This window comes from Lycium ferocissimum, chromosome 10 (assembly GCF_029784015.1).
Source record: "Lycium ferocissimum isolate CSIRO_LF1 chromosome 10, AGI_CSIRO_Lferr_CH_V1, whole genome shotgun sequence".
NCBI classification, from domain to species: domain Eukaryota; kingdom Viridiplantae; phylum Streptophyta; class Magnoliopsida; order Solanales; family Solanaceae; genus Lycium; species Lycium ferocissimum.
In genome coordinates this window covers 32,169,471-32,241,559 of record NC_081351.1, presented here as the reverse complement: position 1 = coordinate 32,241,559, position 72,089 = coordinate 32,169,471, and the positions used below count along the sequence as shown (strand labels likewise).

The 72,089-nt window shown below is 34.7% G+C and overlaps 3 protein-coding genes and 2 pseudogenes across 3 annotated transcripts; all 5 read left to right on the top strand.

Annotated features, from left to right (window-relative positions):
- The first annotated feature begins 167 nt into the window (after nt 1-167).
- Nucleotides 168-3,324, top strand: LOC132033430 (cytochrome P450 81C13-like; annotated as a pseudogene).
- Nucleotides 3,325-15,240: 11,916 nt separating this feature from the next.
- Nucleotides 15,241-18,872, top strand: LOC132033428 (cytochrome P450 81Q32-like). The gene is made up of 3 exons (XM_059423402.1): nt 15,241-15,601; nt 17,498-17,634; nt 18,101-18,872. Exons 2-3 carry the CDS (start codon nt 17,557-17,559, stop codon nt 18,716-18,718), a joined length of 696 nt encoding a protein of 231 aa, XP_059279385.1. The 5' UTR covers nt 15,241-15,601; nt 17,498-17,556; the 3' UTR covers nt 18,719-18,872.
- A 3,895-nt stretch (nt 18,873-22,767) lies between these two features.
- LOC132033427 (MFP1 attachment factor 1-like) lies at nt 22,768-23,466 on the top strand. The gene has a single exon (XM_059423401.1). The coding sequence runs from the start codon at nt 22,846-22,848 to the stop codon at nt 23,257-23,259; it is 414 nt and encodes a 137-aa protein (XP_059279384.1). The 5' UTR covers nt 22,768-22,845; the 3' UTR covers nt 23,260-23,466.
- Nucleotides 23,467-42,861: 19,395 nt separating this feature from the next.
- Nucleotides 42,862-43,779, top strand: LOC132033426 (F-box protein GID2). The gene has a single exon (XM_059423400.1). It carries the CDS (start codon nt 42,940-42,942, stop codon nt 43,558-43,560), a length of 621 nt encoding a protein of 206 aa, XP_059279383.1. The 5' UTR covers nt 42,862-42,939; the 3' UTR covers nt 43,561-43,779.
- Nucleotides 43,780-53,187: 9,408 nt separating this feature from the next.
- On the top strand, nt 53,188-61,022 carry LOC132033425 (protein MRG1-like; annotated as a pseudogene).
- Nucleotides 61,023-72,089: the final 11,067 nt, after the last annotated feature.

Sequence of the window (72,089 nt, the reverse complement as noted above, 5' to 3'; positions counted from 1 at the left end):
ACAAGTTGAAATTCATCTTGTCCATTAGTTGATAGTGTTGTCTGGAATATATATCTAAAGGTAAACCAGCTTGTCATATAATTTTATACTACTCTATATTAGAAGTGCTTTCTATATTAATTAAGTATTATTTCTTGCTAGTCTTCTCCAAGTCTAGTCTTTAACTTATCATAATTAAGATCTAGTACTAAATTATTATTTCAGCACGTTGGATTTCTTTCAAACTAACATAAACAATCAAGAGTGGTTTACATTTCCCTTTCATTAATCAATAGTAGTTTATTAAGTACAAGTACTCTCATTAATTCTCAGCTTCCTCAGCTCTAACCAATCTTAAATTGTTGGTTGAACAATGGAGAACCAATACTATTACTATCTTACAATTTTTCTTGTTCTTTTTTCCCTTTTATACAAATATTTCTTCAATCCCAGAAGAATTAATCTACCACCTAGTCCACTAGCACTTCCAATTATAGGCCATCTTTACCTTCTCAAAAACAAACCCCTTTTGACACTAAATTCATTATCAGCAAAATATGGTCCGGTTTTGTACCTTAGGTACGGCTCTAGACCTGTACTTATTGTCTCATCACCATCCGCAGTGGAAGAATGTTTCACCAAAAATGATATCATTTTTGCAAACCGGCCACGTACCGTGGCAGGTAGGCCAGACATTTTTTACTTATACCATAGAAAGGTATTATAAATATTAAGTTCTGAACTCATATTTATGTTAAGTCTAAATTCTGAATCCGCCTCTGATGGCGGGAGACCAGTTGACATTCAACTATACGGCCTATTTTTGGGCTCCTTATGGCCAATTATGGAGGATTCTTCGAAGGTTCACCGTTGTGGAGCTTTTATCTTCACACAGCCTACAAAAAACGTCCAATGTCCGGGACCAAGAAGTTGTTGTTTTTATGCTGTCGTTATTGAAATTTTGTAATGGTAGCAGCATAAAGGTGGATTTGACAAATTGGCTTTATACTTTTAGTTTCAACCTTATGAACAAAATTGTTGCTGGGAAACATATAGTGAGTGAGGAAGATGCTGGTAGTGAAAAGGGGATACTGATGATTGAAAAACTTAAGGGGATTTTCTTTGTAGATATACCAATCTTGAATATGTGTGATTTCGTTCCACTTTTGAGGTGGATTGGTTATAAGGGGGTGGAGAAGAAGATGAATTTAGTGCACAAACAGAGAAATGAATTCTTGAAAAGTTTGCCGGAGGAATTTAGACAGGAGAAAGTTACTGTTGGAAACAGGAACAAGATGAACACACTGATTGGAACGATGTTGTCCCTCCAAGAATCAGAGCCTGAATTCTACACAGAAGATGTAATCAAAAGTATTATGCTGGTTAGTATCTTGTTATATACTATTTCCTTGTGTTTCCTGAACTTATTTCATCTATTTATGTACATGTTCCTTGCAGTTTTTAAACTTACTGAATCAACTTATAGTTTCTTTATTGTCTTTTCTCCATGCAACATTCCTGCTACATTGCAATACCTTGCTGATGATCCATAGAGAAGCAACTCTGGCTGAATATTTTATGTATTGTGAACGACACACTTTAACCATTTATGAATTATCATGATCCCTCCAAACAAGCGCAAGCTTATGGCCAAATGTCTCTTCTATTATGAAGACCGCCAGTATTGATCCAATTCAAAAATTATGTTTTGCAATTTCATAATCGGATTTTTCAATCTAAGTGACCTTTGGATACAAATCTGTAGACAGGACTATGTATTCAGTTGAATGTGGTCATATTCTTATCCAGTGAGCTCTTTTCCTCCTTTATCATTCTCAAACACACAAGTTTCATGTGTATATTTGATCCGGTTGGCTTTGTACCTCCACAAATTTTTAAATTTTTCACGCTCCTTATAAACAGGTGCTTAATTTCAAGCTAGTCATTTCATGTTTCTTCAAATGGGAGTTTCTATTAACTACGGATGATTCCTCTCTCGAGTTATACCCAGTGGCGGATCCAGTATTTTTAAGTTATGGGTGCTCAGCTATTTCTAATTTGAATTTGTTACTAAAAAAGGGTGCTCAAATTAACATATTTGTACTAATTACCAGGTTTCCTATATAAATATAGTAATAGTGTTGGCTCCAAAAACTAATGGGTGCTCAAGAACTGGATATACCTATAAAACTTGCGTAGGTGAAGATGAAGATCTTTTCAGAGAGTGGAGAAATGAATGGTGCTTATTGCATTTGCTTGTCACTAAGCAACTTATCTACTTGTTAGAACTAGCTAGTTAGAATTTTAGTCTTCTGTAAGATGTTAAAATGTTATATTTGCTTTATATTTCCACCGACAGCCGCTCTTTTTCTTCATTTGAAGCAAAGCTAATAGAGACAATTAAATGAAGATTGTGCGAGTTAAACAATAGTTCCATGTAATATATTTTGTGCTTGTGTTTGTCAAAATAGCTTCATTTAACTCAGTAAGATACCTGCATGGACTATGCTGCAGGTTGTATTCGTTGCTGGAACAGACACAAACTTGTGCATTATTTCAACACAAAAGTTTTTATTCTTTGGTGCTTCAGGTATTGTTTATTGCGGGGACTGAGACTACATCAACATCCATACAATGGGCAATGCGACTTCTTTTAGCTCACCCTGAGGCATTGCAAAAGCTAAAAGCTGAAATTGACACCAAAGTGGGGAACAAGCGCTTGCTAAACGAATTTGATCTCACTAAGCTTCTTTATTTGGAATGTGTTATCAATGAGACACTGAGATTGTACCCTCCAATACCACTTCTTTTGCCTCACCACTCATCAGAAGATTGTACTGTTGGGGGATATGGTGTACCAAAACATACGATCCTAATGGTTAACGCTTGGGCTACACATAGGGATCCCAAGGCATGGGAGGAGCCTAACAAGTTTAAGCCAGAGAGATTTGAGGTTATGGAAGGGGAAAAAGAAGGGTTCAACTATAAATTTGTGCCATTTGGAATGGGGAGAAGATCATGCCCTGGAACTGCTATGGGCATGCGAGCTATTTCATTGGCAATTGGTGCACTTATTCAATGCTTTGATTGGCAAAGTGTGGGAGAGGAAAACTTGGAGGCAAGCTATAATTCTAGAATCACCAATCAGAAAATTAAGCCGTTGGAGGCTGTTTGCACTCCACGATCTAACTTCGCCAGCTTCTTTCTCAGCTTTGAAACAAGATGTATAAAATGAAATGTAATTTTCTTATATACCTTTTATGTGCTTGTATCATATCACCTGCCTATACAAGTGAATTTTCAGTATTCTGTGTAGCTAATGGTTAGATGTGGATAATATCTCTCCCTATACCTGTATAAAATGTTCAGAGAGTAGGCGCAGTATACTAGAAAAAAACTGCTGATGTTGCACAACTGCTATAACTTGATTTCAAAAAGGAGCATATCACAAAAATGATTAAACAGGTAACAGTTTCAAGCAGCATCTTCTTTCATTTTCTTTTTTTGACCTTTAGAACATGAATTTCCTGGTCATAATGAAGGGAGTTCCGATAGCCACTACTAAGTTTGTCATTGTATAGACAATGCAAATTGCAGTAACAGAAACATCCACGCAGATTATAGGATCACCAGCCTGAAAATTTACTATCACGTCCTCATATACAAGTAACAAGATTGATGTTAAATTGTTTACGTTCATCTAAAGCATCAAATATAAATTCTACTAAATTTAAGTGCAACAGTGTCAATCATCCCTCAGATACAAGGTTAATGATAATGATATTCCTAAAGGAACCTTGTTGAATATGGTAAAATACATGGGCTTGCACATTTTGAGAAGTTGCAAATACTAGTCTTTGCAATCGAAGGCATAATAATTCACAATGGGTAAAAATGATTTTCACCCCCAACTTTGCTTTAAAAATCAAACCCCTCTCTCAACTTTGAACAAAAGACATTCTTCCCGCTTTATCCTATGCAATGACTATTTCACCCTTGATTTTTTTAATCCCCCATTTATGTAATACATTTTTATATATAATATATATTTTTTAATCTGTATTTGGCAATTAAAACGACATTTTATTAATTACCAGAGCAACGTTACAAAACCAGGAGCAGCCTAACCAGACTGGCCTCTCCTCATTTCAGATCCTACAGTTCCAGTGCAACACAATAACCTAAGACAAACTCCAAACACCATCAAACTACAACTTACAAATGAACTCAAACAACCTATTGTTATCCCTGACTCGAAACATAAACTAGTTTTTACACTATGTAATAGTTCTTCCATGCTCTGAGCCTTGTTTTGGAACACCCTTGAGTTCCTTTCAATCCACAAAGTATGAATTACAGCAGCTAAACCAGCCTTCAGAATCATTCCTTTAGCTCCTCTGCCTCTCTCTAGTCTGCTGAATAATCCAATTGCACTCTTCCTTCTTGTTGAATAATACTTTTATGAATTTGTAACAAAATCTAATGCTATTTATTAATGATTGTTATTTTAATATTATAAGCAGTAAGTATGTATATATGTATGTACATAGATGTGTAAATATTTAAGTTTCACTTCTCTCTTATTCTCTATTGTTTATATAAAAATAAACTAGTTTTGGTTATCACTAATAGAATATTTCTTAAATTATAATAAAATACATTTACAGTATAAATAAATCATTTTTAAAAATTTGCCTGTATTTTTTAATTGTTTTTGCATTACCTGCATAGAAATATATTTATAAAGTTATTATGACCTGTTATTTTTTACTTGTATAATAAATACTAAAGTTTTGATTATTTTTAATAAGATTAATTTTTTGTTTATTCTACGGAAAAGGGCCAAATATACCCTTGTACTATTGAAAAATGGCTAAATATACCCCTCTTTATACTTTGGGTCCAAATATATCCCTACCGTTATACTTTGGGTTCAAATATACCCCTCCACCATTTAAGTTATCTAAGGTGGACATCAAATCCTATGTGGCATTTATATTTGATGAGGTGGATGCCACATGGCATGCCACCTCAACAACCCTTTACCCATTTTACCCCTCCCATCTATTTATTCTTCTACCACTAAAATTTTCTCTACCACCATTACCGCCAGCAATCAAATGAAAAAAAAAAATCCTCCCAGTTGTATTCCTCCATCCTATGTAACCTTATAGGGAAGAATTAGCTATAGGTGACATTTTAGTTGTAAAATTAGTATAGGTGACTCATGGGGACCACTTGAAAGCAAAACCCAATTAAATTTGTGATTAAGAAAATTGAGGTCCAAAATGTATTTTTTCAAACTTCTTAATCTTTTACAAAATATAAAAAAAACCCCAACTTAATCCAAAAAACACACCAACCCCTTCTCCTCCTCCCACCCTCCCCGCCCCACATCCTTCCCCCCTCCCCCCTCCACCCCTAAATTTTTTATTTTTTTTAAAGTTTTGAATTTTTTATTTGCTTTTTCACGAGCCACTCCACCCATCCTCCTCCTTCCCTCCCCCCCCCCCCCCTCCCCCCCCACAAAAAAAATTGATTTTTTTAAATTTATTTTATTTTCTTTTTCACTCTGAGCCCCCCTTCTCCTCCTCGAACCCCTCCCCCCCCCCCCCCCAAAGTTTTTTTTAAAAAAAACCAGTTTAGATTTTCTTTATTTGTTTTTTCATCTCTAGTCCTCCTCCTCCCAACCCTCCTCCTCCCCCCGCCCAAAAAAAAAATTAATTTTTTTTTTTTAAAAAAAATTTAATTAATGATTTTTTTTAATAAAAAAAAATTGATTTATTTTTAAATATTTAAGTTTCACTCCTCTTACCCCTTGCCCCCTAATTTTTTTTTTAAATTTGATTTTCTTTATTTATTTTTTCACCCCACCTCGTCTCGCTCCCAACCCTCCCCCCGCCTTTTTCCCGAAATTATTTTTTTTATTGTTTTTGCATCCTCCTCTTCCCCCCATATTTTTAAATCGTTACCCACTCCTAAGGGTGGGCGTTCGGTTTTTCAAAATTCGGTTCGATTTTTCGGTTTCGATTTTTTGAAAACACGAACACCGCACCGAATTTTTTTTATTCGGTTCGGTTTACCCTTGTACTATTGAAAAATGGTTCGGTTCGGTTTCGGTTTTTTAATTCGGTTTTTTTTTAGCAATTACACATCTCTCCATTTATTTTCATTTTTCCTTCTTGATTGCTTCGACATTACGGAGGTTTACGCTATTGTTTGAAGGTTTGATGACTTTAGAATCCAACCATAGTGATCATCCACACATACAAGATAATATCTTCTATATACAAAATATAATGTATTATACAACGTATAATAAAATCATACGAGGTTTATAAAATTTTATATAGTGTATAATTAAATTATGTGAGTTATATCTAATTTATTATAATAGGTGAAACAAATTATATGAATATTATTCTATGTATAACATTTTTATTATACTATATATAATAAAAATCAACACTCAAATTATTAGTATACTTGTATTCAATATCCTATAGTGTTAAATGAAAATTAGATTTATTTTTATGGAACAATGAAAGAAGTTGAGAATAAGGAGGAAGTAGAAAAGGTAAGAAAAAAATCCTCCTTGCCCCCCCCCCCCGCCCCCACCTTTTGAACAACAAATAGGTATTGGAGTTATTCACGTACGAAGGGTTTCGTTATATATAGCAATTTGATTTACTATAAAACATTTAACTTGTCATGTAATGTTTAATAACATTTAGTTGCTAAGAGTATGTAAATATTATAATATTATTGTCTACTTATGTTTTTTTCCCAAAAAAAAATTGTATTCATGTAGTAAATTTTCAAAAAAAAAAAATTCGGTTTAACCGAAAAACCGGAACCGAACACCGAAATTGTTATTTAAAAAAACCGAAAACCGAACCGAAAAACCGAAAAACCGAATTTTCGGTTCGGTTTTGATTTTCTTTTTTGGTGTTTATGCCCACCCCTACCCACTCCTCTTCCCCGCCCCCAATTTCGTTTTTTTGAATTTTGATTTTCTTTATTTGTTTTTTCACTTCTTTTGTCTCCCACCCCCCCCCCCCCCCCCAACTTGAAAAGAAGTTTTGAATTTATTTTTTTTTGGCTTACCCCACCCCCCCACTCCAAAAAAAAAATTTTGAACAAACCCCCCCCCCAAAAAAAAAAAAAAAATCTTGAAAGGAAGTTTTTAATTTTTTTTTTTTTTTTTTTGGGTTTAGGAAAAGTTTGGATAAAATTCAGGTTGTTGTTGTTATGTGTTTGTAGTGAGATAGAAGGTTTTTCTATTGTTGTCCTGGTATGGTTCAGGGTTTAGCAAAATATATCCAACAGATAGTTTTTTTGTTTTTATCCTGGTATCTATCTGATTCTATTTGTAGAAGATAACCAACAGATTTGTGGTTGTTGCAACAAATTCTACACTTTTTGCAACGAGTGGACAATCTATTGCAACGACTCCCTAATCTGTTGGACATAGCTTCAGTTATTTGCTTCTGTTAGTAGAAGATATCCAACAGATTTTTAGTTGTTGCAACAAGTTCTACACTTGTTGTAACAAATAGACAATGTTGTTGAACAACTACAAATCTGTTGGACATAACTTCATTATTTGCTTCTGTTTGTAGAAGATATCCAGCAGATTTTTAGTTGTTGTAACAAGTTCTACACTTGTTGTAACAAGTAGACAATCTGTTGCAACAACTACAAATCTGTTGGACATAACTTCAGTTATTTGCTTCTGTTTGTAGAAGATATCCAACGTTTTTTAGTTGTTGCAACAAGTTCTACACTTGTTGTAACAAGTAGACAATCTATTGCAACAACTACAAATCTGTTGGACATAGCTTCATTATTTGGTTACGTTTGTAGAGGATATCCTACAGATTTATAATTGTTGCAACAAGCTCTACACTTGTTGCAACAAGTAGACAATTTATTTATGAATCAGCAAATGTTGAGGAAAGATATAGTCAAATTGGCAGCCAAATTGACAATCAATCCTCAGAAAGAGATGAAAAACAGAGCCAAAAAGAAGTATATACAAATGAAGAAAGTGAAGAAGAACTAGAAGATGAAGAAACTGATGATGGAAATGAAGGAGATGAAGTAGATCAAGGAAATCTGCTACACCCCAGAAGGTAGTTGCTGAACAAATTATTACTTAAGTTGTGGTATTTGGAGACTGTTGAACAATTTCTGTTTTTTTTTCTTTTTTCCTTTATGTTATTTGTGAATGATATTTATGAACTTATTTATTTTGATTAGTTGTGGTATTTGGAGCCAAGGTGGCTGTTGAATAATTTCTATTTATGAACTTATTTATTGTGCTTACTAATTGTTGCAATAGATGCATACAGTAGAATTGCTTAGTTGCTTAGTTGTTGCAACAAATTACTCACCTTGTTGGAAAAAAAATCAAACAATTGCTTAAACTATTGTAAAAACTAAAAAATATGTCGCAACATATGAGTTAATTATTGCAACAGATCATACACTTGTTGAAGAAGTTACAACAAGTTACTAATCTGTTTCAACAGATGGATCAATTTAAACAAGTCACTAATCTGTTTAGACAAGTTGCCTAAATGATTGCAATAGACCATACGATTGTTGAAGAAGTTGCAAAGTTACTTCCAGTCCAACAAGTAACAAGTTTAAACAATCCTAATCCAACAAGTAACTAATCTGTTTAAACAAGTTACTAACCTGTTTAGACAAGTTGCCTAAATGATTGCAACAGATCATACAATTATTGAAGAAGTTGCAACAAATTACTAATCTGTTTCAACAAGTTACTAATCTGTTCCAATAAGTAACTAATCTGTTTAAACTAGTTACTAATCTGTTGCAACAGATAGTACAGTTGTGAAAAAAGTTGCAACAAATTACTAATTTTTTTCAACAAGTTACTAATCTGTTCCAACAAATAACTAATCTGTTTAAACAAGTTACTAATCTGTTGCAACAAATCATACAGTTGTGGAAAAAATTGTAACAAATTACTAATGATTTTAGTAGATATATATATTGATCACTAAATATGGTTGATTTCCACCGTTTATCACTAAATATGGGTGAATCAAGTAGGTCACACCAATTCACTCTAATGACCACTCCATTTAGTGCGTATTGAACTTAGTTGATCATCTATCCTGACCCAAAACACCATTAAATTGCTTAAGTATATATATTGATCACTAAATATGGTTGATTTCCATTGTTTATCACTAAATATGGGTGAATCAAGTAGTTCACATCAATTCACTCCAATGATCACTCCGTTTAGTGCGTATTAGACTTAGTTGATCATCTATCCTGACCCAAAACACCATCAAATTGCTTAAGTATATATATTGATCAATAAATATGGTTGATTTCCATTGTTTATCGCTAAATATGGGTGAATCAAGTCGTTCATATCAATTCACTCCAATGATCACTCCGTTTAGTGCGTATTGGACTTAGTTGATCATTTATCCTGACCCAAAACACCATCAAATTGCTTAAGTATATATATTGATCAATAAATATGGTTGATTTCCATTGTTTATCACTAAAGATGGATGAATCAAGTAGTTCACATCAATTCACTCCAATGATCACTCCGTTTAGTGCGTATTGGACTTAGTTGATCATCTATCCTGACCTAAAACACCATCAAATTGCTTAAGTATATATATTGATCAATAAATATGGTTGATTTCCATTGTTTATCACTAAAGATGGGTGAATCAAGTAGTTCACATCAATTCACTCCAATAATCACTCCGTTTAGTGCGTATTGGACTTAATTGATCATCTATCCTGACTCAAAACACCATCAAATTGCTTAAGTATATATATTGTTCAATAAATATGATTGATTTCCATTGTTTATCACTAAATATGGTTGATTTCCATTGTTTATCACTAAATACGGCTGATTCCCTTTATTGATCACTAAATATGGGTGAACCAAGTAGTATCTGTTGCAGCAAGTGTAGTATCTGTTGCAACAAGTGTAGTATCTGTTGCAGCAAGTGTAGTATCTGTTGGAACAACTGTAGTATCCTTTGTAATAACTATAGTATCCGTTGTAGCAAGTGTAGTACCTGTTGCAACAACTGTAGTATCTGTTGCAGCAACCGTGGTATCTGTTGCAGCAACTGTAGTATTTGTTCTAAGAATACACTTAAAATTGCCCATCTAATCCATGAAATTACTATATATATATATATATATATATATTCATCACTAAATATCGTTGATTTCATTTGTTTAATACTAAATATGGGTGAATCAAGTAATTCACATCAATTCACTCTAATAATCACTCGATTTAGTGCATACTGACTTAGTAGATCATCTTTCCTGACTCAAAATATTATCAAATTGATTAAGTATTATATATTGATCACTAAATATCGTTGATTCATTTGTTTATCACTAAATATGGGTGAATCAAGTAGTTCACATCAATTCACTCTAATGATCACTCGATTTAGCGCATACTGACTTAGTAGATCATCTTTCCTGACTCAAAATACATCAAATTGATTAAGTATTATATATTGATCACTAAATATAGTTGATTTCCTTTGTTTATCACTAAATATGAGTGAATCAAGAAGTTCACATCAATTCACTATAATAATCACTCGATTTAGTGCATAATGACTTAGTAGATCATCTTTCCTGACTCAAAATACTATCAAATTGATTAAGTATTATATATTGATCACTAAATATCGATGATTTCATTTGCTTATCACTAAATATGGGCGAATCAAGTAGTTCACATCAATTCACTCTAATGATCATTGGATTTAGTGCATATTCCTGACTCAAATTACCATCAAATTGATTAAGTATTATATATTGATCACTACTTATTATTGATTTTCTTTGTTTATCACTAAATATCATTGATTCTCTTTGTTGATCACTAAATATGGGTGGATCAAGTAGCATCCGTTGCAACAACTGTAATATCTGTTGCAATAAGTGTAGTATCCATTGCAACAATTGTAGTATCTGCTGCAACAAATGATATAGTTGTTGAACAAGTCCTTACTCTTGTTGGATAAAACACAAGAAGTTACCCACTTTCTGCAACAAGTCACTTCATTTGTTGGAAAAACCCAACATGTAACTTAGTTCTTTAACAAGGCACAATCGATTGTTGCAACAGATTGCTTATTTGCTGGAAATCTTTTAGCGGTTGGATAAAACACAAGTTACTAGTTGTTGCAACAAGTCCTGTTGCTTGTTGGATAAAACCTAACAAGTTACAGAGCTGTTGCTACAGATTCATTACTTGTTAAAAATTGTTCATCAATTTATTAACAACAATACACACATTTGTGATTTGAACACAATTAACATATCATATAAACCAAGTTCACAAGCACCAAGAGCAGAAATTACCATTCTAAAAAAGAATAACATTAAAATGTCATAAAGTTTCAACAAATAACTATTATTACAACACAATGCAATTAACAACTATGGAGCATTTTGGCTTGGACAACAACTACAAATCTGTTGGATATTTTCTACAAACAGAATCAAATAACTGAAGCTATGTCCAACAAATTTATAGTTGTTGGAACAGATTGTCTATTTGTTGCCACAAGTGTAGAACTTATTGCAACAACTATAAATCCGTTAGATATCTTCTATAAACAGAATCAGATAAATAGCAGGACAAGAACAAAAAATAATCTATTGGATATCTTTTCCTAAACCCTGAACCATACCAGGACAACAACAAAAAAATCATATATTTCAGTACAAACACACTATAACAACAACTTGAATTTTATCCAAATTTTTTCTAAACCCCAAAAAAAATCAAAACTTTTTTTCAATATTCCAAAAAAAAAAAAAAAAAAAAAAAAAAAACTTTTTTTTTTTTTTAAAACAAACATTTTTTTGGAAGGGTGGGGGGTGGTGGGTGCAAAAAACAAAAAACAAAAAAAACTTTTCAATTTTTTTTTTAAAAAAAAAAAAAAAAAAATTGGGAGGGGTGGGGTAGTGAGGGGTGGGGTGCTGGTGAAAAAATAAAAAAAAATATCAAAATTTTTTAAATTTTTTTGGGGGGGTCGGGGGGAGGGATGGGAAGAGGAGTGGAGGCCGGTAAGAAAAAATCAAAACTTATTTTAATTTTTTTTTTTTGAGGGGGGGGGGGGTGTTGGTGAAGGGTAGGGGGAGGGTTGCGAGGAGGAGGATGAGGGGTGTGAAAAAATAAAATAAAATAATTATTTTTTTTTCTTTTTGGGGTGGGGGTAGTGAGGGGTGGGAAGAGGAGCGGAAGGCGGTGAAAAAACAAAAAAAAAAATCAGAACTTTTAAAAAAAAAAATTTGGTTGGGGGGGGGGGGGGGGGTGGAGTGGAGGCTGGTAAGAAAAAATCAAAACTTTTTTTTTAAATTTTTTTTTGGGGGGTGGGGGGAGGGTTGTGAGGAGGAGGAGGGGGGAGTGAAAAAATAAATAAAGAAAATCAAAATTTTTAACTTTTTTTTTTGGAAGGTGGGGGTGGGGGAGGGTTGCGAAGAGAAGGAGGAGGGTTGGGGGGAGGGTGAAAAACAAATAAAGAAAATCATTTTTTTTTTGGAGGGGTGGGGGGTTAGGGGGTTGGGAGGAGGAGGGGGTGAAAAAAAAATAAAGAAAATCAAAATAAAAAATTTAGCAGGGGGTAGGGTGGGGTGGGGGGCGGGGGAGGGGCGTGGGGGCATGGGTCAGGGGCCGGGTCTGGGCGCAAGTGGGTCAAAGTGTTAAAAATAAAACTTGAGTGCAAAGTGTTAAAAATAAAATTGAGGGTCAAAATGTCAAAATAAAAACTTTTGAGCAACTTCAAAACCCCCTAATCACTAACCCTCTGTTTGGATGATTGTTTCCCGTGGTTCATTAATGTACAGTATGGTATGGTACAGTATTGTATTGTATTGTACTGCATTAATGAACATAATGTTTGGATAGACTGTATCGTTGTTGTCATTTAATAACATTTGTATTGTTTGGTTTGACTGTATGGTACTGTATAATAACTTATAAGTTCACTAAAATACCCTTAATTCTTAATTAGAAATTAATTTGTATATATTAATAAAACTCAGGTAAAGAATAAAATAGAAACTTTAAAAAATAAGTAGGTAGTGGGTGGGGGTGGTAGAGGGGTGGGTGGTGTGAGGTGGGTGGTTATGGGATGAGAGTGGGCGTAGTGGGTGGTAGGGTGGGGGTGAGTTGTTGTGGGGGTGGGGTTGGGTGGTGATGAGGGGCAGTGGGTGGGGGTGGTGGAGGGGTGGGTGGTGTGGGATGAGGGTGGGGGTGAGTTGTTGCGGGGTGGGGTTGGGCGGTGGTGAGGGGTAGTGGGTGGTGAGGGTGGGTGGTGGGGGTGGGTGGCAGAGGAGTAGGGTAGTTAGAGGTGAGGGTGGGTGGTAGGGCGGGGGTGGGCATAGGGGTGGGGTGAGTGGTAGGGTGAGGGTGGGGTGGGGTGGATGGTGAAGGGTGGAGGGTGAGATATAATAGAGAAATGAAATATATAACCACGGAAAAATTATCAAATCCGTGATTTCAAAAATTAGGATTTTTCATGGTTATATAACCCTGGAATGAACCACGGGTTTATAACACTATACCACATAATTTTAAGAACAATGAAAATAAACATGATTTCATAGAAAATCATACATTAATGAACCACAGGAAACCACCCTCCAAACAGGGGTAATAGAAAATTATCACCTCCACCTAATAATTAAAACTTGAGTCACCTCTCTTAAAATAAAAAGGTAAAATTTCTCAAATGACTACCTTATTGTAGCTTCCTACCATTTGTAGCTACCCTTTTTAATATTACCATTCGTAGAAATCGGTGATTTGTGTATGTTTTCGCATGTATTTGTTGCCATACATGAGCATGCGGTAAAAAAAAAAAAAAAAAAGGAACGGTTTATTTTAGGCTGTAACGGGTGGTATTAAATGAGAAATTAAGATATTTTTTACCTTCTTTCCGCAAAATCTCCTGTAATATTCCCTTTCCTTACACGTTTCTCTTCTTCCATACATTCTTCAACATTCAAACGTAAAAATTCAAATTTCAAATTAAATCTTCAACATCTCGAAAATACATTGACAAAACAAACACAATCAATCAACGACGGATTTGACGTTTTCAATATTGATTTCATTTTTTATTTACCGATGTATTTGATAGCATAACTAATGTATTTGACGTTTCCAATCAAACTCCATGTATTTTATATTAAATATCATGTATTTGTGTGAGTAACAATTTGCGTCACCCATGTATTTAGTGATAATGTATTTGAAGTTTTCAATATTGATTTCGTTTTTTATTTACCCATGTATTTGATAGCATAACTAATGTATTTGAAGTTTCCAATCAAACCCCGTATTTTAAATTAAATCTCATATATTTGTGTGAGTAACAACTTGCATCATCCATGTATTTGATGGGATTAATTTGAACAAAATACATAAATATATAGAAACTTACCATGTATTTGCGTCACCGTGTATTTAAAACTAGATGAACTGATGGAATTAATTTGAACAAAATACACAAATATATAGAAAAACTTACAAAAATACACCACCAACCACAACAATTGGTAGTTATATCATAGAACATACACAAATACATATATTTTTTGTCTTCTCAAAACCCTAAAAAACTTTCTCTCTCCCGCTTCCCTCGTGAACCGGCACCACAATCACTTCCACCAAGTTGATTTTGTAGAAGAATAATAACACAAATAATAAAAATTTCACGAAACAAGGAGATGGGATAGATGAAAATTTAAGGCTTCTTTTTCCTTTTTTTTGAAAAAAAGAAGAAGAAAGAATACGACGAATCTTCTTGATTGGTGAGAATGGAAGTGAAATTTTTGCGAAAGAGAGGAAGAACGATCATATAAGGTAAGATTTATGAAAAAGGAGAGAGAATGGTAATGTATATTAAGTGATTAATATTGTTACCATTAAAAGGGGATATGGGATTGGGGGTGCTAATTTTTAGGTGTATTTATGAAATGGTAATTCAAAATCTCTATATTAAAATTAAAAAGTATTCAGTTATTATTAGTAATTAAAATAAAAGGTAGTTATTACCACTAATTATGTATTAGAAGTAGTTATAACGCGTAAAAATTCCAAATAAAAAACTAAAGAGCCACCAATAATTAAATTGTCCCACCTTAAAAGAGGGGAGAGAAAGAGAACCAAAGCAATTTACAGTTCGATTTACTTGAAGGGCATGAGCAGCAGTTGCACTTGCAGCAACTCCTTCTGTAACTCGGAGATAAAAATGAAACATATTTATCACCGTTGAAGCTTAAGCCTCTTTTTACGAAACTCTGAGCCAAAAAAAATGAAGAAGAAGAAGAAGCATTTACAGAACCTTCATATTCACTCCTTTTTCCTGCCACCCCATTTGAAAATCTTCAAGTATAATCTAAGTTTATTTAGACCTTTCTTTTCCTCTTCATTACTTCATAGTGCATTCTTCAAGGTGCTAAAGCTCTTTGACTTGAAATTACTCCATTTACTCCTTTCTTGACTATTCTGGGCACACACACTGCACTGTATTATAGGTTCTTCGCAAGGGCTACATATAATTATAAGGTGATTGTTCTCTTCTCTTTCAGCATTACTTTGAGTTTTTCTGTTAGTCTTAAAATTTTGGAGCATAAATTGGGTAATGGAATCGAGGCAAGTTAGATTTGAAAGTTGCGGAGAGAAAGCTGGAGAAATGGTTCATCAATTTATAACGTCGGAAAGTGGTGGAAATTCTCACTGCTAATCAAGCCATTGAACTTCCATTTCTCTTGGTTCTTTGAACAAAAGGCTTGTCTTTCCTGATTTAAAGACTCCAACGAATCACCTAACAATGTAAATCAATATGTGTAAAACCTGTAATCAGTTTCTCGTCTCTATTTCACTAAAACTGCAAATTGTGGCGGTAATAGTGATAATGGTGGTGGAGGGGAAGGAAATTTTAGCGATGGATGAAAAAATAGAGGGGAGAGGTAAAATGGGTAAGGGGTGCTGAGGTGGCATGCCACGTGGCACCCACCTCATCAAATATCAATGTCACACAGGATTTGATGTCCACTTTGGACAACTTTAACGGTGAAGGGGTATATTTGAATCAAAGTATAACAGCAGGGGTATATTTAGACCCAAAGTATAACGAGGGGTATGTTTAGCTCTTTTTCAATCGTACAGGGGAATATTCGTACAGGGGAATATTTGGCCCTTTTCCGTTTATTTTATTATAGAACATCATTAACTTATATATTCAATTAGTATTTCTCTTTTTTTTTTTTTTTGCCTAGAAGATAATTTTTTTTTTATAAGAAATTTGTTACATAAAATTAAAAAAAGGAAAAATATCATGATTTTAAAGAAGTAAAAAAAGAAGACAAAAGTTGATAATGTAAGGGTAAAATAGGCATTTAAAAAATTCAATTAGGATAAAGGGAAGAGAATGTCTATTGTTCAAAATTGACGGGGGAGTTTAATTTTTAAAGCATTGTTGGGGGTGTAAATGATTTTCACCCTACTTTGATAGTCAAGTTGGAACTCAAAATAGAAAATTATGCAACCACGTGCTTAGTTTCCTTTAACTCCTCGAGATTTCAGAATCTCAAATACTAAATAATATGGTTGACTTTGAGAATACAGGTACTAATACTATGATCTGTTGAACAAGTAGTGGAAGGAGTTTTGGCTTGCGGAGACATGGAGCTAATGTACTATTACATTCCAGGTCTCTTCACCATCCTCCTCTTCGTCTTTTTTAAATCAAAACAGCATACATTGAAGAACCAACCTCCAAGCCCGCCTTCACGTCCACTTTTTGGCCACCTTCACCTAGTGAAAGAGCCAGTGAATCGAACTCTACATGCCGTTTCTGCCAGGTACGGTGACATATTACTCCTACGATTTGGAGTTCGAAAGGCCCTTCTCTTAACCTCACCTTCAGCTGTTGAAGAATGTTTCACCAAACCGTCCTTTTCGCCTTGCAGCTAAACACCTCAGTTACAATTACACCACTCTTAGTGTAGCTCCCTATGGGGACCACTGGCGCAACCTTAGGCGCCTAGCTGCAACAGAGATTTTTTCTCCTTCTCGCATTGCTATGTTCACAAACACACGGAGAAAGGAAGTAATGTTGTTGTTGAGTGAACTCATGAAGAAATGTGCAGCAAGAAAGAAAAAAAAAAAATGAAGAAATGTGAAGTTGGTGGAGGATTCTGTAAGGTGGATTTGAAGTCAAAGTTTATTGAGCTTGCATTCAACACACTTTCCATGACTATTGCTGGAAAAAGGTATTATGGGGAGAACGTGGAGGATGACGAAGAGGCAAGAAAAGTTCAGTTCATAATGAGAGAGATGCTGGTGATGAGTGGAAACTCAAATTTAGGCGATTTCTTGCCATTTCTTCAATGGTTTGATTTCAAAGGCTTAGAGAAAAAGTTTTCGACTTTGATGAAAAAGCTTGATGGATTTATGCAGGATCTGGTAGATGAACGCCGAGAGTTTTCTTGGCAGCAGATTGTGTTGCTGAGAAGACAATGATTGATCACTTGTTATCTCTGCAACAAAAGGAACCTTCTTATTATACTGATGAGCTCATCAAAGGAATTGTTATGGTAACTCCTTTCTCTTGATCTGTTGGTTAGTCATTGCTTGTATGCTGTAAAAGAAAAGTACTTCATTGATCAAGTAAAATAATGCAAGAATTTCAAAAGAAGTCTTCAATTTCAACTTAAACTATAGCCTCATGTAACAAATATGCAAAGTACATATGGTCTTCTCAATTTTATTGTTTCCTAAACTGGCTTCTTTTACCTTATTCTTTTGGTTGAGTCAAAATTTATAATGTTGTACTGTAGTTTATTCTTAGTATAATGACTGAGTGTAGGCAGAGCAGAAGTAGCCTATAGACAACAGATCAACTGATAGATACGAAACATAGATATACATGTGAAGACCATTAAAATTAGAATAATTATTAAGTTATGAGCACATAATTTAATGAGTGCAATCTATTCGGTGCTAAAAACTTTAATGGTTGAACCTATAAAGTTCAAATTCTAAATTCGACTCTGGATGTAGGTATTGATCATAGCAGGGACAGATACAATGTCAATAAGCATGGAGTGGGCAATGGCTCTTTTACTTAACCATCCAGAAGCAATCAAGAAGGTCAAAGCTGAGATAGACACTCACATGCCACAGGACCGACTACTAAACGAAGAAGATGTTCCTAAACTTAGTTACTTACAGAACGTAATCACGGAGACTCTACGATTATATCCACCTGTTCCATTTCTAATACCTCATCAAAGCTCGGAACATTGTAAAGTTGGAGGATATGACATATCAAAGGGGACAATGTTGCTAGTAAATTTGTGGGCAATTCAGAGGGATCCTAAGATATGGGAGAATCCAACAGAGTTTATTCCCGAGAGACACGAAGAAAGGAGAGAGGGCGGGTTCATGATGCTCCCATTTGGAACAGGAAGGCGCGGTTGCCCTGGTGCTGGAATTGCCAATAAGGTACTTGGATTAGTATTGGGAACATTGGTTCAGTCTTTTGAGTGGGAAAGAGTAAGTGAAGAAATGGTGGATATGACTGAAGGTAGAGGATTTAGCATACCAAAAGTGCAGCCCTTAGAAGGTGTTTGCAAACCTCGACAAGCAACAATTCAGCATTCTCTGATTCCTTCTTAAGCTGGATTGGACTATGGATTTTAAAACCAGCTGCAACAACCTAATGTGTGACAAATGTTTCGTATGTTGTAATCTTCTTTGTTTTCATTTGAATGTTAATGACCTTTGAATTAACATTTATGCCCACCTGAAACACACTATCAGATTTCTAGTTTGTGTGAATTCTTTGTGAAACCAAGAAGTAATTCCTGCAAAGAAAGTTTAGAAAGTAACGAGAATTTGTGGTGATAATAACAGTAACAATATAAAACTTACGAAACTTCTGTCACTATGCGGATGCCAAGACCACTTTCTTTTTCTTTTGTTTTTATTTCTCTCAAGTCTCAAATGCCAAATGGTGAAACATCATTTTAGATCCACCATATTTGTGGCCACCAATTTGGCCCACAACTAGCCAACGAGCCCATTTTCCATCTATCCATATACAATCGTCTTATTTTAGGGGAATTGACACGGCATACCCACTTTCACAAATATTTGGCATAAAATAGCCGTGGTTTAAGAAGTTGGTAATGAATAGCCATTTTCACACGTTTTGGGTCATTAAAATTTGTATTCCATTATCCATAAATCAGCCCATTAAAATAGCTGAATATACAATTCTCTCTCCTACCATTTTCCCCCTCTTTCATTATATATTGTCTTAAAATTGTTTAGTAATCTTCACCATACTTTTCAATACATTTATTCTCTCTCCTTGTTCTTCCCTGTCTACTATATATTTAATTTTTTAACTCAACTTTTTATGGAAAAAAAAAAAAAAAAAACACGTCTTCTTTTCTATTTTCTTCAAAAAAAAATTTTCTTCAATAGTTATTAGAATAGACATTTTCGTGATGCCTCCACTAGGATTTCTTATTTTCTATTTGCTTTTTTTTTCATAAATGTTTTTCGAGTTCTTCATCGATTAGTATTTCTAATTAAAACCGATATTCTATCAAAATACATTTCATATACTTCTATTTTGCAATAATTAGTATACATAGTTTTAAAAAAATATATTTACCCTCATAGTTATCTTATCAGTCATGAGATATTTATACTAGCATCGTGGGCAGGCCTGTCCACTGTGTCCCATTACATTGCCATGTAAGAGGTCATGTCAGCAATCCCAATTAAATGAGTCTTAAAATTAAGAGACCAAATGATGCCCTCTTCTTCACCATTAAAGTGCTGTCTTCCACATGTTCAAGAATTGATTATTAGCCCAGAATATAATCATCATAGCCCTTTTTTATTCACGTCATTTAGGTTCCCAACTCTTAAAGATGGGTCATTGGCACAAATGTCCCTATTTAGGATTGCTCTTTAATTTTTGACCCTCAAATTCTCGCAAAAACTTCCTTAAAAAGTGGGTATTTGCGAAAAACAGCTCTAGTAGTAGCAGCAGAAGCAAAAATATACTTGCAATCTATGGCCAAACGCATATATGGTTTCCTGCAGAAACATAGAAGCAAGTTTTGGGTTAAAAATGAGGTAATCGGAGAAAAAAAGTTTTTTTTTTTTTTTTTGGTTGAAGTTCATTAGCAATTTTTAGCTAAAAGTTGAGGTAATTGGAGGAAAAAAGGGATTTTTAAGTTTTTGTTGAAGCACTTAGGCTCAAATATGAGTTAATAGGAGAAAAAAGGGATTTTTTTTTTTTTTTTTTTTTTAGTTTTTGTTGAAGTTCTTTGTCAATTTTTAGCTCAGAAATGAGGTAATCGGAGAAAAAAAAAGGGATTTTTGCAGTTTTTGTTGATAGATTTTAGCTTAAAAAAGAGGTATTTGGAGAAAAAAGAGAGGATTTTGCAGTCTTTGTTCAAGTTCTTTATCAAATTCTAGCTTAAAAATGAGGAAAAAGTGTTTTATTGATCTTGATTGATCTGAAAAATGGGCTGTGATGTTTTATTGATCTTGATTGATCTGAAAAATGGGCTGTGATGATGATTTGCTTTTATCCGGTGCTATAATCTGCTGCACTGCTTGAAGAAATTGCACGAATTGTCCTTCAAATGGCTGGTCTTTAATTTTTGCTCTTCATTTTTTTTTTTTTTTTTTGCCCTTCATTTTTTTGTGGATTGCCCTTCAAATGCATTGGTCTTTAAATTTTTTGAAGAAACGCATATATGTTTCTGCAGGAATCAAGCAGGCATTTTAATGGCATTTTAATAAGCAGAAGGCATTTTAATGGTGAAGAAGAGGGCATCATTTGGTCTCTTAATTTTAAGACTCATTTAATTGGGATAGCTGACATGGCCTTTTACGTGGTAATGTAATGGGATACAGTGGACAGGCCTGGCCCACGATATTGGCCACAGTGGATAAGGGTTAAACATATAAATATTGCAATTATTCTAACTAAGTATAAAGTGTATAACGAGGAAATATGAACTATTTAAAAAGAGAGGCAAATCAGGCCCTTTTCCCTAGTTTTAAAAAAATATGAGATAATACTAGTATGTATGGCTGGGTTAATATGTATACATATTACTAGTAGACATACTGCTCTGATGTAAAACTAGAATAATAAATTGTATACATTGGTTTGTACTCATCTAATGTATTTGTATACATTGGTCTCTATTCATCTAATAAATGGTATATACATTTGTTTTATTAGTATAGAAGAAGATCGAGTACCATTTATACATTATCATATATAAATTCTAGGATTTCAATATAGAAGAAAGAGTATCATACATTTTGTATATATTGTGAAAGAATACGTATACATTTTGATATATATTGTAAATGTATTCATTACCATGTATATATTTTGGAAATTCAATATATATATGTATACGTGTAATGTATACATTACGGGAATTCGATAGATCGAGAAGAAAGAGTCCATATATATACATTCTGAATTCACTATGTGATTCAATAGAGAAGAAGAGTATCACGTGTACATTTTGTGATTGTGAATACATTCGTTAATATACGTGTATACATTCTTATATATAGTGTAAAATCCACGTATACATTCGATATTTATTGTGAAAGACTTACGATATATAATGTGAAATACCATGTATACATTCTAATTATTATACTATTAGACAATGTGTATTTTTATTATGCATACAAAAATATTTATTATGTATAAAAAAGGATAAAAATATCAACTATGCATTAAATTTGCAAAACTATAACCATCAAGTACATATTCCAAAATTCAACGTGGGAGAAAAATATTTTGTGAATAAATGTTTTCAAATTATTTTTATTTGAATACTCTTTAATAAAAAACTCATTTACGGCTGCTTAGAAGTTATAAGTTTTACTTACTAAGAAAAAGGTAAAGTAATATAAAACTCTATCATTAAACTTTGCTCATTAAATGGAAGACAAAATCAAAGTTTGCATGTAACTCCCAATTCTAACAGAAACGGAGGTAAACAAGGAAAACACATTACTGTACGAAATAAGAAAAAGGGAAAAAAAAATAAAAATTGAATGCCTATACTTGCGCTGGGTTAATACATATTTGGCGACCTAATGCCAATATTATCAGGCTTGCTTTTGCTAAATAAAAATGGGTCAAAGAAATGCCAATTGTTTGTGGAAGTGGGTATAGCGTGTCAATTCCCCCTTATTTTAGTTCTAGTTTCTTTTATTTCAACTCTAGTACACTTGGAGTTTGAGAAAAGAAAATGTTTCTTTTCCACTTTATAAAGTTGGAGATATTTTTTCAAATATTATCTTAAAAAAGGACTAATGTATTCTATTAATTTTACAATTGTAAATACTCCCTCCGTCTCAAAAAGATTGTCTTAATTTGACTTGGTATGAAGTTTAAGAAATAAAGAAAGATTTTTGACATTTGTAATTTAAAATAAGCCTTAAATATTTATATGGCTGTAAATTATTTCTTAATATAGAAATATATTAATATTTTTAGAATAAACTAATAAGGAATGTAACACAGGAGTAATTATTTTTCAAATTACGGTCCTAAAATGGACTACTTTTGAAATTTCCGCCCCAAAATCACAGCAATCAAGATCCGCCTCTTTTTTCGCAAAACCGTAGATCAATTTCGTCTTTAATACTCCCCTTATTTTTTACCCCTTTTTCCCTTCATTTATCCAACTTCCAACAGCAAACAACAGAAAGTTCCAGAATACCCAAAACCCCAACCATCAATGGCAGAAACCGATTCAACTATAACCCAAGAAACCCTTTCTGGCGAAACCCAAAACAAACCAACAAACAACATTTCCTTCAGCATTTGGCCACCAACTCAACGCACTCGTGACGCCGTTATTAACCGTCTAATCGAGTCTCTCTCTACACCTTCCGTTCTCTCAAAACGTTACGGAACTCTCCCACATGACGAGGCTTCCGTTACTGCAAAGCTGATTGAGGAGGAAGCTTTCAATGCTGCTGGATCCACGGCTAACGGTGACGGTGACGGCATTGAGATACTTGAAGTCTACTCAAAGGAAATCAGTAAACGGATGATCGACACCGTTAAATCCAGATCTGCTGATGCTTCGGAGCCCTCATCTACTTCTGGTCTCACCGAAGAAGTCTCATCTGCTGAAACCGAGTCTTAAGAAAGGGTACTGAGGTCATTTAATAATTTTTGGTTTATTAAATATCTAGGGTTCCGGTAATTCAACTACTTACAAGCTTTATGCTGTGTATGGATTGTTAAAGGTGGATAAATGTAATGTTAGATATGTTGAAATTGCTGTCTAAAAGTGGTTGATGGATGAAATTGGGATTTTGGTATTACTTTGTTTAAATATCCTTTTAGTGCCTGTTGATTCGCATGCTATTGACTGTGTTTGTTTTATGATTCTGGAAGTTGGATGGAACTGGTGGATGATTGTTATTGTGTGCCTCAATTTTATCTGTTTCATAGTTCATTTATTAGTTTTCTTCTTCTGTCCTTTTTGTTCAATTATTGGACAGAAGGGAAAGACAAGTAGTAAATTTATTCCTCGTCTAGAAATATCCAAATTTTAATGCCCAATAATCCATAGATAGTTCGAACTGTATAAGAGCAATAATCAATTTTAACTCGAATTGTTTGTAAGGGAACCCCCAATTTGACAGCTTATTAGGCCTAGCTGGCGTAAGAGACGGTTCTGTGCATGCCTCCTTGGCACCTTCAAGTTTGAACAGGGAAAGCACAGAAAAGGAATTATCTAATGAAGGTTACAGATTCAGTCAAGAGGAAGAAACTAAGAACATCGTAATCAAACAAATTCACTGATATTATGAGGGTAGGGAGTTTGGGTTGTTGTGAAGTGTACCACACTTTGGGTACAAATTGGAAAGTATCCAATGTGCTTTACCTTCATGTTTTAGAAATTCTGTGGGTGGATTATATGAACTCTCACTTTTATGTTAAGTTTGTGCAAGAATACTCTTATAAAAAAAAATGTTTGTGCAAGAGTAAGTGTGTTTAGATTGCTTACCACTGATAAAGAGAGGTTAATCTATGAGAAATGATAGGGTACATATCTAAATGGTACAACTAAAAGAAAGAGTTGAAGTTTTTCGAGAGTGAACTTCCATTCACTAAGGTTACATTGTCAGATAACAATGTCGGGACAGATGGAGCTTTTGTTGTTGCAAGAAAGTCGGTTCTTCTATATCTTGTTATTGCAACAAAGTCGGTCCTTCTATAGCTAGATATGAAGTCCATATATAGATCTAGATCTTTCTATCAATAGATAGATCTATTAAGAAATGATATAGAGTATTTGATGGTAATATAGTTTTAAGATCTATGAACAAGTTCCTAAATAACCATTCAAGTAAATAGATCAGTAGGGAGGACGGTGTCAGCTTAAGAAGTCTTGAGATGTCCTCTTGAAACAGTAGATTTTTGGAGAAGATAAGACAAAATTTGCTGGGAGAGTTCTGTTGTTTCAATTTTAGAAAGTGAGTTATCTATAGCTTTTTATTCATTATTTACTTTATAGCTATAGTATTCCTTTTATGAGGATAGTATGTTTTGTTTGCTTCCCTATATTCTGGTAGATGTCAAGGTGCAATTAATAAGGTGAAGAGTACTTCTATTCTGAATTCGTGGTGACCGCAATCTATACTCATGTACAAAAGCCATGTACGTTCTGGAGAATGTGATAAACTTGGGTCCCAGAAAACTTGATTTGGATATGTCAAACTCCAGATTGTTACAGGGAATTAGTAGCGAAAGAATTAGCGTTAGCGTGAATCCTCCTTATTAAAGCGTCATTCATCTTTTAATCTGGGATTAAAGTGGCAAACATTGTACTGATCTTCAAGTTTTAACATGACGAAGCTTGATATCTTAGACTAGTTATTTCAATAGAATTGATGAAAGGCAGTGGTTGTTCTCTGAAAGTCCGGACCTTGTTATTTGAATAGCATGAAGTGAGTGTCACTGCTGTGCTTGTTTGTTTGTATTTTTGCCTAAATCTTTGGTGTTTATATAAACTGCGGTCACATATCACACAGTTCTGATTGATTGAGGGTGCTATCTCCTAGTTTGTTTCCCTTTACTGGTGGAATAAATTATGCAGCACACTGATGTATGTGAATACAATGTGGGGTTTTTTTTTTTAACTGTATGCACATCAGGGTGAATCTGATGAACTTGGATCTAACTGACTAGTATGACGTGGAAGGTATGTACTGTCTGCTACGTGATTTTTTTTTTTTTTTGTTTATTGAATACCATGTATGCTCGATCTAGATGAATTTAGGGAGTTCCAAGGAAGAAAAAAAACCTTAGGGAGAAAGTTGGTTCCTGACCCGTAGTGGATGCTCAAAATTTGGCATGATGAGTTGTTGCTGATATGATGATGGAAAGAAAAAGTTGTTGCTGGTATTGCGAACGTGGATATTTTACCGCACTCTCTCAACACTGTTACTCAGCTTATCTTGGGTTAATGGAGATAAACGAATTTGGACATGGTGAAAGCAACATTTGATAGGTGGTAGTTGCCCAGTTTTAGGCTTGTCATGCTTGACTTGCGCTGAAGAACTTGTTATGCTTATGGAGTAGTCGAGAAAGGGTGTCTAAGACTTCTTTAACTGTATCAGCGAGGCAGGGCAGGAAGGGTGTCTTAAGACTTCTTTAAACCATCCCCCTCAGGAAGGGTGTCTAAGACTTCTTTAAACCATCCCCCTTCTAATCACCTCAATTTTCCCTTTCTCTTTTACTTTACATGTTCTAATAGGTGCAGGAAGGATGCTTTGGATTAATCTTAGGTTCCCCTTTTATCATGTTAATCGTGCCCGCCCAATTACTGGAGGAACTCAAATTTCTTAGAATTGACCCGAAAGAGAGAGCCCGGATTTTGGGGCAATTCTGGATTGGCTTATGGAAAATAAAGAAATTTTCGCAAGGCGAAATTTTTTTGTTAAAGTTATTAAGGGGCATTTTTTCCTAAGTGTTTGATTGGCGGGCCAATCCTTAACTAAAAGTGTGCGCTTGGAAAGTCGTTTTGTCTTAAAATAAGCGAAAAATTAATTATACCATTAACAATATAAAAAAAAAAAAAAAACGCACATAAAGGAAAAACTGGCATAACTTTTCCTCAGTTATTTTTTTGCGCACTTATGTAAGAAAATTTTTCTTTAAGGAACTATACTTATAGGGCACTTTTTTTTTTTTTTTTTTTTTTTTAGCTTTTAAGTTGCTTTTTAAGCCCATCCTTAACTAAAAGTGTGCCTTGAAAAGTTAAAAAAAAAAAAAAAAATGTCTCAAAATTATCATGTTTACCACTATGGTGGCTGTTATTTGCGGTATTATTACCTACCTTTAAATGCGGAACCTCATGAGACAGCGTATTGCAGTAAAGATAAGATTAAAATTTAACTTAGCTTCTGCAATGATAGCTAAGTTACTAAATACCACAATCGAACATGGTGTGGTTAAGCCCATCCAAATAGACTCAAAATTAAAATAGATTTGCGGTATTATTACCTACCTTTAAATGCGAAACCTCATGAGGTTTTAGGTTTAAATTTAACTTAGCTTCTGCAATGAAAACACTCTCAATGGTGTGTTTTTATGTTATTTTTAGGTTTGAATTTGAAAGAAACAAGAGTTTTTATGTTATTTCGGATATAGTGTTGCCGCATTCTTGTGTTGGTTGGGTAGGTAGACGCAAGTATCTCGTGAAATTGATCTTAGATGTTGTGCAGCTGCGCGCAAGCTGAGTGGTCGTACTCCATATTCCGAACTAACACAAAATTGGACGACTTGTTAAAATGGAAGGCAGGTATAGACAAAGAACATCTTTTTGGAGCTCCATGTTGAAAAGGACAACTGTTTCACAAGCTGTCTATGACCATACGCATTGTAAATTCCAACATCATCAGCAAATATTCTGCCTCTCGAATTGGCCTTTAACGCTCTATCTTGTTCTACATGGTAGGGAACTTGGAATCCATTGACTGTTAGATAACAGAAATTAGTCTAATGAAAAACGTATCCAGGATGAAGAAACATACTGAACTCAAACTCCGTGTATATGTGGCATATTAGTAGTAAGATAATATCGTCAATGGGGATGTGGAAAAATCTAAAGCACGCAGCCAGGATAAGTTAGTAATAAAAACATCTGATAGTGGCTCCGTGACACTTGGACATTTTTAAAATCTAATTTCACAGCTACAACTGGTCAAATTATGCAGAGCAAAAGCTGCAACTAAGGACCCATTACACAAAAATCCGTCGATAATATGCTGAACAAGTAAGTCAAATTTTGAAGGGTAGAGGCACTATTGGCCCAAAACTAACTTAATTACATTCTTAGTCAAATTTGATCTGTGGAGTAGGACAGAGAAGTTGAGAAATATGGCACACACTTGATAAGAATGAGCACGTAAATAAGCGACAATTTTTTCCAATATTATTACATACATCTTGTTGAGCCAGAAATATTCCTTTGTAATAGGATGAGGTAGGAAACATTAGCAGGACTTCTTGGAACCCTAGTGTAAGACCACGGAGCTACGATTTATTTTCTTGTTCCTATTCTATAGCATGAAACTATAGCATGTTATGTGTTATACAAGCAATTTCTTTGTTCTCTTTATGAACATGCAAGTCAGCTTTAGCAGGTGGAAAAGCTATCAGTACCAACTACGTAAAATCTAACTTTTTGACATACCGCCGTATACGTCGCAGAATATTTTAGATTCTGCAACGTGCATGGTCATAAATGTATAGCTTAATGCTTCCCACGAGGGGCTGGTTTTAATTTCAAGTTGCACCTGATAGTACTACAACAAAGTCAAGTCCCTTTAGGCGTTTGGACATAATTTGGTTAAAATAAGACAGAAAAAAAATTTCTATTTGAAGTTGCAGTCGAATTTTTTTTATTTGGTTGACGTATTTCTAATGTTCGAACCAAAATCTGAGCAGGTTTGAATTGAGCTAATTACACATAAATCGACTGCTCAACTAAACCTATAGTATTTAAGTAATTACTACATGTATAATTATATGCATGCCAATTACAGTAAAAGTTATACTTAATTCGTCCGTAGATCTCTATTAATGTGGCATGGTGTACCTACAAAAAATTTGGTAGAATGTGTCGGGCATTGCTGAAAATATATATGTGCCGAAAGAAGTTTAATTATTTTGGTGTGAACATTTTTAATTTATTTCCATGTCCTTCATACTTAACTTATTACATGGTAATTGGTATCATTACAAATTGAACAATAGCTACTTTGGAAGTCTAAATAATTGAGAGACTATATTTGGACTAAACTTTAAAACACAAGTAAAACTTGAGTTTCGGAAGTTGTCACAGCGGTCAAATCTCCCAAGATTTACGTCACCATGAGTTATGCATTTGAATTTTGAAGTCAATAGTTAAGGGTGGTCCCAAATTTCAATAAATTTTGAATTTGGGGTTCTGAGATTTTTACATTTTATTTTCAATCTTCAATAGAAAGGAGATGCATTTAGAGCATCATAATTTATTGAGATAGAATAAATCAAAATTGAAAGGACGGATAAATCCAATCAAAACAGATGAATTAAGTATTAGGAATTCTGAAAGTAGATAAATAAAAAATGCATTAACCCTATAACACACAATGATAATCTTGTAATTCTGTTATTGTATGCCTTGTGGCTTAATTTGGTAAGTCATCATGGTTTCCATGGGAAATAAAAAAATCAAGTTATGGCAATAATCTTGATCTGAATCACTATGATATCTAACTTATGTAGGACAAAAACCAAAATTTCTTTATCTTTCTTAATTATTTTTCTGAAATCGAAATTGCATGTATTTCATTGAGAAATAATACAGCCAACCACCATTAGCATGTAAAATGCACAGTGAAGAGGATATTGCAGGTTACTCCTAGAAAATTTGACATAGGACTGTACATTCTGAACAAATTAATTAAATTAAAAAACTAAATCTTAACACAAAGTAAAGTATTTCATTTCGTATATATCTTTTGCAATTACAGTATACATCTACAACCCAAAGCGTCTACATATAGTAGTCATGTCCTTCCTAATTTTCTTTGAGAATAAAAGAATGGCCCCTAATTAAGTAGAACAACAATAGTGAATTCTTAAACACCTTCGTGCAAAAATATGTGTGAAACATAAACAGAAAAAAGAGGAGAAGAAAAATCTCTAAAATTTTGAGATTGGACATTAACATATGTGCTGTAACGAACTAATGACCAGGTCCTTTCCGACTTGGTCCAGAAACCATTATAAAAGCCTTGTTTTTCACTGAACTTCGTGTTCTGCTGTTCTTCATTGGATGATCTTTGGAAGAAGCATCAATAGCTGGGATACTGGAATCTTTAAAACTGGCGGTTTTCGGTGACTGTCGAAGGACTCGGCAATGGACACCGCTTAATTGTGAAATGATCATCAAGAGGAAAAGAAAAGCCAACGTGAAATATGAAGTTTTTCTAGCTGCCATGTTGCTGTATATATGAATCTTGAAAAGGTGATAGCTTCTTGTGTGGTTTGTGTATAATTGTGTAAGAAATTGATGGAGTAGTTAGAATTTGCAACTGCTGCAGTATTTATAATGAGAAAAGTATATGAGAGGGACGGTGAAGGAGCTTTTGAATAGAATTGGACACTTATTAATTAGCAGCTTAAAAAGAGCAAGTTTGACTTGAGAGGAGGGAAGGGCCTTACTTTTTCTTAGTTTGTACAATTCTTTCGGCTAATTTTACTAGCCAAGGACCAAGTTGGTAAGGTTGGAATTTGAAGGGCGGAGCCCTTTTTAACTTTTGTGGAGAATGTTATATGAGTAGTTGGAATTTAGACTTTACACTTGATGATGATGATGATGTTATCTTATACGTATAAATATTTATGCATTTAATTTAGAGACACAGATTGGTCTCATTTCACACGAGAACAACCTTTTTGGATCAAATTGCGTGTGAGCTTTGTTTTTTCTACGCGGTCTTTGTTATGCTTATTCATTCCTATTGCATGGGGGGTACAATTTCTTATTAGTACGAAAAAGGCAATATTTTTGGGGAGACAGGTAGTTTTGATGGCAGGTGGCATGACAAGAAAACCTGTGAAAAAAGGACAGGCCTATAGGAGAGTAGACGAGTATTCTTGGAAAGCTCCTTTTTGATGTGTCCTCTACACATTACCACCGCGCTGAGTATAGACGGTGCTCACTTGACACTGCTGCTTCCCTAGTTCTTTTACCTAATTACAAGTTTAAAACTAATTAAGAGGTAACGTTTGCTTTTGAATCCTATTAATTGAAAGAAGTCGGTTGGATTGAAACAAGTATAAGCCTTATTAATTAAATTATCGATTTTTTTTTACGTTATATATCAATCTAAAAAAAAATAATTTGATGGTAGTCCAGGTATTTTTTTTTTTTTTTTTGGAGTTTTTTTTAGATAAATTAAGTTAAATGGGTCCAATTATTTTGAGCTTATTTTAAGCCTAAATGACTTTAAGTAGACAATGAGCTTGAAACACTCGAAAAAAAGTTTTACAAGAAAACGAACATTTTAAATTTTCAAGACTTATTTTAAAAAAATCCAAACGACCGATCTAATAAGGCCGGGTTTAACTTCTTTTTTTTTCTTCAATTATAATTAAAGATGTGGCCTAAGTAAATTTTTGATTTAAATTGGACAAATCCATTTATTTTCCATATTGGGGATTGTAGAAGTTATGTTGCTTCCTAATAAATACGACTTGAACAAGTTCAAACAAGTATAAGAGTTTAACTTACCTACGTTGACGTAAAATACTACTTTCATTATTTCTTAACGCAATTTAATTTATTTTAGCAGATAAATTATCGATTTTTTACGTTATATATCAATCTAATTTTTATAGACTGTTATAGGTAAATATATTTTATGTGATATAATTATGTAAATATGACAATTTTACACCTTGAGTGAATATAAAGGACGTATTTAGCATGAAGATGTTTAATTCCTGAAAAATATTTTTTTGGAAAAGAAGTGGTTTTGTTGCTTTTTTTTTTTTTTTTGGAGTTTGGCAAGTAACGAGAAAAATATTTCTCTCAAGCGCACTTATACGTAATCTAAAAAAAAATATTATGAAAATAGAGATGGGATAAGGGGTGGACGACTGAGGGTTGGGTTGGTCAAGTGGACTTGTGGAGGGGATTGGGAGTTTGGGGCGTATATTTCCTACCAATCTGTTTGATTTTTCCTATGCGAGGAGACAATGAGCTTGAAAGATTACTTATGAAAATTATTTTTTCTACTTTCACAAGGAAAGTTATTTTCTTAATTTTCAAAGAATTTGTTTTTTTTAAAAAAAATATATATATATCCAAAACATTTTGACCGATCAAATATGAAATAATTGGGAAGAAAATTTCCAAAAAATATTTCCTTCCATACTAAACACACCCAAAGAGTCAAAGAAAGAAAAATACTTACTAATGTGAATATAACTAGAGAGATAATTTAATGAGATAATGTCTTTTTATAAATGAAGCACAGTTGACCTTTGCTGCTTTTCCTGGAACTACCCAGAAACATCAAATGCCCCATTTATTGCATTATAATTTCAATAAATAATTTATCAGTTTTACCGTATAAGTGGTGTCCGCATTTGGAGCGCTACTATATTTGGATTTTTACGCATACCTAATTAATGCCTAGGAAAAACTAATTAATGATTCTTGATTATAAATAAAGGTTTTTCCATAATCCTAAAGCACAGCTCTAACCCCACAAACCAAGACTTCTAAGGATAAACTTTATGATACGTTATACTCCCTCCTACTCGGATTATTTAGCGTATTACTTAGCCACTTTCTTTTTTACACGTCCTTTAAGAACTCATAAATAAAAGTGTCTTTTTACTACATTATTCTTATCTCTCTCCAATTAATTGCACTCTAATCAATATTGGTTACTTTAAAAAATAATTAATGTTAAGGGCAAAGTAGGAAAAATTTAACTAATTCTATCTGATATTGTAAATGGACTAGTATTTTGGGACTGATATTTATAGTAATGTGGCAACTAATATGGGACGGAGGGAGTATCTAGAGAGTATGTAGAACGTTATCGAATTGTATGCACGTACACTACTGAAAAGTCACTATTTTCCCACTGAAAAATCTTTAGGGGCTATTTCTCACTAAATGTCGGTGGGAAAAACATAAATAGTAGAGTTTTCACATGAAAAATTTATGAAGTTTCCCAGCGTCTCAATGGGAACCTGTTTCCCGCCATGCATTTTCCCAGTGAGATTATTCAGTGGGAATGAAGTGGGATAATCATGTTTTATAGCACAAATTTCTCACTAAATGTCAGTAGGAAAAACCGATGTTTCTAGTAGTGTGTGGTAAATTGGCAATTAATCTACTCTAAAATTAGCATCATCTGTAATCTTTCTTGATTTTGGTAAAATCAAACATTTACTAGTAACTCTAACCTAACATGTTTCGTTGTCTTCCTCTGAGACTGAGAATATTGGTAGGTGCATTTTCATCTCGTGATGAAATACAGACTCGACTATGACGTCACTGTGTTTGTGGCATTCAACATTGCAAAACATCTATTAGCAATAAGTTCTTATGAAAACTTAATTGCGGTGATGATTTCCCCAAAATAAGCATTTAAAATTATTTCCCGAATTCGAAAAGATAATAATAATTGCAAAAGTAAGTTAACTCTAAAATGCTTCCCTTGAAGAAAGGGGATGTATACTGATTTATTCAAGTCAATGACGTTAACATACGAAAAATTAAATTGCTGACAAAACTGGTATAATAAGAGGAAGCTCAACTTCTACCAATTATTTAGAGTCAAAAAGTTAAGCAAAATATGTAGAAAAAATAACGATGGCGGCTTCGAAATAACTTGTCATGAGTAGCTGTTTGCTATATTCGTCTCAGCATCACATTACCTATATGTTGCGTGACTACTTAGAGTTTTCCAATTAACTTGTTCACATATAATATAAGGAATACAAGAGAGAAATATATGACCTAATTGTTTTAAGTTTGAATTTTCTTGGGTCGAAATGTAAAATTTCAACGCATTTTTCTGCCATTGCCTCTTCTTTGAACTGCCTAGGTAGAATTCTTACAGAACGTGCCAACATTGGTCAAATGATGAGCTCGAGTTGAAAAAGAAAATCGAAAAAAAAATGTTGAAAAAGAAAATATTAGCAATAAGCTGGCTGAGTTAATCTATGTCCACTCTGTGGACGATTATGGTAGCTTTGACTTTGACATTCAAACACTTGAAAATTGTTAAACGAGTAGTGGATCGTAGTAATACAGCTTTGCAAATTGAAATTACACTTAAAAGTTTTACTATTTATTATTGAAGATGTAAATAATAGTTACACAGTACTGAAAATATAGTTACAAGTAATATTATATAATTAGCATTTATTAGCAACCTGAAATAAATGGTATAGATAACCTACGTACTATAATAGGTTAAGTTACATCATTAATGTAAACATTCTTTGCACGGGATAATTAGGATTTGGAAAAAGGAATTTGCATATCTGCTATACTAATAGTATACAGAAATCTTACACATCCATTTGTAAAGAGCCAATTACAAATTTCTATAAGAAGTATACGTTGGTAACTTATAGAAATGATGATTAGTAGCTTATTATAGTCGAAAATATTTTTTTGATAATGGGGGAGAAAGAATTGGAAAGAAGAAAACACCAGAAAAATACTCCATCGCTGTAAAGAGTTGGTGTAAGTTGCTCCAATATTTTATTTGGATGCTCAACCTCCTTTACCAAAGTCAACAAATTAATTCTCCATTAATGTTAGAATAATGAGCTCTATTTTAAGAGAACTGTCAATTTTGAATATAACTACAGAATTGCTAAATGTTTAGTTGAATTAATCAATTAGTTGCTTAAAGAGGACCTTCAAATTTTAGGGAAACTAAAGTTGCGCTGATCATCACATTTTAGATCAATTAATCCCTATCAGACCAATTAATATTGGTTAGCAATGGTAAACGAAACTGACTCCCATAATATCCTAATTCATAATTTTGACAGTAGAGAGACAAAACATAGGGTTTTCCCAAATTTTGTGAGTTCACAAATACCCTTGGTTGTCTTTATATTTTCTTAATGGTTTACGCAAACGTCCCCTTTTCAAGTCACCATTTATATTGTGTCCCTATTTTTAAAAGTCGATAAATATAGCCCTTAGGAAATTATCCTTCACGACAACGTTAAACTTGATCGAGTCTAATGTTTGCTCATATATTGCTCATCCTTACCGACTAAACATTAGTCTATTTTCTAACGTTTGCAATAACATAAACTTTTAGACTGTTGGTCTCATAACATTTTCAGTTTGATCAAAATGAATCTTAAGACCGTGGTCTAAAAGGGACGAAAATTGTAGAGAAATTAAAAAAAAAATCATTTACTAAACAAATATCCCAAAGAGAGATAATCGAAGAAAAATTCTGCTTAAAATATGATCAAATTGGTGTTAAAATTTTCCATCCAACTATTCAATTAGTACTCATGTTATAACATGTAGGTACCCCAACTCGTGAACCCTCACTTCCCAAGATTGCGATCCTTAGTTTTTCCTCCTTGCAATGCATGAGGGTGACTTATCCTACTGTTTTTCTTAAAATAATATATCATATAGTGATATAGTGGCTATACTTTCAAGTGCATTATATATTATGCATCACATGTACCTCAACAAATTCCTCCACAGCTAGCCAACTGGGATTTTTGTAAAATATTTCTATATTCCCTCACTATTTGGTGAGCTTCGAAGTATTATTTTTCTTTAATATAGAGTACCACCAAAGAAATCATTCTATTGAATCTGCCATAGTATTATACAAGTAATATATGATCAACCATTCATTCCCATCATCACGGAACGAGAATGTTAATATTCGTTCTTTAAACATTGGATTTTCTACTTCGTCATTTCCAATCTGGCCCCGCTAAAACCATGTTAATTTCTCATAGAATGACGATCATCCTAGATATATCATATATATGTATAAGAATTTGAGCATTTAAGTTTAACGTCGAGTAGGTAAAATCTTGATAAAATCTTTTTTGTCTTAATAATACAACCAACGAGAGACAATATTAAGGCATTTGGACGATATTTAGTTGAAGTTAAAAAAAAAAACAAAAATTGAATTTGAAGCTGTATAAAAGAGTAGATGGGATCGGACTTAATTTTTAGTTGGTAAAAAGTTTGAAGATGTTGCGAGCTGAAACTGTTCATTCATTTAATTTGAACAAATTATTATTTCATTTGAAGTACTCTTGAAGCAAAGTTTTCAATATTTCACAAGTATTTCGATACTAATATTCAATACTATAGAAATATTATTTATGGCCAAACGGCTCACACTGAAAGATTTACTTTGTTTATGTTGTCCTAATGAATAATACCATAATTTCATTAGGAATTTTGTTTTTGGAAATTCTTGTGGTCACCGACCAGACTCCGGTTTGTGCGCTCCGTATCCAGCTGGGCCAAGTTGGCGCAATAAGTGCTTAATTGTCATTGTAGTATTACTACTTCCAAATATATAGGACACATGACTAGATCTCTGATAATAATTATTTGCTGGTATAACTACTGCTAATTTGCTAATTTGCTAATTAACTAACCAAAATTCTATTATCTAACATAGAGGTAAAGACCATAATCTTTTTTGGAAAATATAATATAAAGTCCATTACAATCTAAAACTCATTAATGAATTAGTTTTTTTTAATAATCATGTATTACTAGAATATACTGGTCCAATTAACTATAATTCAGATTTCCGCCGCATAGGGCCTATTAAAGGGAAACGTTCCTTACTAGAAATTTTTTTAATCCGGAAGGCTCGGGTTTGAGGCATTTTTAGCGTGAGAGGGATTTTCCATCAATTCAGCGTACGTCTTGGCAGTTAAAGTGTTAGGTGAATGAGACCATTTTTCCCCATTTGTACATGTGAAATATTTTGGTTTAGTCTTTTCTAACTTTTATTGAGTAGTATTAATGAGAAGTACGTATATCATCAATAATTCAATATCCTAACATGCAGACTCTCGTTTAATTGAAGCTTAAGAAAATATTGAATGTGCTACAATTTTTTATGCCAAAGTATGTGCAATCTAAATTAAAATAGGAAAGATAATAGATAATTATAAAAGAATAATAATATACTTCATTCTTCGTTTTGTTTGGGACAATACCGACAAATCTTCATGGAAGTCAAAGTGCCCGATCACCCGACCTAGTTGGTGAATATGGTATTCGCCCTATAAAAACTCGACTTCTCTTGGTATAACCATATTACAATCAGTTTCAACTTTCAAGAAGAACAACAAAGCAAAAGACAGAAAACACTCGAGAGTAAATCATGAAGCAAAAAATTATAATCCTAGTATTTCTTGCCCTAATTGTATCCTCCCTCCAATTAGTCCAAGTCCAAGGTTCGAGGAAACTTAAAGAACACCATCATCATCGTCTTTTTTCGCCACCAAAAACGAATGTCGATCAAGAACAACAAAGCTTCAATGCCAGCAACTCAAAATGGTTTACTGAGAATAAGAATAACTCTTTATCCTCGCCGTCACTAGATACAGCAATGAAACATCAAGCATATTCTGGCCCTAGTCAGAGAGGAAGTGGCCATTAGATAATTTTAATTCCTTTGATTTACTGTATTTTTTAAGTCTTAAAATATGTATTCTTCGAGTTATTTTGTTCTCTTCACTTCCTATTCATGTCCTACATACTTTTGAAATGAAACTCCGATTTTTCGTGGTTGCTGCACAAGATTGCAAAGCCATTTTACACTACATCTTCTTGTTGATTGAGTAATTTGATTTTCAAATTGATGATTCTTTTTGCAAAGCAATTATATTCATTAGTCTTTTACGTGTGTCACATTTTTCTTGTAAGAGAACGTGGCCTGGTAAACAAGAGAATGTTGTTTTTGGTGTCCGCATGAGACTGACCAAATGTCACAATTTGAATTACGTCATACAATATAGAATTTTACCGTCCAACTGTCTTGTTACTCCCTGTTAATTTCGTGAAAAATATTGTTTGTTTTTTTTTGTTTTGTGCAAATGATCTATCTCTAGAAATACAAATTTGCTCAAAGCATCAAATTTCTTTAAAATAAAAGTAATTAAAGAGTTTCACCACTTTTCAGTCTAAGGAATTTGTGCAAGGACAAGTTACCCATTTGGTCGATCGGCCAAATATTAATTACTTATGCTCACCAAATATACATAAATTATACACTAATATATATAATTTTATATATTAATACCTACATTATACATTTATTGGCTTATTACTTTGGGTGACTGCCATATAGTACTGCCCGTATATGGACTTGGTATTATTGGGTGGCATATAGCCGCATTAGGTGTATTAATCTTAGCCCCTAAAGGCCTAAACGTTCAGACTTGATGCACATGGGTTATTCCCACAAATTCCTCTATTTCGGGGTGGTTTTAATGTTTACCCCTCAACTATGTGGTATTTAATTTTTGTCCTTCAATATTTTTGGCGCGGCATAATTTAGACTTCACAAGGCATTGTTTACAACTATCTTCGGCCTCTCCATCATAACATACGCACAAATTATTCCAGACAAGGCAAAACTTTCAACACTCAACATAATCTGAAAAACGTCATAATTTAAGATTTCGCTCGAAATAATTTACGTTTAATTTCAGCATATGTATCATAACATCCACACAGATTATACCGAACAAGGCAAAACTTTCAAAACTCAACATAATCTGAAAAATACCTCAAAACTTATGTCGCATAACTTAATTCTTACATAATTTATGCCGGCAAAAATTCAATTTCAGAATATAAAAAATACTCCAGAAATTATATCTTGCGAAACAGGTCTAAATATTTTCATTAAATAAGAAACAAAGGCAAAAATAAAAAACCACAAATATAAGGGACAAAAATTAAAGACCACTGCATTTTGAAGGACAATCTGCGCAAAACAAAATGGAAAAATTACTTGGTGTAGCTTCTTCTAAGAGTTAATTATTGATAGTAACTACTTTTTGATTTATTTATATTTAGTAGCTAAATTAATTTTCCAAATTACCATTGGTAGCTATACCAAAATACATATACCTCTCTCTATTCTCGCTCACTACACATTTCTGATTTTTCATCTTCTCCAAATCCTAAAAAACTATCTCTCTCCTTCCTATTCACTAACACAACCGCCGCCGCCTACCGGAGCTCCGGCAACGAACCAGGACAAAAACACCTCTCTCCTCTCCCTCTCCTTCACACGAGTCCGGAGCTCTCCTCTGACGAGCTAAATTCCGACTAACTATCCCCGATCTCAACAAGCCAATCACCAAAGTCTTTGTTGATTTTCCGTTCAATATGTGAACGAATCCCAGGGATCTGCTTCTCAAGCATTCATTGAAGAGTAAAAACAGTATTTTGTTCATAAAATCTCTCTCAATTGAGTTAACACACTTCAACGCCATGTAGAAATTGTTCTCAGAAAGATGACGATTAGCTCGAGAACAAAGATCAACTAACCGAACGCAATACAAAGAGATTGGATAGCAAGAGTTATGTTTTTACACTTATTTAGAGCTTCAACGAAGGAATCGAGATTTGTTAGTAAAGGTAGAGCTACAGATTGAAGTTGAGTGTTGGAATTCGATAGAGATGATTCGAGAGAATCAACGTCGGAGAGAAGAGATCAGAGATAATCAATGGTAGCGTAGATCTGCAACGCAATCGGATTCGCGGCGGCAGAAATTCCCGTTCTCCACTGGCCAAATCCGAAATCAAATCGGAAAAAATGGATTATCCTCCGGTGGCGATTCCTCTGCCCACGGCATCAACTAGAATCCGTCACCGCCGTACTTAGCAGACCTTAGACAATGATCTTTGCATACAATTTTTTCGAGTAAATATAGTGTATTCTTAAATGAATTTGAGTGTATTTTTCCTTTCTTTGAGTATAACTACTGTGTATTTGACCGAAGATTTGTTTGAGTCAATGGCTTCTTCTCCTTCTTGTATATCAGATCTGAGTGTATTCGTTATTTTTTTAATGTATTTTTTTGTATTTGACCAGAATTGGTGGCTTCTTCTCCTTTTTGTATCTCAGAATCTGAGTATATTTTTGCCATTTTTTTAGTCTAAATATAAGTTTAATGTATTTGAATGATTGTATTTTTGGAAAAACTGGGTGTATTTGACTGTATGTGAATAATCTATACATAGCTAAATACAACCAAAACAAAATGATACATCAATATATAAATACAATAAAATACACAGCTCCGTCGTGTATTTAAATGCACTAGAATACAATTATTTTGAATACACATGTATTCAGAGAAATTATATTGATTAATAACTTGTATTTTTGAGAAAACTAGGTGTGTTTGACTAGAAACAGCCCAATACAATTAAAATAAAAGAATACATCAATATATAAATACAATAAAATACATAGCCCCGTTGTGTATTTAAATGCACTTAAATACATTATTTTGAATACACATGTATTCAAATACAACCAAATACATGTGAAATCAGATAAGATTGGATACAACTGAACTGTTATTCAAATACACTGAAATACATCAAATACAACGAAAATGCTTAAATGTAACTATGAATTGTAAATAGCAAAATAATAGCTACTGATTGAAAACAAGTATTAAAAAATAGTTATTTATGTAAGTTGCCCTAGATGAATCATCATTGGACCCCTTTCTCGTTTTGTCTCATTGAGCTGAATGTGAATTAATGGAGCAATCCAGAGTTTATAACTTAGTCCATTTCAAGCCCATAATGGCTGGCCCAAGAAATGTGTATCCTTTCTGTGTCACAATTTGCATATATAAGTTAACATAAAATGATTCGCTAATGGACAAACAGCAAGTATTAAGGTGTCATTTTCTGAAGTGATTTCCTAAGATATTGTTCTTCCTCGTTTAAGCAACCCCATTATCCCGTATTCATCTCACCTAACCTTCACCTAATTGGTTCAAATCGATTTGATTTCCTTATATAACCTTTTTAAACAGTAATATTATCATGTTTTTTTTAAAAAAAATATAAACAATATTTTAATAATAATCATGAGACGACATTCTTTTGGCATTAATTCATTGTGAAGCGCAACTGCTTGGTTTAAGTAAAAAAGATGAGAAGGGAAACCTAAAATAGGAAGGGTATGACTTTTTTTTTTTTTTTAATGATTAATATCTACAATAATGTAAAATTTTATATAAATATTATGTCATTTTTTAAAACTATAAACTTTTTACATTATACTTCTTTTGGCCCCAAATGTTAATTCTTTTTGGCAAATCAAATTTGTTTCAAAACTTGATAAATAGATAAAGGTAAATGTATTATTATAATAGTATTAATTAAACGAGACACTTAGAGAAAGATAAATGTAACTAAATATTTATGAATATAATCATTTTAAAAGGTATAAGAAACATTTAAAAGTAAATTATATAAACCATGTAGAGCAACGGTATTCATAAATTGCTGAAATATAGCTCTTAAATTGAGTTTGGCCGAAATTAATTTAAACTTAAAAAAAAAACATTTTTTTTCTTTTGAACAGAGACACAACATAGAACAAATTTAGTAGGCGTCTGGCCATGAAAACCAATTCTTTTTCATTTTATTCGGATTTTAAAGTTGGAGTTGTGCTTGGTTATAGTTTTTTTTTTTAAAAAAAAAAATATTTGGTTGTTTGGATATACTGAAAGTGAAAAAATAAAAATAAGATTTTAAGTGTTTTTCAAATTCTAAATACAATTTTAATTTTCATGGCCAAATGATTTTCAAATTATTCATGGACATATGTTAATTTTCAAATAAAATGAAAAGAAAATTTTGGAAAAAGGTGAATACTTCGAGTCAATTCCTCAAATGGTCATTGAACTTGTAGAAAAGCCCTACTAAAATAACTTTTGAATTTTTTTAGACAATAAGGTCATCAAATTATGCCCATATTTCCAAAAAAGTAAAACATTCCATTTTTTGACATAAGACCCCTTGACTTATTTTTAAATTATATAACCCATTTGAATAGTTTTATTTTATTTTCAAAATGTGAAAAATAATTCAAACAAATTTTTTAGAATATTGCAAAATTGTATCTAAAGTAGAAAATAAAAGGACATAGTTGAATGATAGTATAATTAAGCACGACGCTTAATTATAGATTTTTTAACTGATTATAAATAATTTTTCTTGATATATAAAATTTTCGATTATCAAAAAAAATATTTACTATTTTTATTTTCTTGGAGATGAACTTGTAATATTTTGATTTTATTTAACTACTACAAATAAGTGGATTACAATTAATATAAATATTTTATATTTTTAAAAAGCATATATACAACTAATTGTAAAAATGTTTTCATTTTTACGAAGTAGTTATCCAACACAATTTTTTTTTTTGAGAAAATTTATCCAACTATTATACATGCATATAACGTCTCATGGGTTTCAATTATGTCCAAACACTTACATTCAGTAAAATGTTTAACCTCCTGCTTTGAGCAATAGAAAAATATTAAAATAGTTCAAAAGAAGTTGATATAACAAAGAAAATCTTATAGCATATTTAAAATTTGAATTGTTATATTGTTTTATTCTTATAACTTGAAATAATACTTTGTTTTTTATTATTCATGAAAATATTATTTGAACAAGAATTTTGGAGTACCGAAAAATTGTGCCTAAATATAAATTTTGTAATTTAAAAATGAGTTAAGGGGATTATGTCAAGAAATAGATTGTTTTACTTTATTAGAAATAAGGATATAATTTGATGACTTTATAGTACAAAAAATATTAACAGTTATTTTAGTAGAGTTTTTTTACAAGTTCAGTGATCATTCGACGAATTGACTCTGAATAATTCTGGTGGCAAACGAGTAATTAATGCCAAGCACTCTACGAAATGGGAAAAGCCGAAGGAATGGACCAAAAACACTGCTATTGAATCTGACAAAGAGCTTTATTATAAAACGACAAGGACAAGCTTAGGACACAGTAACCAATCACATGGACAAACTTGTCATTTTCTTGACCCCCACCCAAACGCCCAATTCATTACTTTTTCCTTGTCGTCTTCGAAAAATCATTTCCCCTTTAATCCCACCATTAAACACACCCCCCCTATGCCGCCCTCAAAACCCCACTACCCTACATCTCTAATCGGAAAGGTTAAATATACCCCTGTACTATCGAAAATAATTTTAATATGCCCCTTCTTATACTTTCAGTTTAATTATATTCCTCCCGTTATATTTACGGTCCAAAAATACTCTTTTTATTATATTTTGGCACAAATTTTCCCCTAATTTTGATGGAGGAATACACACCAACCTCAGAATTAAATAGCTAACCCCCAATTTTAAATAACTGATTATCTTCAAAATCCACCCGTTTAATCCATCACCGACTCATTCCCTTCAATTTGAGTTCTTTTCTTTGGGGTTATGATATTTGATTCTGAGTTTTTCACGTGTACCTCAATCAAAATTAAGATAAAGTTGTGAAAAAAATATAATAAGAGGGGTATATTGAACTATTTTTGATAGTATAGGGTATATTTGGCCATTTACCTTTAATCCAACATTAACACCCCGCTACCCCGTCAAACCCCACTACCCTAGCATTCCACTTCCCTAGCCGAGGGAATAAAAAGACCTTCATATATCCTTCGATTTTCATACTCAGATCTACAAAATGAAACGGCAATTTAACGGCGGAGATACCGATTCCGTCAATTTGAACGGCGGTGATGAATTCAAGAAGATGAAGAAGAAGCAGGTTCTAGAGTTGCCGATGAAGCGCCAATTTGACGGTGACGAAACTAACGGTGACTTTAATAACAACAAGAAGATGAAGCAAGTTATAGAAGAGCCGTCATCGGAAGTGTTGTTAGATGAGAATCTACTCTACGAAGTTCTCAAACACGTCGACGGGCGCACGTTAGCAACAGCAGCGTGCGTTAGCAAGCAATGGAACCAAACGGCGTCAGATGAACGTCTTTGGGAACTGATCTGCACAAAAGACAGCCGTAACCAACAACAAACGCTACGCGCCGTCGTACTCGCCCTAGGCGGTTTCCGGCGACTATACTCTCTCTATCTCTGGCCACTCTCCAAGCCGTCACCGTCACCGTCACCGTCACCGTCGTCTTCGGCCTGGCCTTGCCTTCCTCAGCCGCCGGCGCCGTCTACTCCGCCGTTAAAATACGGCGGTACGAACACGAGATGGGGAAAAGATGAAGTCAATCTATCGTTATCGTTGCTATCGATTCGGTATTATGAGAAGATGAATTTCAAAGCTAATAAATCAACTTAAGTTGATATATGAGTATTCAATTTCGTAATTTTAACATTTTTATTATCCTGAATTTTTAGCTTATGGTTTGTGTTTTTACTGTATTGAATCATTTTTATGATTAGATCTGTTGGATCTATGTTGTATCATATGTATGCTTTTGATTTTCCAAAGCTGTTCATGTAAAATTGAGGCCTCACTAATACGTACTAATTGCTATGTGATTAGCATTAATCTTAATTGTGAAGTGTTTACTTCTTAAAAAAAATGGTTTTAGGATAATCAGTTAAATTTGTTGAAAATGGTTTTAGGATAATCAATTAAATTTGTTGAAAATGGTTTTAGGATATATTCAATTTCGAAATTTAACATTTTTCAGCTTAAGATTTGTTTTTAATGTATTGAATCATTTATGCTTTAGATCTGTTAGATCTATAATATCTTATGTAACATACGTATGCTTTTGATTTTCGAAGCAGTTGATGTAAAATTGAGGCCAGGTTAATATTAATTGCTATGTGATTAATTAGCATAATCTTAATTGGGAAGTTGGTTGTTTGGATGTGTGAGGAAGAAGGAAAAGGAGTGATTCGTAGTATGAAATATTTTGGGCAGAAACAAACAGATAAGAACAAAGAGGTGGCCACGCTTTCTGGCACTAATAATGGCTTTAGGGAAAAAGATAGGAAAATGACGAGAAAATTCGGCGTCACGTTCGAGATGATCTGTTGGCTGTTGGCTCTTGGGATGTATTAATGGCGTGTTATTAAATTCATTTGGATTTAGCCGAGACTGGAATATAGGTGTATCCTTTGGCACTTTGCCATTTGTTTGGTTGTGTTAAGAAAAATCAGAATATTTCACCTTGTTATCCTATTTGAAAGTCGGTGCTTAAAGTTTGTCCCTTTTGTAAAATTTTACAAATATTGTTCTTTTTATAAATATTGATTCAGCTGTAGATTGCTGTATTTTTTTTTTCCTTCTACAACAACTTGATGTACAAATTTGGATAGCTCACCACGCCAGGAAAATGGAGTAATTCTCCATCCAATCCATATTATCCATCTGAAGTAAATCCAATGAAAAAAACCTCTCTCCTAGCCTCCCCCTTTAAAGAGTGTGAGTGTGGTGGAATCCCTCCAAATTAGTGGAGAATCATGGTAACATCAAAGATAAGACATTCGTTGAATAATTAATGAAAAAAAGTAAGTACAAAATTGAATAACACTGTCAAGATTTGTACATCTATAAAATTTGTGAACAGTTTAATAAAGTTTAATAAAATAAGTAAAATGAAGACAAGTCTTTTTAGTCTGGTAAGATTTGGGAACAATGAACAACATATGCAAATTTTGTTCATTCGGCAGAACTTTTGATACAAAGTGATGCTCTGCCAAGTACTTATAAGTTATGAACAAGAAAAAATTTGGCTGTCCGCCACAATTTGTGAAATATTTAACAGGATGAGTAGAACGAAAATTAATGTAATTACCGTTATGCTTCACTAGCAAAACTTGTGAAAGCGTGTTTTTTTTTTCCGGGTGTGTATAATGCTAAGGTTATGTTTGCATAAATTTGTTAAATGAAAATAAAATTTAAATAATGGTCTCTCTTCTCCACAAAAGTAGGGGCTCCATTTGTGAGATCACACCGGCTATATTGTTGTTTAGTCTCAAATGATCTTATTTGTGCAAATCACCCGAGAAAATCAGTCAAAAAATTGGTTATGGGTTTTGCTGGAAAACTGGGACGAATGGTTTTTGGGCTTTTGATTAGGATCCACTTCATAAAATTAAGGAAGTGTATATTAGAACATGGCGATAGCTCCCGTAAAATCTCCAAGTGTATCCGTTTGGTCATAAATATTACCAGTATCTACGTATTTGAACTTCAACTAAAATATTGAAATACTGACTAACATGTACTGTTAAGTACAGAAGTTCAGTAAAATATTGAAGTACTGACTAACATGTACTCTTAAACTACAGAAGTTCACTATACTAAGTTTCAAACGCCTATGTTTCTTAAAAAAAAAAAAAAAAAAAAATATCAACCAAATATTCTAGACACAGACTAAAGTATTTCAAAAGAAATAACTGGCTTTTACTCACATATTTCCAAATGAAGTTTGTGTTCAAATACAACTCCTAACTCACAAGAATTTCTTTTTGACTTCAATTACAAATACCCCTGTGTTTTTGGTATGTTGGAGTGTCACAAGCCTTAGTTAAAATGTCCAAGTGAAATTTCTGAACAAGTTCAGGGACCTTATTAAGCCAAAAAAAAAAAAAAAACTTGCCCTCGTGCTCAAAACATGTTTGAAAATAAGGAGTGAAATTTATACATCAAGACAATCCTAGAATTCACTAGACTTTTCAGAGGTCGGAAAATCAAACTTGGTTTTCCATCACATGTATAAATTGAACAATTGCACTTCACTTTTTGACTCGATTCGAATCCAATTTTGAATCGAAGACAGCTGAAGACTGTAACCAAATTGGTTGTGGACTTTTCTAAATCTGCTATAACTGCCTTGATGCACATGAACTGACTCAATAATACTTTAAAGTATCTGCCTATACCTGCCTTGATCACTGGGTACATAATTAGACCGAATGAATTAACTTTGTTAAATTAGAAGCCGACTGGGTGATTTTTATTTTGGTTGGCCACCCACCTTTTTCCCTTTTTTCCTCGTTCTTTTTTGTGTGCTCCCGAAGAAAAATCATCCATTGAAGGAAAAATTATGGGCGTTAAATGGTTGTATGGGGTTAAATTTAAATGGTCAAAATGGATTGAGTTAACAAATAGACGGGTAATTAATCCACCAAATGCTATTAGGTCTTAAATGGATTGGGACAAAACGGGCTAAACAACCAGTCATAATTCAACTCATCCAACTCTTATCAAGTTTTAATTTCATTGTTTCTTTTCTTATAATTTTTTAAATTACAAATTAAAGTAAAATTTATTTCCCTTTATGATGGTTATATCTAAGATATAAAAGAAAAAAATATAAATAATGGACAAGGTTTCTCATGGTCAATTTGGACGACACATTTAGTCAAATCAACCCAAATTATAAATGGAATAAGGTGGGACCATCAAAATAGACTGAGCTAATACATGGACGGGTCAAAACTGATCACTGAGCTAACAAATGAACGAGTTAATAGACGAGTCATGTTTTTATCATTTCATCGACTAATTTTACCACCTCTAAGAAAAAGAAGAAAAAGAAAAAAAAGATACCATTAAGGAACCTGTAGCTATTCATAGTACCTATTTATGTCCAATTTCTTAAGGAGGATCTAGTGGGCAGGTCAATTAGAGTTAACAAAATAAAATACCCAATTCCTATGCCCCAAAATGAAAGACCATATTGCATATTTGCATGCATGTTAGTGGTTGACGTAACCTATTACGCAGGCAAAAGATGTCAGAGAGAAAAAATGTCCACTGATTTTTTCCCCCCTAAATACGACTTCAACGTTAATTAACAATTCATGACTAACGAGAACCAAAATTGGACCAAAGAGTGCGATAGTCCAATGGTTAAACTTCCAGGAAGTTACTTCTTCATTTATTCCATTCAAAAGAATTTGTTGATCAAATGCCTCTTATTTTCATGAACGTACCACTATAAATAAGAGCAAGGATACACCATACTTTCACACAGAACTACACAAATATAAGGAGTACGTACAAGCAAATCAGATAATTATCTCCAAATTCGAGCAAGCTTTTAATTGTTATTGCAACGTACCATCAAAAATGGCAAGAGGTCTCAAATATTTTGCAGTGTTGGTCGCAATTAATCTCTTATTCAGCTCTTCACTTTTCATTAACAGTGAGGCTCGTCCTCTCAATGCTGTTGTTGCTGCCAACGATAAATCCATGAGCAATTCGATAGAGAAAATTATTGATGAATTATATGTTAAGGCAATAAAGACAGGAGGGCCAAGTTCAAGAGGCGAAGGACATGCTTCAACTCTGGGAGGAGTCAAGAATTCTGGACCTAGCCCTGGCGCGAACCATTAGTTTGCTGATTATTGATTTAAATTTTAATTCATTACTTGTAATAATTTTTTATTTCTTTCATTCTTCTTTTCGTTTAGAATAAGTCGTAATAATGCGTTACGAGAGTTTGTAAAATTCTTTTGTTTAATTGATTTTTGATTTTCATGAATAAGGCAGCCTTAGATAATACCAGGTGAAATACAATTGGTCTTGTATTACTTTTTTAGTAAAGCAGAACTTAGTCAAAATAATAATATATATCCTCTTCAAAGGATTTATATGTTACAAGGTTACTAATTATTTTCCCCTATAATAATTCCCACGATATACCAGTTCTATTGATAATTCGAAACTCTACATCATTGTAAAAGTGGATGTTGACATATAATATAATTAAGCAAATAAATATTTTTTTTATTAACAACTTAAGCTTTTAGATGAAATGGTGATACATTTATGCGGTGAAAACATTTACACGGAGTCACAAAAAAAAAAAAAAAAAAGAGTTTTCAAACTAAGAGAAGATTAAGTGGATAATATCCCCCAAGTGACGGAAGCAAGGTAGACGGATAGAGATAAATATCCACTGGCTAATTTTTCCTCAGAGAATTGGGGTCAATACACAGTCAGCAATATTCAATCTTAATCCCTTCCGTTTATCTGTTCAAATGTTCATGTAAAAAGAACAAAATGTACTTAAACTAATCACAAGTAATAGAGCATGGTTCAATGGGTACTTTAACTAAATTCAGCATTTTGGATACAGAAGGGATATATAAGTAAAAAGTTTTTTAATTAGATTTAACAAATTTTAATTTTCAAAGTCAAACGAACAAGGAATTTAATGATAAAAACCTTAAAAGTGAACCCATGCGTCACATTTAAATTAATCCTGGATCAGCCTTTACCAGTTATTAAAGCAATCATGTGCAAGAGTATATATATTTTCTGAGTGTCCCACATCTATTGAGGGAGGAGTGATCGATGTGTAGTTTATCTCTTTATATAATTTTGGACGATGGCTCAAGGTTCATTTCTTCACAAGACTTAAGCAATTGAATTTGACTATCCCAAAATTCACTGGAATTCTAATAAGTTAGGGAAATCGAAATTGGCTATTGAAATGACTTTTAAGCAGCGACCGATGGAATAATATATTCATTACGTGATTAAAATTGAATAATTGCACTTCACTTTTTGACTTAAGCACATTTAGCAAGATTCTGCATCGAATGACTGCCTTGCCAAACAAGGACAATTCGAAGGAAATATTCTTCTTAAATATTTTGACGAATACTATTCAAAACAATTTCCAGTCGAAGGGACAATAAGAAAGAACGAGATTTCATTAAGGAAACGTTTCACCAATTTATCCAATTTTTTAGAGTCTCGGAGGAATCAGTGGGCAGGTCAATAAGAGCTAACAGTATAACATATTATACACCTATTTTATTAGATAGAGTTGAATAACTATAAGAGAACCAACATAAATAAATAAATAAATTAATTAATGGACGTTGTCACTAGTCCACTTTGCCTTTTTAGGGGTACCACCAAACCATACTGCTTAATGGCATGCATGTAATGTAAGAGCATGATAAGGCTTTACGTAGGTTATTACGCCCACAAAATGGGCCGCAAGGGTGAACAAAGGAATTAAAGTTTAAAGAAAACTAATGACCTTTTACATTATTAATGGATTTGGCTCCTCTCGATTACACTTTCTCTCCATTTGCAAGTGCATATTTAGATGATAGACACTTTTCTATTTTAGATTTTACAGGCTTTGATTAAATTAACTTAAGCAGCCATCTTAACCATAGTTAATAAGATACATTTTAGGAATGCACTAGAGCATTAATCAACTAGCCAGTTACTTTTTAAAAAGTAAATGTTTCTCGTTTTATTTCTCTTACTACTTATATTTTTTAAGACCACTGTCTAAAGATCATTTTTAGCAAACTGAAAATTATGAGAAAACGTTAGATTATAGTCTAAATTTTTTTAAAATCTTCCTTAATTAACAACTCATGACCAATTTTAGATTAGAAAGTGTAGACTACTCAGACGATGACGTTTTACTTCTTTAGCTGATATTAATAAAATAGCCCTAGGTGGTACAAAGCCTAGTGGCCTTTAATTTTTTTTTTTTTTTTAAATCTTGACAACCCCCGTGACTGCTGGAGTAATAAGAACCAAATTGGAACTGGGAATGCGCAAAATTCCAACAGTCAGCTTCTCAGAAATTGCTTCAAGCTCTATTTCATTCAAAAAAATCCAGACACGTGACGCCTTCTTCCTAGAATCCTCTACAATAAATATAGGGTACGATTGCACCACATTTTCATGCAGCACCCCAGAAATACATCACAGTGTAACCATTTAAAGCATTCACATTTAACACTTTTACTATAACTTCTATTCTTGATCAGAAAAAATGGCCAGAGGTCTCAAACTTTACGCAATTTTCATCGCCATAAATTTCTTTTTCAGCTCTTTATTTTTCTTTAATAGCGAAGCTCGTCCTATTAATGCTGCTAAGCATCAAGTCATGGAAAATGCCATCGACAAATTTCTGGAGGGATTATATGTTGAAGCAATAAAAACAGGAGGGCCAAGTTCGAGGGGTGAGGGACACAGATCAATAGACGCTTTAACTCTTGGAGGAATCAAGAATTCCGGGCCTAGCCCTGGCATGAACCATTAGTAGAAATAGCTACTGGCCATTTTTCAACCCCGTCTTTCAAAAAATAATCACAGTGAAATTTACATGTGAAATTGTATGATAACGTCGTTGAGTATCACCTGTAAAATTTGGAACTCTATTACAGTGGATGTTTTTCAATTATAGGAGTTGAAAAGTTGCTATCCGCGAAACTCGAATCATTAGTTCTTCCATTAGTCGCCGATGCAGGGTTATTAGCTAGCGTATTGACCAACGACAAAATTTATGAGTTTTTTCATTTAAGTTCCTAACATTTATTTATATTCTTCATTTATATATGTTTTGAATAAGTCGTACTGTATTACTAGGTTGATGTAAAAGTTAAAACTTTTTGGCTTCTGGATTTTCTTGAATAAAGCATTTGTAGTTCTCACTTCTGTGGTTTTTGGAAGCTCATTTCTTTTATTCTTCTTCTTTTTGTTAAGTAGGCGTTTGCTTTCAAAGATGCCAACGACATAATTGAGAAATACAATTAAATACTCTAGTTGCTTATGCTATTACACTTACGCAGGCCGGATCTCCACAAGGTACGTTAATTAATCATATGTTAATTGCCACACTAATCTAATTGCTTAAAGTAATTTTTTGTACTCAATTATATACCTTTCGTACTGGCAAAGTAATTAGTCAAAAGTAGTTAATTGCTTCTAAGGCTGTTCGCGTATGTCTTTCTTGCATCAGTAAGAATTGCTAGTTCTGTTAAGCATTAACCTAGCTATATACATTGATTATGTAAGATTTTTTGCAGTATCCGTGCACTTTAACCATGTAGCTATAACCATTGATTATGTAAGATTATACTAGGATTTCAATTAATTCCCATCATAGAGATCATTTTACTTATAATTACCTTAAAAAATGTCTGATTGTGTAAATATAATTTGCACAGATTATCTCCTGTGTTAAATGTTGAATTCATTTTGTTCCTTATCCAAGTGTATTGGTATAAGTTCTAAATTTTGTGACCTGAAAGTTTTCTATTACTGGTTCCTTAATTATATTTAGTGGAATGTCGTATCTGCTTCAGCTGTTTGCATTCCGCCTTGGACTTGGTAAACTATTGCTCTCCAGCCCGAAAATGGGAAATATCATCTAGTAATAAATTGTATAATTTGTATGTATTATGTTGATTCGATCATTTGCCAACCCAACTCATATAAAAAATAGTACTTAAAGAGATGGAGGCATATTCTGATTTCTCTTCAACGTCCCAAATGTTTGCATAGGACTTCCTCAATCTACCTCAACTTGGTCAAGTCAAATATGTGTCTCTCTCCTAATTCATCTATATATAGGTATATAGTAATATGTGGCTCTCTTTCTAACAAGCTATTGTAAGCGCCTACTCAATCAAATATAATGGCTAAATATAGAGGAATTAGAAGTCCCACTTTATCAGCTTCAATATCAGAATTATTCATTGTTCTTCTCCTACTTAGTTCTTTAGTTATCAAGAATAACGAAGCTCGCCCTCTTCGTTCAGTTGCAGAGGAGAATAACACATTGAATCATGAGTTGCAGCTAGAAGGTGAACTACACATGGAGGAAATCAACAACTCTGTTCATGAAAACCACTCTGGTCCAAGTCCTGGTGTTGGCCACTAACTAGTAATTCACTATAGTATAGTATAATTATATACATGTAGTCATCTAGCTTACGCAATTCTTGGATTCTTTAATTTGTTTATTCCCTTATAACATAGTCTTTTATCATTCATCAATAGAAATTCTTTGTATCGTCCTAATTACTTTAGTTTTCCCCTCCTCCGTTGTCGAAACGCAAAAAACTCATTTTTTTTTTTTCAAAGTTTAGTCACTTCAGAATTAATTCAACTATAAGCGATTGAAGCTACAAAAATCCGTGTCTAAAGTTGCAAATTTTGTGAAATTTGGCATATTATTTGTGCAAGCAAACTTTAGACGTTTTTCTCTAAACTTCAAATATATAAGCGAGTAAGCGAATAAATTTTGATGCTGGCTTCAGATATACGTGACTAAACTTTAGACAGATTCTTTTTTTGATGAAGCACATAATTTTTTAGACAAGTACCTGTATTGATGAACAACAGAATTTTTGCAGGTTCACCGATATATAAACTTTGACCATACGCTATGTATTCCGAAAAATAATCACAGTATTCGACACTGAAACTACATCTTGTTTCAATTGAACACATGAACATATGATAAAGTGTCCCTATTAGACACCCGACTCGAATTTTTTTTGAGTGTGTCCCTATTATGTAAATAAATTAATCACTTAAAATATGTCATCCTTTAATTATACTTGTTAACCTCAATAAGCCGTAAAACCTCATAAATGTTCCAATTAACAAATGACAAATGTTTTCACAAACACTTTTATCACTAAATCATAGTTAATTAACATATATTCTCACCTTAATTATAATTAACTTTACCACAATAAGTTAGTATAATGCGATGCATAAGGGCAATTTATAAGAATGACGGCGAGATGGGTGGTTTTGAACTTTTGACCCAGCTTGCCTCATGAATAAAACTTTAAATTTATCAAGTTTTGACTTTTGACCTTGAAGTTTTCCCATGACAAAAGTTGGGGTTAAAAATTCAAGACTACCCATTTTAGAGGTCATTAGGTATAATTTCTTTCGTAAAATCATTTTTTACCAACCATCAAAACTAGATACAATTAGACCTCTCTACAGCAGTCATCCTCTATAACAATATTTCACTATAACAGTCTAGTTTTCTTTGAAACCGACTTTCATATTATGTTATATTATATGTTTTCTATAACAATATTTTGATATAGCGGTCAAAAACTAGCATAACAAACGACCATGTTATAGAGAGGGTTAACTTGTATCTCCAACTGACCAAAACTCAGAAACCCAAACAAAGATTCTATACTTTTCATCAGATAGGTTAAGTGAAAGTTCCCCTTCCCTTGCCAAATATATTTTATTTTATTTTAAAAAAAAAAAAAACCTAAACAAATTGACTTTTTCTACACTAATTTGGCTAGAAGAATAAAGTGGCAATTTCGGGTTTCAGTTACCAGAGTGCCGCCCTTTCTTGATTTTCCGATAATAACCCACATAAAGAAAATGGTCAACTGTTTATAGAAATTGAACTCCTTTCTTATTTTACAGGTAACCCTTTACTTAATTCTTTGTCCACTATTGTTCTAGAGAAAAAGAATCAAGAAATGGGGAGCTCAAATGGTGATGATGATTCGACTACAATCTTTGATGAAGGTGATGCCACGGCCACCACACATGAAACAGAAATAGACATGGCTGACAGTGAAGTTGATTCTCCTTCTGATTTTCAAGAAGGTGAAAAAGTACTCGCCTTTCATAGCCAACATCTCTATGAAGCTAAGGTACCCACATTCTTGCATTTGTGTTCTTGAGTCATTCTTGCATTTGGGTCAAAGACAATGTTTCAATGATTTGACTAATAATTTAATATGGGGTTTTATTGATTGGGACTTTGAGTAGGCTTTTCTTGTCCTACTGGTTTACTCTAAAAATTCAGATGATAAGGGATAAGGCTATATATATAAGTTCACAGGTGATAAAGATATATGGATGATTACAAGAAATAAGGTCACAAGGGATATGATTAAGGAAGAATCAGGAACATCACTAGAAAGCATAGGATGTAAAGTGAAAGTGCTAAAATGAATGAAACCTATTATCAACTAATATGTATCGCCTATATAGATTTTTTCTTCCATTTTGCCCTATGATCTAAGTCTATATGGGTCTCAAGTGATTGTAGGTCCTTCGAGACAACTTCCTTTCTAGTGATGTTAGGTCTACATCTGCAATCGATCCAGGAATGAACAGACCATCTCAAGCGACCTCCTCAATGTGTGCTACTTGAACCTTTTGTGATCATTTCTAATCATGTATAGCCTTGTACTCACACATCTATCTCAGTATCCACGTTCTTTCAACACTCATTTTGTGGATGTGTTGGGCTTTACGACCCAATTACCTTTTACCACTCAATTTAGTTCTATGTGTAACATCTTCCATTATCTTGGAAAGGAACTATTGATATCTTGCCATCTGCATGGTGAATCATTTATGTCATAATCAATTTCGATTCTTTTGTACCCACTGGACTCGTCCTAGAAGAAAATTACCTAATATCAATATATCATACAACACTTCTGATCAAATGACCTTAATTATGTTGTTCTGAAGAGAAGTTTGGTGATGACATAAAATAATTTCCTGAAGTAGAAACTTATTTCATTTAGAGAAGAAGTCGTTGATCATGTGGACAGAGAAAGGGTTTGGTTCGTGAACCACATTGCTAGAATCAAAATCTAACCTTTCTGGATGTTTTTTGTTCTCTTGTGTAAAAATTTCCAGTCTATAATTCTGTGTCTTACCAGTTAGAAGTTCTTAATGTTAGTTGATCTTATGGTTAATTCCATTTTTAACTTATCTACTGCATTTTAATTTTTCTTTTTTGGGTGGGAAGGTTCACAAAGCTGAGTTTCAAATGAGGGAGTGGAGATATTTTGTTCATTATTTTGTAAGTATCAATTTCCCCAGCTCTATGATATTTTAAAAGCTTCATTTTTAACAGTAAACATTTGTTGTCATCCATCTTCTGCTTAGTTGGTAGAGACTGAGTACTTCCTCATGGATATGAATGCGTTGCATGGGAGCGAAACAAGGTGATTGCTTAGATATGTGCTATAACCATTGCTTCTTTTTCTTTTTTCAGGGTTGGAACAAAAAGTGAGTACATCATTCTCAAGTTTTTCCTCAAGCAGAAGTTTAATTCTAAATAAAATTCTCGCTGGCGGAAAGTTTTCAAATTGACGTGCATTAGATTATTTGATAAGTTCCATAATCATGTTGTTCTTTAAAGTCTACTTTCTATGCATTTCATCAAGGAAGGCATTTATCTTTTTCATTTCTCTTTCACTTTTGAACAGCTGGGATGAATGGGTGGGCGTAGATCGATTGATGAAACTCACAGAAGAGAATGTTCAGAAGCAGCAGGAGCTTAAGAAAAAACAGGATGCAGATAAGAATGGAAAGGCTGCACGTGGATCACAAATGAAAACAAAAGTCTATACAGGTTAGATCACTTGTACTCTACTGAATTAGCTATAGGGTGGGTCCTTTCTTGTCCTCTTTTCGTGGTAGATGGGCTGAATTTTTTCTTTTTTTCTGCGATTATAAATTTTTTCTTTTTTCTGCGATTATAAGAGTCATCTGTTGGCTTTCACAGAAACCAGTTTCTATAGGTGTATTCTTTTCATTATACTGGTGTTAATTCATTTGCACAGGTCTAACTTCTTTGGTCTGAAACATCCCTATTATGATGTGCTTGATGGGATTTTCCAGGAATTCATGTTTTTTCTGCTGTTATCTTGTTTTTCTCTGTGCTTCTTAAGTGGTTTCCTATTTCCGTCTTAAATATGGAAATGAACTGTATAATGTACTTGATTGCATTCAGTTATTATTTGATTACAGGGGGAAGAGGCAGAAAGCGGAAGAGTGATATTCCGCAGAAGGTATGTTTCTGGTCTATTTAGCTACACTTAATGAAGCTAGAGTCCTTATTTTAGCTACACTTGAACTTCTATCTTAGGACCCAGTAGTGAATCCTCTTAAAGAATTCAAACATGAAGGTAATGCAGTGACTGTGAGCTACAACTGGCAATAGCTGATCTCATTGGATGATGATCTATGTTAAAAATGTGAATGCAATTAAATATTAATAAAAAGACCATAGTTTTATTGGTGATTAATGCTTATGCAATTCGCCGAGATGGGTAGCTAATGATAAAAGTTCATGGTTTAGAAGCTGGTTAGTAACTTTATGTATTTACGAATTCTCAAAGATCATCTTTAAGTGACTAGGATTGAGTAATCTCTTGAAGGATGGCCTTGCTTTTCTTTATCCCCACCATTTTCATGCTATCTTAGTCTCCTTGGCCAATGACACTTGGTGGGGTACTGCTGGTTCGCAAATTATTTTTGTTCCATTTTGTGAATGCAATAGTTTGTTTAGCTTTGGTTTCATTTATCCCATTAGGTCTCTTTGTTGTGTTTTGTTGATCAATTTAGATGTTATTTGTTAGATTATGATCTAGTTGTTTGTCAGGACAAGGATGGTCCTCCTCCAGAAAAGCTTGTCAATATCCAAATACCATCACAATTAAAGAAACAGCTGATTGATGATGGTGAATTTGTCAACCACTTGGGCAAGGTAAATGTCATGCTAAAAGCTCCAGCTTCCTGATTGTCTCCTAAATTTGTTGACAGGATATCTATTACACCATATGCTTGATTACTCCATGAAATATCTCCATTCTCAAACCTACTCTTTTTTGTTCCTTTGTACTTGTAGTTAGTTTAGTATAGACAGGGAGTTCAGTTTTTCCTTCTTTATTTTAAGTTAGAACATTGAGCAATTGAGGTTTACTCTATGAACTGTTGTCTACTAAACTCATATCTCATCTTCTTTTGCTTTGGGCCTTGAGTCAATTCATAATGTAGACTAAGTTGTACACCGCTTTCTGAATGATTAATGGATTGCTTGACGAGAAAATGAATTTAGAATCAGTGTCCTGGAACAAAGAGGGATTAGTGATTACACCTCTTATCTCCAAAACACGTTTACTTTCTTTTTGTTCATGCAAAACATCTGATCTCTGTGTGGTTTGCGGGCTATTGCACAGGAGCGGGGTTTACCCTGTGCGCACCCGAAGGGCAGCGGCTGCGGGTTCCCTTGTCATCAAAAAGAAAAAACATCTGATCTCTTTCATTAAATGGTAGATTAATTTTCTCTCCAATGATTCAAGCTAATTTGGTGATCCCTTTTTTCTCTCCGACAATACAAACTAATAGACTGGTTCTGCTTTATTATTTCAAACTTGACGTGTACTCTCTTTGTTTAGTCTACTTTCACATTTGGAACCATTTCAAACATCTCCCTATTTTAAAGTCTAAATTACTTATCAAACGTTTTAGTTACGATGTGTGTTGTTAGTCAAAGTAGGTCATTTCTTGTGGAATGAAAGCAGCAGATGGTCATTAACAAGCTTTTTTCAACTTCATTGTGATTCAACCGTTACGCTGTAGCTAAAGATTAATTATACATGAAAAAGAGAGTAACATTTATATCCATTGTCACCTTTTTGTAGTTGCAAGTTGGGGCTGAATGAGAGAGTTGACGTGTAATTGAAGTTACCAGAAGGGTTTTTGAAGGACTAAAACATAAATTTGAGCACTTCATCTAAGTTTATAATGAAATAGGTAGATATTTAGCTTAGCTGGCATGACAAGGAGAAGGATCAATTATCCTTCTCAAAATTTTCACTCTGGTGCAAAGGATGTCATATTCTCAAAACGAAAATTGTTATTACTGAAACCTAAAGGAAGATGCTTTTGACCTACTTGAATTCACATGTTGAAACTCATATACAGTGTGCTTTCTTTTTATTCCAATTTGTGAATCTGATGTGTCTCGTTTCCCCGTCTTTTTTGTGGGGGTGGAGAGATAATTGACACATCTCTATCGTCTTAAGTTGATTGAGTTGAGGGAACAATATTTATGCAGCTCGTCAGACTTCCACGTGCTCCAAATGTAGATGAAATACTAGAGAAATATCATGACTATCGGCTGAAAAAGGACGGAGTGTAAGTTCTCTATCACTTATTTCCACTCGAATGTTTCTCTAATTAATTGATAGGTTACTATGTTATTTCCTTTTGATTTCATTATTTTACCTTTTTAATAATAGTAGACGAGAGGGGCACTATTTTATGGTCTAGAAAATTGTTTCTTTTAACGTGATGATATCGATAAAAAATGCTTTTGTTGTTGCAGAGAATCTTCTTAGTCGATCTGTGAGTTGGACTGCAAATTTGCCGTGTCTTATCTCTAATTGATTTGTGTTGACACCGAACTCTTAGGAATATCTTGCAGATATAGCTCTCTGCTAAATTTTCTTCTTAGATTTTTTAATAGATTGATCTATTTAGTAGCAATGATTCCATTCATCACTATTACAAGCTTAATGACTAGTAAACTAAATTTACCTTAATTGATTCTGGTGGCTGAAGGATATCTGATTCTGTTTAAGAGATTCTTAGTGATTTGCAATGCTACTTCAACGAAGCACTGCCTGCTATGCTCCTTTACAAGAATGAGCCGGAACAGTTCCAAAAGTCGATTAAAGACGATGTCTCTCCTTCCTCTGTGTATGGAGCTGAGCATTTATTACGGCTTTTTGGTATGTTCAGTTTAATCAAATTTCAAGCAGTTGATGTTGCATGTCTTAATATGTGACAGTTTATGTTTCGTATAATATGTTTGAGCCTTAGCTACCTATATTTATTGGCTTCAAAGTCCTCATTTCTGGGTGTGTAATAAGCTAATATTTGCTGTTTGATGACTTTGTTCCACATCTGGCAATACAACTTTCATCCAGTTTGAGTTCGAGGAAAACCTTTTATTTTCGTCTAATACCTTTTTGGATAACTTACAGGGAATAACCACAAATATTTGTAGATTATTTGTTTGGCTAAATCCTTTGTCAAGGTGTAAAATAATCTCTTCAGAATTTTTGCATCAGAATTCAATGTTGCAGAGGCACAAAGTAGTAAGCAGCCTTATATATTATACGTTAAGTGAGTGATACAGACGCTTTTGAATGGTTTTGCTGAGCTTTTAATGCCATTTCATGATTTGTGAAACTGATGTTAGTTTAAACTGGACTTTCACATCCAACATTGTTATATATTTTTAACAGACACTTAATCTTGTTATCTGCAGTTAAGTTGCCTGAGATTCTGTTCTATGCAAGTATTGAAGATGAGACATTAACAGAGTTAAAGCAGAAGTTGCAAGACTTTCTCAGGTTTAAATATCTTATGTTTCTGTCATGGTGACGCAGGTTTTCTTAACTTGATTTATTCCGTAGGAATACTTAAAGAAAATATGAGAAGTGTGTATGTCTACCTAAAATAATGAGGATGGAATAATATATAGTGGCAACCCTAAACCTAAACTAGATACTTAATTCTAATAATAGAAATGAATACTCCGTCTAATAACTTTGAAACTACTACGATAATTTCTATATACCTAAGAAATTAATAGAATGAAGTAATTAAAAATTACTTAATGTATAAAAAAAATTCCCATTTTCAGTCACGTACTATTCTCTTCGGATTGAAAAATTAAATTTTTGTCCTTAGTTTTGGAATTCTGTGAGCAACTCCTAATCTTCTCTATGCTTGTTTCCTCCCTTTTACTTTACTAGTTCATTGGTAAGGCATTCTGATTTTGTCGTAAACAGAACCATTATCATAAAATATCTTCATATTCATGGAGTTCCAAAAGAAAGTTGATTTGAACATAACTCAAAACAAATGGCAAAAGTGGACTTGAATTGCCATCCTTGGCAGAATTGTCATATCCATCTTGGATCTCTTTGCTAAGAAATTGTTCCAAATAAAAGTCATGTCTTCATATTAAGAAGTAGAGGCTTATCAATTGAAATCATTAGTTTGTAAATTAAGACCTTCAATACCGATTTCCTCATCTTCAAAGTCCATCGTGAGGCAAGACACCAATATGAGAGGATCGTGCATCATTCTTAGAACTCCCAATAAGTAAATCATGATATCACAGATTCATAGTATACATCATCTTCCATTTATATAGAAAAAATGATTGATCATCTTCCCTGTCCTACTAAATATTCAAATTCAGCTTCCCCGCAGGTTATTTAAGATCTTGTTATTTACGATTGAGGAATTAGTGTGATTGATGGGCAATTTGTGAGTGGCTCTTTCGATTCTATCCCGACCATACGCACACTCATAATTCCGACTTTGATACTGCTACAACAAATACTGGCAATGGTTGAGCAGAAGAAACCATCGCATCTTCATCTTTGGCTAATGCCCAATGGCGAACAGGATGATTCCCTTGGCATTGCAGCATACTTTGTCCTTGTTCCTAACGTTCAATGTTCCCGTTTTAATAGCTAGGCTTTCAGTTATGCCTTCCTGTCCTCTGGGATCTCAATGTAATTGAAGATTCGATCAACTCTATCTATCTAATCACAAAAACTCCTTATTATGTAGATATATCGAATGGATTACCATGATTAGTAGGTAATCCAGTGAACGAATCTCCTTGCTCCAGAGTCATTAGTACAAGTCCAATTCTTTCCTCCTAAACTAAAAACTATTATATCGCAATTGCATGCTGATAATTGATGTTTGTTGCTCATTTTAAATGTACATTCCCATCAATAATCTAGGTTATCTTCCTGATTTACAGATTCCTGCAGAAGAATCAAAGTGCATTTTTTCTGTCGACGTACCATTCTGCAGAAGATTTTGATGTGGCTGGCAAGAAACAGGATAACTGAGTTGGAACATCTCTTCTTCTGCTGTATATATATTCTGTATCACTCCTACTAATGTGTATATTCTCTGGTGTCCAATGCACAACTTTATGTTGTATTACTAGGCCTCTAACTAGTAACTTTTGCTGCATGCTGTTTTGCTACTTATTGCCTTGTGCAGTGGCTATGACAGTTTCTGGTTGTCCAGCTAATCTTTTCTCTTGAATCAGGTACCTAAGTACCAACTAACTTTGTAGTTAGATATGGGAAAGAAATTTGCTCTGCAATAGGAGGTGTCGACAATGTATGGCGTATTTGGGATTTCACGTTTGAAATATTTACATCTTGTTCGTGCATCTAGGTTTTAATCTGAAAATCGATAAATAAATGATAATATATCCCCATGAAATGTAAAATTTGTTCAATCGGTACATGATAATGTATCCCATGACAAATAAATCGGGATGGAGGGGTAAATATTTCGTAACAAGGATATTTAAGATGTTTATATGAGCGTTGGTAAATGTCTATTTACTATGTACTTCGTTATTTTAATTGGGCAATTTGCAGGATTGTCCTTCGCTGGGGTGGTTTTTAATTTTTGTCCCTCAAATTGGTGGTCTTTAATTTTTGTCCTTCGCTAAGAATTCCTTAGTTTCAGATTTGAATGCCTGCTCAGTAAAAAATTTGCAAGGTAGAGTTTGGATTTGCAAGGTAGAGTTTAGATTCGCAAGGCAGAGTTTTGAGCCTGAAGGTAAAATTTAGCCTTAAGGCAAAGTTTTGCATGGGTAGAATTTTGCAAAATTCTGCTTTAAGGCAGAGTTTTGCCAGTTTTGCAAACAAACGAAAAGGAAACGAAAGATGAAACATAAATTATGGATCAACTAAGCCCTCTCGGGGACTTTCTTAAATGGGCAGAATTTTACAAAATTCTGCCTTAAGGCTTCAAAACTCTGCCTTACGAAAAATTCTTTTTTTTATTTTTTTTAATTGAGCGGGGATTCAAACCCAGAATCTTGGGGTATTAGGCGAAGGTAAAAATTAAAGACCACCCCAAAATGAAGATAAATCCGAGCAAAAAAAAAGAAAAAAAAAAAAAAAAAAAGAGAGATCTTAATTTGGAGCAGGATAAATTAGATTTGGACTTGACCAGCACCACGGTTTCAATTTTGTTTTATGTCTTCTATGTACTTTCTCCATTCACTTTTACTTATCACGTTTTGATTTTTCATGCTATTTAAAAAAAATGATTAAGATAGGTGTTTTACCACAATACCTCTATTAAATGGTGTATAATTATATTGGTGTTGGAAAAATGATTTGAAATGAGTAATAAATGCTAAGGGTAAAATAATTTTTTTTTTTTGTCTTACCTTGATATGTGAAAATTGACAAGTAAAAATAAAAATCTATAAAGGGAATAATGAACAAGTAAAATTGAACGGAGGGAGTACTAATCTCTCTAATGTTTGGTCTAAAGTGGATGCCAAGTATCATAATAATGGCTACATTAAATTTTAAGACGTGACATATCAGTTTATAAGACTTCACCTTGACCTTGCTCTTTTTACTTGGAACGTTACTTTTATTTCTCTCAACCTTTTTTGACACGTAACTAAGTAGTCCTGCTATATTCTTTTGGCATGACTATAAGAACTGAGTAGTAATTTTTTCCTAAAAAAGTTGGGTTGCAAAGCAAGAAGATAGGAGGATAGTATTCTACGTGTATCACAAAGGTTTACATTTAAATCTACCCGAATATTGTAATGAGGCAACTTTGAAATGCTATAATCAGATTAAAAAGAAGACTATAATGTGGGGATTGTTGACATATATAAGTACTAATTGCCATTGTGGAGTCACAAAAGTAATTTGAGTTTTTGATGTTTATAACATATCACTTGTCGGTCCAAGTCTAATCTATAGGAGGAATAGAAATGTGGGCATCGGGTTAGAATTGAACCTCGTGTCTCTCTAGTTTGTGAAGTAAGAAAGTATAGTTTGTTTGATGAAGTTTTTCTTCACCCCAATTAATCACTTTTCTCTAATCACGATACAATAAATAATTTTAACTATTATTCACATACTCCATTGAAGTGCTTAATGATTAATCATTAAACATCTTTTTTTTAATAATCATGACGGTCTCATAACTTAAACCAATCAATCCTTAAGACGAGAACAATTGTTGGTTTTCAAAGTAATAATGAGGTGGAATCAGCTCCGGTTAGAACAAGGCATTGCACCATTATATTGATGTAGTCCTTTAGCATATAATAGGACCAAATATCCTTCTCCGTTATTTTTTATTAATGTCTAGTTGGTTATTAAAACAAAACAAAAAAAAATAAATCCAACAGTATTACTAGGGTAGTAAGTATCCGTTCATTCTTAATTAGAAATTTCAGGTTCAAGTTTGGGGAGTTGAATTGTCTTTGGTAGGGAGGCTTTAGTAGAATTCCGACGCAAATTTGAATTAATCGAGTTCAAAGCAGATATCGGACACTAGTTGTGAGTAAAATTGGACCAGTCCTTAAGTGACGATGTCATGTATAAGTATATACATGAATGTGTAAAATGATTTTGTTGACTGTTAAGGTGGTAGCGATCCTTAAAAAAATTAGTTCCCATTATGTGGAGTATGTACTATGACAAGCAACAGAGAAATCGTGAAAAAGAAATTACGTGTGCAAAGAGAAATAATTTAAAGAGAATTATTTTATGTTTCATCAAATTTTCAAACCCCCTTCCTCACTAGCCGCCCTACTAGCTGCCTTCTACAGCAAATGGGTTCAATGTCTCTTTCAGAATTTATATATTTCAAAGCTCTCAGGTTTTTTGGTTCGAAAAATTAAAATGAGGTTATTTCAATTATAATTCTAGGATTATAATCCCTTCTTTTATATGAAATAATAGATAATTCCAAAATTTTGATAAAAATCAGGAATTATAATTGAGATTACCTTGTTTTGAACCAAACAACTTAAAATATTTAAGCATGTATATGCCAACTTCGATTCTTATATGGGGTATTTTGTTCATGAGCTAAAAAAGGGAAAACATGTCTAGGGGATTAACAACATTAAATAATAAACTGTGCTTGGATTCTCAACAAGATAACCCAATAATCAATAAACTACAAATTGTAGTTAAATTTTGTGGTTCAGTTGAGTTTTATCATTCCTAATAATGTCAATAAGACTTCTCTACCTTATGTTTATAACTTATCACTTCTGGGTCCAAGTCAAATCTATAGGAGGAACAGAAATGTAAGCATCGGGTTATAATTGAACCTCGTATCTCTCTAGATTGTGAAGTAAAAAAGTAGAGTTTGTTTGATTCAGTTTTTTTCTTCAACCACCCAATTAATCACTTTTCTCTAATTAATTCAGTTCAATTAATCAGAATACATTCATTGCACCATACAATTATTAATTTTTAACTAATATCCACATACTTAATGGAAGTTCTTAATGAATACTCATTAAACATCTTTTTTTAATAATCATGACGGTCCCATAACTTAAACCAATCAGTCCTTAAGACGAGAACAATTGTTGGTTTTCAAACTAATAATGAGGTGGAATTTGCTCCGGTTAGAACAAGGCATTGCGCGACATTGGCGTAGTCCTTTAGCATATAATCGGACCACATATCAACAACAACATACCAAGTGTATTCTCACAAATGGGGTCTCGGGAGGGTAGGATGTACGCACACCTTACCCCTACCTTTTGGGTTGGGAGGCTGTTTCCGGTAGACCCTCGGCTCAAGAGAACAAAGCAAGATAAAAGGAAAATAAAGTAGCTAGCAAGATAAAAGGAAAATAAAGTAGCAAGATAAGAGCAAAGTAGCAAGATAAAAGCAAAATAAGAGACATATAGTAGTACCTTCTCCGTTATTTTTTAATTAATGTCTAGTAGGATATTAACTCCAAAAGTATTACTAGGGTGGTAAGTATCCATTCATTCTTAACAAGAGGTTTCAGATTCAAGCCTGAGGAGTTGAATCGTCTTTGGTAGGGAGACTTTAGTAGACTTCCCAATACAAATTCGAGTTAATCGAGTTCAAAGCAGATATCGGACACCAGTTGTGAGTAAAATTGGACCAGTCCTTAAATGACGATGTCATATATAAGTATATACATGAATGTGTAAAAACATTTCGTAGACTGTTAAGGTGGTAGCGCTCCTTAAAAAAACTAGTTCCCATTATGTGGAGTATGTACTATGACAAGCAACAGAGAAGTCATGAAAAAGAAATTACGTGTGCAAAGAGAAATAATTTAAAGAGAATTATGTTATGTTTCATCAAATTTTCAAACCCCTTCTCACTAGCCGCCCCACTAGCGCATGCGCAACAAATGGGCTCAATGTCTCTTTCAGAATTTATATATTTCTGTATCCGGGTAAAATCGAGGATATAAGCACGCTCGGTTCCCCGTTGTTATGGCTATGCTTGGGTGAATCTTGAGCATCTCACCGGAAATGAGGTCTCAAGCTTGGGCCGTTACGAGGCGATGAAAGTAGGGTGATTGTTTACCGGAAGACCGAAATATCCGCCCTCGCCGGATATTTCGGCGTCAATCCCGCGACGCAAACAGTAACAGTTTACTTGCTTTATTTAGAGTTGTACTAGGTTTGAAACTCCTCTACTATATAAAGGGGAGACCCTCATTCATGAAAGGGGGTTGGCAACAAAAAGAAGAGAAAGAATATCAACAATCATTAAAGTTCATTGCATCAGTTTTCATCTGTTCTTAAGTTTTATTTTATTAGTGTCTCTTGATAGCTCGTAACTAAAGGATTCCGACCTCGGTCTCCTAGCCCGAGATCATACGTATCCAAAGACTTGGTTAGATTTGATTCTTTGTCCACTTTATCATACCACGCATTATTTAGATCCCTAATTGAATTTAGCCGCATATCTTTGGCACCTCATATAAATCTAACTGTTCTACATTTCTCGGTTAAATAGTTTGGCGCCCACCGTGGGGCCTTAGATATTAGTGGCGGTTCAATATAGCACTGTGGTCAAACTCGATATTTTACACTTGTTCTTTAGGGTTTGATTTCAGGTATACAGAAAATGTCGGATTCACGTTACGTCAACTTCGAAAGTGGGCCGAGCCATCACGAGCATGACGGCGGGGATGTACCGAATAACAACGCGCCCCCCGTTAATCCAGCTCAAGTCGGGTCATCGGTGGGCAACATTCTGGGCGGAGAGAATAATAGGGCCATCTTTGCGGCGGCTCGGGAACTAGTTAGCTATGGCCATGGCTCAATTGCAGGCCCAGCAAAAGATCATAGTGCAATTGAAAAATCGGGATCAGGCACCCGATGTTGCCCCATCGGAACCAACCCAGGACGTAGAGGAAAGGCATGTCTCACGGGGTAACGAGGGATTCCTCGGGCAAAATACCAAATTGAAAAGAATGCTCGAGGAATTGACCAAACGAGTCGAATCTGGTGAAAAAAAGATAGAGGCGAACGAATCTGGTGGAGAACTATAACTCGAGGGTTGATCAAATCCCGGGGGCTTCGCCAGTGTTGAAAGTCCCGGATTCGAAAAAGTTTGTTCAAATGCCGTTCCTGCCAAGTGCGGCGCCGATGAAAATCCCCAAGAGATTTCGCATGCCCGACATCCCGAAATACAATGGGACAACAGACCCGAATGAGCATGTGACTGCATATACATGTGCTATCAAGGGCAACGACCTCGCCGATGATGAACGGGAATCGGTGCTACTTAAGAAATTCGGGGAAACCCTGTCTAAGGGAGCGATGATTTGGTATCATAACTTGACCGAGCACTCGATTGATTCATTTGCCATGCTCGGCGATGCTTTCGTTAAGGCCCATACCGGGGCTATCAAGGTCGAAACCCGAAAGTCGGATCTATTCAACGTCAAGCAACGAGATGACGAGACCATCCGCGAGTTCGTGGCTCAATTTCAAATGGAGCGCATGGACTTACCCCCGATTACTGATGCACGATTGGGCCGTTCGGGCTTTCACTCGGGCTCGGTGAGCTCGATCACATCAATGGAGGCCGAAACAAAACCTCGATAGAATACCATGTCGCACCGGGATGTGCGCATAAATATCGGTCAAAAATCGGGGGGTAGAAGACGATAAGGTTTTGAGGGCCACTTCAGTGTCGTGGCATTCCGGTAAAGGAAGTGATCGCACAAGGAGAGTGGCGGATCGAGATTCCAAATCGTCATATGACAGATACCAGCCATACCCGCTCGATCGAAGAGGAAATGGGCGTAACACTGAATCGGGCAAGATTGATAGGAGAAGCGATCGAAGGAGTGACCGAGGTCCAAACAACCACGGGTTGGTAAACAGAAATACTCTCGGTAGAGTTCCGGGAAACGGGGAGATTCCAAGGTTATCCGAGTATAATTTTTGCGTCGATGTAGCAACTTTAGCGGCAGCCGTTAGCCGAAACAAAGAAACAAGGCATCCGAGGCCCATACAATCTGATCCGGAGAAGCGGGACAGAAACCTTATTTGTAAGTATCATCATACTCACGGTCACCGGACCGAGGATTGTCGACAGCTGAGGGAGGAGGTGGCCCGTCTGTTCAATTTGGGGCACCTTAGAGAATTCTTGAGTGAACGAGCAAAAACCCATTTCAAAAACCTGGATTCCAACAACCGGGATAAGCCGGAAGAGCCCCATCAGGTGATACATATGATCATGGGAGGAACCGACATTCCCATGGGACCGGTTATGAAGCGCACGAAGATCTCCATAACGAGGGAAAAGCGTATCCGAAATGATAATCCCGATGGCCCCATCACGTTCGATGACGATGACATGGAAGTCATTGCCCACGTAATGACGTGTGGCTGGTAATCTACTATCCTTGTCAATAATTTTAGAATTAAACGTATGCTGATTGATCAAGGTAGCTCGGCTAATATCATACGATGGAGAGTCATCGAACAGTTGGGACTACTAGACCAGATCGTGCCGACCATACGAGTCCTCAACGGATTCAACATGACATGCGAAACGACTAAAGGCGAGATCACTCTACCGATCAGCATAGCAGGGATTACGCAGCAGACGAAATTTTATGTGACAGAAAGTGATATGGGATATAATGCACTACTGGGCAGACCGTGGATTCACTTCGTAAGAGCGGTTCCCTCGATCATGCACCAGATGTTGAAATTCCCGACCTCAGAAGGTATCAAAACCGTCCGTGGTGAACAGCAGGCCGCAAAAGAAATATTCGCGATTGAAGAATCTACTAAGGCCATAAAAGATCCAGATCGGGGTGAAGGGAAGAATGTCAAATAGCAATCACAGACCCCGATCCCGGAATCTTCGGAAGATCGGAACGGGGACACACAAGATGAGGAGTTAAGGTTCGGAGTACCGAGAACATTTGTGGTGCCCGATGATTCTGATGCCACCAGGTCCACCGTCGAAGAGCTCGAACAAGTGACATTGTTTGCCCATCTGCCAGAAAAAAAGGTATACCTGGGCACGGGGTTAACACCCGAGCTCAAATTTTTTTTTACTGAATTTCTTAAAATTAACTCCGACTGCTTTGCTTGGTCCCATTTAGACATGACAGGTATTCCACCAGACGTGATGACATACAAGCTGAGCTTGGATCCGAGCTTTTCCTCGGTCAAACAAAAGCGAAGGCCGCAACCTGAGGTAAAGCATGTATTCGTCAAAGACAAGGTAACCAAGCTCCTTAATATAGGGTCCATTCGAGAAGTAAAATATCAGGATTGGTTAGCTAACGTCGTGGTAGTGCCCAAAAAAGGGAATAAGTTTAGAATGTGCGTAGATTATAAAGATCTAAACAAAGCCTGTCCGAAGGATTCTTTTCCTTTGCCCAGCATCGATCGCATGATCGACGCTACTGCGGGTCACGACACGTTGAGTTTTCTCGACGCATATTCCGGGTACAATCAAATTCAAATGGACCCGCAGGACAGGGAAAAAACCTCTTTTATAACTAGGTTCGGCACATATTGTTATAATGTAATGCCTTTCGGCTTAAAAAATGCCGGTGCGACCTATCAGCGTCTAGTCAATCGAATGTTTGAATACCAAATAGGGAAATCCATGGAGGTTTATATTGATGACATGGTCGTTAAGTCCCTACGAGCAGAGGACCATTTGAAATTTTTGCAGGAAACTTTCAGCATATTAAGGAAATACAACATGAAGCTGAACCCAGAAAAGTGCGCCTTTGGAGTCGGATCGGGTAAATTCCTCGGATTCATGGTGTCAAATCAGGGAATCAAAGTCAATCCGGATAAAATAAAGGCCATCGAAGATATCACTGTGATAAACGACATCAAAAGGGTACGAGAGGTTAACGGGACGCATAGCGCCCTAAGCGCCACATCTCCGGATCCTCGGATAAAGTCACCGTTTCTTCTCTTTCGAAAAGGCCGATTTTGCATAGACCCTCGAGTGTCAGGCTGCTTTGATGAAACTCAAAAGATACTTATCAAGTCCACCTCTACTCCACACACCGAAGGCGAACGAGCAGTTGTATTTGTACCTGGCGGTGTCAGAGATCGCGGTGAGCGGTGTTCTGGTTCGGGAGGAGAACAGAACACAGTATCCGATTTACTATGTAAGTAGGACTCTCGGTGACCCCGAAACCAGGTATCCGCATTTGGAAAAGCTCGCTTTGGCTTTGTTAAGTGCATCTAGAAAACTGAAACCTTACTTTCAGTGTCATCCTATATGCGTTGTAACATCGTACCCTCTAAGGAACGTCATGCATAAACCCGAACTCTCGGGTCGACTAGCGGGGAGTGGGTGGAGATTAGCGGGTATGATATTGAGTAAAAACCCGAACGCCAATCAAATCCCAAATGCGGCGGATTTCGTGGCCGATTTTGCATCGGCCATGATCCCCGAGGTCGACAAGAAAATTCTTCTTGCCTCGGGGACTAGCACGAAAGTCTGGACCCTTCACACGAATGGAGCGTCTAATGTGAAAGGGTCCGGGTTAGGGATCGTTCTCAAACCCCCCTCAGGTGACGTAATAAGACAATCTAATAGGTCTGCTGATTTAACTAACAACGAAGCTAAGTATGAGGCTATGATTGCAGGTTTAGAGCTGGCCAAAAGCTTGGGAGCCGAGATCATAGAGGCCAAGTGCGATTCTCTCCTGATGGTCAAACAAACGAACGGAACCTTTGAAATCAAAGATGACAGAATGCGGGGGTACCAAAAAAGGTTGCAGGTTGTCCTTCGTCGGTTCAAAGAGTGGACTACGGAGCACGTACCCCGTGATCAAATAACGAAGGCGACGCCTTGGCAAACGGGGTCTTCGGTCGAATCGGAAGGGTTCGCCCTCCGGAGGCGTGGGTCTGATTAACAAATTAGCCATGAGACCCAGGACATGCCGAGGTAAACTCGACTAGCCTCACCCAGGATTGGAGGAACAAATACATGACTGTCTCCCGGACAGGGGAAGTTACCGTCGATGCCGGAATCAAGAGCTCTCCAAACCATGGCGGCAGATTCTCGCGGTCGATGGCCGGTTACGAAGATCATTCCACGGCCCATTGGCCAGATGCCTAGGACCAGGGGAGACCGACTACGTTCTGAGAGAGGTTCACGAGGGCACTTGCGAAAATCATGCGGGAGCCGATTCATTGGTCCGCAAGTTGATCAGAGCAGGATACTACTGGAACGAGATGGACGGAGACGCCAAAACCTTTGTTCAGAAATGTAACGAATGCCAAAGGCACGCCCCATCCATACATCAACTCGGAGAGGAGCTTCACCCGATCCTCTCCCCATGGCCATTCATGAAATGGGGCATGGATATAGTGGGACCTTTTTGCCATGGGCTCCAGGTAAGGCGCAATTTATCTTACTCATGACTGATTCTTTCTCTAAGTGGGTCGAAGCGCAGGCACTTGAGAAAGTTAGGGAAAAAGAAGTCATCGATTCCGTTTACGATTATATAATCTGTCGATTCGGGATACCAGCGGAGATCGCGTGTGATAACGGGAAGCAGTTCGTAGGTAGCAAGGTCAGCAAGTTTTTTGAAGAGTACAAAATTAAGAAAATCTTATCAACCCCGTACCATCCAAGCGCGAATGGTTAGGCCGAGTCTACCAATAAAATCATACTGTAGAATTTAAAGAAGAGACTGGCCGGTTCCAAACACCGATGGAAGGAGGTTCTGCCTGAAGTTTATGGGCCTACCACACAACGATAAGGTCAAGAACCGGGAGACACCGTTCTCCCTTGTATATGGAGCCGAGGCCCTGATACCCGTTGAAGTCGGTGAGCCGAGCCTGAGATTCCGTTATGCCACTGAGAACTCGAACCATGAAGCAATGACCGTTAATTTGGATCTCATGGATGAAAGAAGGGAAGCTGCACATATCCGGATAGCCGCACAAAAGCAAAGGATGCAAAGGTGCTACAAACGGAGGACAAACCTCAGACATTTTCAAATCGGGGACTTGGTACTAAGGTCACACTTAAATACGAAGAACCCTCACGAAGGGAAATTAGCCCCAAATCGTGGGAAGTCCATACCGAGTAACTGGAATAACCGGGAAAGGCTCTTATCAACTCGAGAATGAAGACGGATACCGGCTGAAAAATAACTGGAATGTGGCACACCTGAAGCGATATTATTGTTAAAGGTATGAATAACTTATCTTTTTCTTTTGTTCGACCTAACGATGCAGGGATGCAGCCCGAGGGAAATAAAAGAAAAGGCACATCGTCGCAGAGTCGAGACCTAGGGTCGAAAGCACGTCTTTGCACTTTTCCCTTCGACCGTTTTGTCCCAGAGTGGGTTTTCGGCAAGGTTTTAATGAGCGACGAACGAGCGTGCTACGAATGTAGAGCGTATAGATTAGAAACCAAAAGCCGGGGGACTCGTATATTACGATTGAGTAGTACCGAGCCCTCATACTTTGAACTCGAATACTAGGGGACTACTATATCATGAGTTAAGTCGAAACTATGTAAAAGCCAAGGCTCGAACAATAGGATCAGATGTAAGGACCAAACAATCGATTGAATCGTGTCCACTTAGTTTGTTCTTGCCATGGCAAAAATTACGAATGTATCCCGGGTTAGTTTTGTTATATCCCGTATTTTTTGTACATTGGGATATTTTAAGTTAATCGCGATAAGTTAAGGACAAGGCTATTTTGGGATACGAAGTAGAGACTTTTAACCTTCGATTTTGTTTTAGTGCACAAGTTGCTTATAAATTTTAATTGGTATGGAAATATTAATGAAGATTAAGGGTTAATTAACCATGATTAGATTATTAAGTGGGATTAAAAAATTTAATTAGTCACTAATTAGCCATTAGTGGCCGTGTGGGCCCCACCCGTGACAAGGCCAAGTGTAATTGGCTCAAACTTTGGGCGGGTTTAATGGCATAGT

Coding starts and splice junctions, on each gene's coding strand:
- LOC132033426 (XM_059423400.1), top strand. CDS start 42,940: ATGAAACGGCAATTTAACGGCGGAGATACCGATTCCGTCAATTTGAAC.
- LOC132033428 (XM_059423402.1), top strand. CDS start 17,557: ATGATTGATCACTTGTTATCTCTGCAACAAAAGGAACCTTCTTATTAT. Junction 17,635..18,100: donor TCATCAAAGGAATTGTTATG/GTAACTCCTTTC, acceptor CTCTGGATGTAG/GTATTGATCATAGCAGGGAC.
- LOC132033427 (XM_059423401.1), top strand. CDS start 22,846: ATGGCAGAAACCGATTCAACTATAACCCAAGAAACCCTTTCTGGCGAA.